Source organism: Medicago sativa, chromosome 1 (genome assembly GCF_051527215.1).
Source record: "Medicago sativa cultivar Bolivia chromosome 1, Bolivia_mono, whole genome shotgun sequence".
Lineage (NCBI taxonomy): Eukaryota > Viridiplantae > Streptophyta > Magnoliopsida > Fabales > Fabaceae > Medicago > Medicago sativa.
Genome location: NC_140749.1, coordinates 75,396,062 through 75,465,414, shown reverse-complemented (window position 1 = coordinate 75,465,414; position 69,353 = coordinate 75,396,062). Strand labels below are relative to the sequence as shown.

Here is a 69,353-nt window from a genome sequence, read left to right as displayed (position 1 = left end):
TTTTCTTCTCATAATATATATTAGTGACTCAATCATTTTTCATCAATTTGTGTTTGGTTAACCTTCATCAATTTTATGTCCATTTCATATTTACAAGTTATTTCAACCGTTAGTTGTACCAAACGCTATGATTTATAAACTAATTTATAAGTAATCCGCTATAAGCTAACTTATCAACTATCTACTGTTTTTTTACCAAACGGAGCCATAATTTGGTACACTTATCAAACTGTTATAAAATCACCCCCCCTAAAAGAGATATTTTACGTGAACTCTCACCTAACACGTCATTCTTACACTCAACCAATTAAAACCCAACACCTCATTAAAATAAAATAAAAAAATTAAAATTAGTTATGGGTGGTGGTGCTGATCAGTTAAAGAAAGTGGGGAGAGGATAGAGAGAAAACGTCAGAAATAACAAGGAAAAAAAAATTGATTTTAAATTATTTTTTTATTTATTTTAACGAGGTGTTGGGTTTTAATTGGTTGGGTGTAAGAATGACGTGTTAGGTTGGAGTTCACGTAATGTGAGTACTTCTATTCATTTAAGATTGCTCTTCCTTAAGCGAAATATTTTTTCATCCACATATATACTTGCATCGTTGTGACATTCAACATCAACCAGAGACTTCATATCACCATTGTGAGAAAGTCTCGTACAAGGAGTTGATCACCTTTAATTTATTCATACTATCAATCCTGGTGTCATTGTTGGATCATGATGGGATTATGATATATTATCGTATTAACTTAAGGGCAACCACACAAGTGGAATCGAACACCACATCTTCATCCAAAACTCTAAGGCGTTAAATATACATGTTCTTTCACTTATATGTTGTTTATAATGTGAAACTCTTACTTACACTTTATAAACCAAGCGTGTAATGGACAACCATGAAAGAGAGGAATACAAATTTTTTTATATCTTATGCATGAAAAATAAATAAATTTTTATTTTATTGCTTTTCAGTACTTTTATTTTCTCTCCTAGCACAAATAAACAAAACAATTTTATTTTCTACTATTATATTTCTTTCCTTTTATTTTCTCCCCACCACTTTTACTGATCTAATTTTATAATTCTCAAATTCTAACAAAGTAGTGCTAGTGGCGATGATTCGGCTTCTACTAGTTGCAAGCAACCTAACATAACAGGACGGTGGCATCTGATATGGACACAAAAGACACCAAGTAACAAGCATTTCAACTATCACATGCTTTATGATGATAACAATGATGCTATATAGTTATATTCCATCACAGTTTAAAGAATAAACCTCATCTTCATAATCTAAACTCTAGAATATGCCCCACTTTTCTTTGATACAAAGGTCCCAAAATAGCATAAACTGCTCTCAACCCAATTTATATTTGGTGGGAGATAGGATTGTTCATCCAGCACATGCAATGGAATATGAAGTTATATCAGATCATGAAAAATATAACAATGGAGCATAAAGTTATATAACTAAATGTACCTAATAAGTCATGAGTGAGAGTGACATAACTTCACATCAAAAAATAGATCAATTATGGCAAGGAAAATTGACTGAATTTATTAGATAAATTATACTAATAGCAATTGAAAAATAATGGATGCTGAACACCTCAGAAATTGTGTCAGCTCCCACTTTCGGTTTAGTGGTGGGTCCTCCCTCAAATTCATACACACGTATATAACTATAAATAGAATAGAATTTTGCTAGCCAGAACCAATTTGTACTTCAGAGGTGTTACAATTAAACACCATAGTTTAAGGTCCAGGTATTGTTTCCTTTAGTTTTTATATACTTTTCCATTCCACCTTTCATTAAGGTCTTGATATTATTAACATGCATAATTGATGTATTATTTTATTATATGGTCCATAATGATGGACAACGTTACTTGCATTGAATTATTTTATCATAAACCCATGAAATGATTGATGATCAAATTTCCTAGCATTTAATTCTGTGATCAACAAGTATGTCTTTCTTATGGTCAAATTTGGTGTGTTGATCGCTTAGATTTTTGGCAGTCTTTCTTTGAAACGTACTTTGTTAGGTGTGTTTTACTTTTAGTAGCTTTTCTATTTCAGACTTTTCGGTTATGTTCATCAAACATCAAATATTAAGCTACTGAATGTGCTCTTGAACTTAAGATCTCAAAACTTGCCTTGGAGAAAGAACAAAGAAAATTTAAATTTTGTTTACTGAAATTTTTATGCAGATTCAAAGCTCTTTCAAGATGGATACTCAAAGGATTGCTGGAGTCAAATACGAGTGCTTGCTTTTTGGTATGAATGGATAATAATCTTGCATGAATATTGGTTAATGATGATGCATTTCCTCTTCAAATTTTCATATAGAAGGAATTTAAAAGTAAATATTGATTATGGTTCCACATGTTGGTAACAACAGATATGGATGACACTCTCTACCCATTGAGCTTAGGGATCAATTTGGCATGTCGCAAGAACATACAAGGTACAAGCACTCATAGTTTATTTTAGAGGATATAATATTCCAGTGTTCAGATTATTTCATATATATATATATATATATGTAATAGAAGTCCTATAGTTGATCAATCTTGTTTACAGAGCATATGTTGGAACACTTGCATATTGAAGAAAGTATAGTACCAAAGATGTGTCTGGATTTGTATCTAGAACATGGAACAACTATGGCAGGAATGAAGGTATGCAGATTTGGCATTAACCACAGTTTTTTATTGACTTACTTATGAAATACTAATTCAATATCAATGATATAAAATAAATTAGTTTTTGTAAGTTTAAGTCTTAATTTCCTGTCAGGCCCTTGGCTACGAATTTGACAATGATGAGTTTCATGCTTATGTGCATGGAAGATTACCATATGAGAAACTGAAGCCAGATTTCGTGTTAAGGAACCTTCTGCTTTCCATGCCTCAGCGTAAAATCGTACGTGGAAAAAGGTTCAATCTTCTATACCAGTTTGTTCATTAAAGAGCATCCGTAATACTCAAAATATTCTTTGCAGATATTCACCAACGCAGATCACGCACATGCGGTTGAAGTTCTCAGCAGGCTTGGCTTGGAAGATTGCTTTGAGGGCATTATATGCTTTGAAACGCTTAACCCTATCAACTCCTACCAACGAATCCTCTGCAAACCATCTGTGGAAGCCTTTGAGGCTGCTATTAGAATTGCGAACGTAGATCCAAAGAAAACAGTAAGATTGATTACTTACCTAAAAAGTGACATGGAGAGATTACTTCTTTTATGTGGTTATTTCTATAGATTTTTTTACCCCTAGGTTTGAAACTCTTGGAATCAATGCATGACAGTTCTCTTATATCTTCTGCAGATTTTCTTTGATGACAGTGTTAGAAATGTTGCAAGCGGAAAAGTAGCTGGACTCCACACTGTTATTGTAAGATATATTTTTCTATCTATGCATCATATGTGGAGATCTAAGCAATCGATAATTCTGTAATTTGTGATCATATGTAATGAAAGCTAACAAGTAACAACATATTGATGACAGGTGGGTCGATCGGATTTAGTGCCTGGTGCTGACCATGCTCTGAACAGCATTCATAATATCAGAGAAGCATTACCTGAAATATGGGAGGTTGAAGAATGCAACCAACAACAAATGATCCAATCTCTTGCAGTCGAAGCCACGGTCCATGCATAAGTTTTGCTTCGATGAAATATTTTAGTACGCATATCAAGCAAATCAAGAGTTTCTACCTCAGCAGAGTTTTGTCTATCTAAATCTACAATAATTTTGTAATGGCCTCCATGGCATGGTGGTGCTTAAATGTATGAATCTTGCAATTGGCATCACAAAATGGATGCCAACTATTAAATGCAAAGTTCATGTTGTTTTTCGATTTAAAAATATACCGAACGAAATTACTGGGTGAGTCACGACCAGGTCGCTTTCTTTAAGACGTTTCGCGGCACTACCCTAGTTTGTGCAAGGTAGACTATCAACCACGCCGTCTCCAGGATAAAACAGCCCAGATCACTGTTACGAGTATATACTGCACAGTATATAGTCGCTCGAGAATTACACCTCAAAGTATGGTTCAATCGTTCGATCGAAACCACTCGATACGGTACGTAACCGCTCTATTCGAAACCGACGGTACAGAAAGGAGTAGAAGATGAAGAATGATTCGTTAACACAAATCGGAGGGAGAAGAGAGAAACCGCACAGGAAGCATCAACTGTGAGATTTGGTGTAAAGAATGAGTGGGGCGAGCTCTCCTTTTATAGGCAGAGTTCGTAACAAAAAACCGCGTGACTTGGGGATTAAGTCTGCTTAATCCTTAAGCAAACGCGTTTTGTTTCTTAATTGGAAATATCCGGAAGTTTCTGGATCGGGTCGGATTGTAACACATCAATTTGTTACGCGTGCGCTTTCGTATAATGAAAAATTAATTAATTAATTAATTAATTTAACATTTTCAAGTGACAAAAAAATATATATCAATTTTTTTTAACCCACGCCCAAGCCCGGCCGGTCGGCGGCGTCGTCGCCGTGCGCGTGATGATATATATATTTTGTAAGCGTTCACACGTTCACAAAAAAATGGGTACCCCAAGGGCACACCCTTGGAGGTCACCCCACCCTTATATAAACACTTACTAGTTGGGGTGACTCTCCAATGTGGGACATTTTTAAGTCACATACCCACACACTAGTTTCTCATAGTGTTTTCTTTCCAATTTTCTCACTATAATTAACTAGTGTTCCAACAGTTCAGAAGCATAAATTTACAATAGAAAATGACAATTAATGTATAAGGATTTTGGTACAAAGTCTGCTAATGCATAATATAGGTATTGTATCTCTCCTTACAAAATAAGTAATTCGCTAAATGCCCTTTCAGTGGCATTTAATTATTATTTCAGCAGAGAGCAATGACAATCCAAACACAGGAATTGAACTACCCCCTCCCTCCTCCCCAAAACCACCCTCCTTAACTGCATTGTAATTGACAGTCAGAAGAATGTACAGCACTTCAGAGGATAGATCAACCATCTAGAGGAAGTTCTCCAGAGTTAACAATTTTGCATGTTTTCAAGGGACCATTGTTGTAGCTGCTTGTCTCCTGTGATTCAAGTGTCCTCACAACATCCATTCCATCAATGACATGTCCAAATACAACATGGCGATTGTCCAACCATGAAGTCTACAACATGAAAATCACAGCATATACTTTAGTATCAAAGTGTGTAAGTGTGTAAGTGTGTGTGTGTGTGCGTGCGCGCGCACGTGCTGGTTGAGACGCTAAATATTAGGATTAAGTGACTGAGCATTAAAATATGTGAATCAACATTGTTGCTGATATGAAGTAAAGCATTTCTGTGCAATCAAAGTCAATAAAAAGGCACTTTCACGTTAGCAAAAGATAGTGCCCTGTTGATGTTAAATTGTCAAATAAAAAAATTACCAATATAACATTGTAGCAATTGAAATTTGAGAGACTATAATTGCATTTGTGAGATTGGGATAATTAAAAGCTCAAGCCTTTATTTTTTCAGTAGGTCAAAACAATTTAGACAATAACCACAGTTTAAAATCCATAAAAAGTACAGACTTTTAGCTAGGCAAAATTTGAGTTTTGAAATATAGGCTGTGTGTTTCATTTTGGATATTTCATCACATAACTAAAAGAGATAATGTCTTCTTCTGTCATCTTTCTCTGTTTTCAGTTAAGATTTGAAGTAACGTTATTCCCATAATATTCCTTGTATGTAAAAGGGAACTTCTTTTTAGAAAACATATTATTAAAACTTGGGTTGGACCTAACTCAAAAAACAACTTGTAAGGTGAGGGATGTCTCCCACTTAAAAATACATTTCCAGGCCATATCTCATTTAACGTGGGACTCTCAACGAATATGCATAAAAACTTATAAGCTTTAATAGCATTTAGAATAACTTATTCGGATTTATCATGATATTAGCATTTGTATTAACATTTGGATACACTTATAAAAGTAACTTGTGACATGTCTAGAAATTGTTTTAAGCTTATTTAAATAAATTTCAAAGGACAGCTTATGTGTAGTTACTTAATTAAGCTCCTTAGAATAGTTTATTAGATTAGAGTTTCATTAACCTGTTTACCCAAACACAGAAGGATTCCCCTTATCTGATTCATAAAGTAATAGAAGATGGGAAAATAGTCTCACCGGTACAGTGCAAATAAAAAATTGACTGCCGTTACTATTAGGACCGGCATTTGCCATGCTCAAAACTCCAGGACCAACATGCTTCACTGCAAGGAAATTTTCGATTATTCACATGTATGCTAGATATTAGTCATCCATTGACAGTCCAGTAAAAAGATTAAAATGACAAATTTAAATCTGAATAATGGCCAAAGCAAAACTTTTAATACTGATTACGAATAAAGAATTTAAAACTCGATATTACTGAACAAGCAACAAAAGATACATACAAGTAAAATTCTCATCTTCAAATTTACCACCATAGATACTGACTCCACCAGTTCCCTGCATCCAATTAAAACATATTTGATGTGAAACAAACATTATCACCCTTAGCATCATGTGTATATGTACATGCAAGCGTACTAACAAAATATAACGGTGCTCACATTTCCTTCTGTGAAGTCCCCTCCCTGAATCATGAAATCTTTGATTATGCGATGGAAGGTGGAATCTTTGTAACCATATCCTTTCTCTCCTGCACAGTTATTATTCTCAAATTGATAAATAAGATGATTGTGTCACATAACCAATTTCACCACAATACTCATACAACGACAAAAATACCGAAGAAAAATTTGAATGCTTACCTGTGCACAAAGCTCGGAAATTCTCAACTGTTTTGGGAACAACATCTCCAAATAGGCCAATAACAATCCTTCCAGCAGATTCACCTCCAATAACTACATCAAAGAAAACCTTGCTTGTTACTTTGGCTTGCAGATCTGCAGCCTAGAAGTAACACAGCCATGTAAGATAATGAAACCAATGTTTTGAATCACTGCCGAATTGGCTATCCAAAATTTTCTGCAAACGAAATTCCAAATCACGTAATTTTTAATGGTACACTTACACTAGCACTACTAGTACATGTTATTCTCCGAGAAGTGATTGATTTCGCTTTAGATTGTTGTGACACCGAAAGCCTAGCCGCGTAATGATATCCTGATGACAATTTACTGCATCCAAGGTGTGCTCTGGTACTGCTACAGACTACATGTGACTTCCCCTAAAATGAAAACAAAAACAAAACAAAAAATCCCATTAACAATGTACATTTACAGCTACCTTTAGTAACACATTCTTATGCTGCATTGAAGATAAAATGATAGACATAAAAATTACATTACAGAAAACATCAATCCACATTTAAAGACTTATTAAACAGCTTATGAGTGATGACATATTCATAAGCTGTTTTCTTAATATATATATATATATATATATATATATATATATATATATATATATATATGTTCTTCAAGAGAGCTTATGAAAACAACTTATAGCTCATATAAAAACAATTTGACTTTATTTTATCTTGTGCAATAGAAATAGCTTTTTCATAAGTGCTTATGCTATAAGCTGCAAATTAAGGTGTTTATTCAAACAGGGTCTAAGAAGATGAGAATGAATAATAAGAATTAGATAGTAACCTGGACAGCATTGAAACCAGAAAGAAGGTTCTGACTCTGCACCAACTGTGTTGAGAACAAAGATGCCATGACTAACAAGAAACTTTTTTGGGTGGAAAATGTGGCACAAAACTTTCTAGGTCTATCACCTAATCTTCTTCACACTCGAGTTTAGCTTATCACTTATCACTTCAGCTGAAACTTATAGGCACACAACCACGCGTGTTATCTAAAAGGATAAACTCATTTTACGTTTTTTCCTATCACATAAATTATTTCAAATGACTTTGAATTAATTTTTTTTTTGGGTCTTGTTAACCGGACACCGGTTAAGGAACCCAAAAAAAGCAAGTTTTAAATTAAAAGTAATACTTTTTAAATTTTTAATGAGTTGATTGCATAAGTTTCAACGCGATGTTACTATATTTGTTTCCTTAACGATTGTTCTGGGGGCACCGGTTAACATTTTCCTTTTTTTTTCTAGGCTAAATTGCATTTTTTTCGTCCCTTAAGTTTCAAAATGTTGCGATTTTGACCCCCTATTAAAAAAGATGGCAAAAGTGACCCTCCATGTTTAAGAAAATATGCTCTTTTAACCCCCAACATAAGAGAAATATGATCTTTTGACCCCTTATCTTCTCAAAAAGTTGTGATTATGGTCCCTGTTTTGGGACACGTGGTGTCTTCTCGGCAATTTTGCGACAAAATGGGCCAAAATTGCCATTTTTTTAGGAGGCGAAAAGTGCAGTTTAGCCTTTTTTTTTTACTATAATTTTACACGGCAAATAATATTTTACGGGAAATATTAACCAATACCCCATATTTTAGGGACACTAGCACTAGTTAAAGAAATTAAAATAGAAATTTTGTATTAAAAAGTCATAAAAAATAGAATGTTCAATTTTATTTAAGTCAAAAAATTATTTTTTTTAATGAAAAAATTCTATTTTTTACTTTATTAACTAGTGTCATCGAAACACTAATTAACATGAACCAAATTTTAATTATCAAAACAAGTAATTAAAAAATGAAATAGTACCATTCTTTCAAGAAGAAAAATGAAATAATACTTGTATTATATATACGCACGGAGTTTTTTTTTTGAGTAAATATACACATGGTGTTGGACACCTTAAAAGTTGTCAACTTAACATTTTCTAAAAAAAATGATCATTTACAACCGATTAATACATTTGTCCTTAACTATAGGATTCTTCTCAAGGGGAAAAAATATTCTCATTTTTAAGAGCACTTCTTGAAATATCTCTTTAAGTATTGTTTTGTCTTGTCTTGTTATGTATTTTTATGTTCATATTTACTATTTTGTGAATCAAATGCACTCTTGAAGTCACTTTCTACACAAAGTGGGTAATGTTGTATAGCAAGTGTGAGTTAAAAATCTCACATTACTTTTTGACTTTTAGAAATATGAATTCAATACTTTTAACCAATGCCCTAAGGGCACTCTTTAACATTTTCCTTACTTTAAAAAGTGATTGTTGGTCATTATACATAGGGGTGTAATAATTTGGTTTAGTTTGGTTCGGTTTTTGGTCAAAATAATGTCCAAACCGACCTTATCAACTTTGATTTGGTCTAGTTTGATTGTCAATGCTTTTTAAAAGTAGAATTGAACCAAAACATGCCGATTTGGTTTGGATTAGTTCACTAATTTATGGATTCTCTGAATCTAAACATTAAAAATCGAGAACCGAACCAAACCAACTCAGTTTCATTGATTTGGTTCGATTTTAAATTGAACAAGAGAACATTAGACACTTTTATCATCTATAATAATTTTACGAATTAGTTAAAGATGATTTGCTACCTGATATATCCTACGTTGATTGAGTCAAAGATGATCTATGTTTAGACTTTAGTTAACCTGCATTATCAATTGTGGGCAACAATTACAAGTAATTGTTTTTGCTTAAATAAGCGAAAGAGAATATACAGGTGAAGACAATAGAAGAGAAAGACAACAATGCGCGCGATTCCAGTTTCCACGCAAACTTTCCTACTCCCTCTTCAACCATCACCACCGGCTTCCATTTCCTCCCTTCTCTTCTCTCACCCCCCTTTTCATTTCACACCCTCACCCAAGTCATGTTCCTTAAACATCAACTTTACTCCTTCTTTGTATCGCGCTTCCAAACACAACCCAACCACCTTAAACGACACCGATGATGATTCTGGGACTTTATTGGTGACAGGGGATGATGAAGTTGAAGATTCAGAGTCGTTGGTTGAAGATGGGGTGTACATAGAAGTCACGAAGCTTGAGAATGAGAAGAATTCACGCAGAATTGAGTGTAGGATTTCTATCGACGCTTCACTTGATTCCATTTGGAATATCTTGACTGATTATGAAAGGTTGGCTGATTTCATTCCTGGTCTTGCCCTCAGTAAATTGATCCAAAAAGGTCCCAATTTTGCTCGACTCTTGCAGGTATAATGCAATTGGGGTTTGTTGCATGTTTTTGAAATTATGTCTCTCAGTACTTTTTTTGTTAATTTTATATCTTTCAGTTCATATTGTATTAGTGTTGTGTTGGGCTTGATTACACTTTTCATTTTTTATTAATCGGGCGGGCGTAAAATTAGAGAATAAGAGCACCCTAGCTCAACAATGTTGATATTGTTAAGTTAGACACATTCACTCAGGTTCGAACCTTGTGCTTGCCACTTCGTTTACAGACCAAAAAATTAGAGTAATTCCTACTTTCTAGGTTGTATTATTGCCCATTATCCGTATTAGAGATTATGTGTATTGGACACAACACAGCTCTCACGAGGAACTGTGCTATAAGGTATACAAGTTTAGTTGCATGCTTGATTTGGCAAGTTTGGTAGAATCACAATGTGTCGCTATTATTTTGTCAAACTCATTGTGATTCTGACAAATACAACTTGATTTTATTAAATTCACGGTCATTCTAGATATAAAAGTAGTAGGAAGGGGCTTCCTCCTCATCCACCAACAAGGTCATTTTATGTCGACTCCCTGAGCAAACTAGAAGTTACCAAACAAACTGTATAGTTCTAAATAGGGACCTTCCTAATACAGTGGCTGCATCTAACATGTGAAATGAATGCATTATATATTTAGAATGTTATGCTCAGTATGAAATGCTGTATTTTATAGTTTGGTTTTGCTTCTTTGTAATGGACCTTATGACCTTGCCCTAAATTTGCAATATAAACAAAAGGCTTATTGATTGAGGGGCTTTTAAAGCTTGTGAGTTTTCAATTCAATGTAGTTTGGTATATGATTTGTCATGAACTTTCTTCTTCTTTCGATTGTTATTTTCATCAAATACGGTCAGTCCGTTGGACCGGTTTTAAATGCTAAAACATAACCTGCATTACCCTAATAGACGCCCACAACCACTGGCGTAGCCACCACAACCACTGGCGTAGCCACCACAACCACCTCATACTAGAGTAGATAAGAAGAAAAAAAAACATAGGTCAACATGATTATGTTGGAAAGCAATAACTCTCCTAAAGTGTTACTGTTAAAACATAGGCGTCCATGAGTGGCTTTTTATTTTAAACATGTGAAGCATCCTACTTCATGGCATATAATCATGTATCATATTTGATTAGAGCTAGTGTTATGATTTCCATATATGTCATGGAAGTTATGTATGCATCAGTCGTGGGTGGTGGTAATGCAGATGTAACTATACCTTTAAACTGTGGGAGTACTGATCTTGGTGAATGAAATGTCCAGGCAATACACATCAGTTGGTGCATCATTTTTCTTTCAATCAGAGTGATATTATGCTTAGTTTTTTGTGACAGATAGACAGGATATGATTTTGAATATTAGGTTAAAATTAAACTGTATATGGAATTACTACATCATAGCATAGCCAAGTATGGTTTTGCTGCGAGGAGTTGCTTTCAAAACTTTTGCCTAATTTACTTTCTCCAAGTTACAACCTTAACCTTTAGAAATTCAATGGCACGGCAAACTGATATATTTTCTCTGTTTTTTTCCCTGTTCGTAAATTTGGTTTGAATTATTTTCTTGAAAAGAAAATTTGGTTTGAAATATGTTTATTGATGTTCCATTATCTTAACAGATTGGAGAGCAGAACTTGGCATTTGGGTTAAAATTTGATGCTAAAGGAGTTATAGATTGTTTTGAGAAAGAATTGGAGACTCTTCCATCTGGTATGAAGCGTGACATAGACTTCAAGATGATTGAAGGGGATTTTCAGCTCTTTGAAGGAAAATGGTCTATTTTGCAGGTAGGATTTTTGTTTCTTCCCCTCTTATTAGAATTCTTCTGAATCCAGCATGAAAACCATGCAAACTCGCGCAAACCAGAGTTTTATGCACTTCTCTACTTCGCAAGTATTTTTCAAATGTTGGATTTTTAGAACTGAATAGGTATGTGAAAACTTTTTTGTTTTCCTCTTTAAATGATACCTTATTTTTATTTTGTTTTCGATTTTAAAAAAATTGTATAAATTCCAATTTTTCATTATTTTCACCATTTCCTATGCTGGTCTTGGAAAACACAAAACTATGAAAAAAAATGTATCATTTTTGTAATTAAAAGTAAAAACAGGAGTTGAAAATTAGGAAAACAATTTTTTAAACCAAACATGGTCCTAGTTTCTAAAATTTACATAAACTTAGTGGATTCTAGCTAGCGTTTTTTGGTAACCAACTACAAATGGAGTGCATCTTATCTTGGAAAGTCTGCTATTATTCAGGTTATTGACCAAGTGGGATTGTGATTATGATGAACTTAATAGCTTTTGACTTGACAAAAAGGAATCTTGTTTGCTTTTGACTTGACTTTCTTCACATAGATAGCCTTCCCCAATTTTCAATATGTGCAATTGCTTTGTTTTGAAAGATGCTAATTTTATTACATTTTGAAACCATGTAGGAGTATTCAACGAGTTTGACTCACAAATAAAATGCTAACTTCCTAGACAATGATGGTTTTGCAGACTTTCAGCGATGGAAGTTGTGAGGACTCTCCGGTTCGTGAAATTAACACGACACTTTCATACATTGTTGATGTTAAGCCGAAGATGTGGTTGCCCGTTGGGCTGATAGAGGGTAGACTTTGCAAAGAGATAAAAAAGAACCTTAAATCCGTAAGGGGTGAAGCTCTGAAAGCTACTGACAGAACTGTTAATGCAAATCAATTTGAATGAGTTGTGTAAATAATATCATACAAAAAGTTAATACAAGTAAAGTTCATTTGGTGTCAATTCTCACTTAGGTAAAGCTGCAAGCTTGGCCATATTGCGCCCCTAAAATATCTTCAAGTTCTTGACTGGACCACACTGATCTTAACTTTTAAGTTTGAACAAATACCCCTTTATACTCCTTGAGAAAAAGTGGGTACCTTCCACTACCCACTTGTTATTTTCCGTTACTGGCAACAGTTCCCAATACTGTTGTGCTGAATGCTGGATTTGAGCTATGTATTTGGCTGAACCACACCCAACAAGAAGATTGAACGAGCAACAATAATATCATTTATCAGTTAAGAATGCACGTACTAATGCAAATATTATTATACTTTTTTTTTTTTTTGAAGAGGCTAAAATGAATTGTATTAACACCAAAGAGGGCCTTCCCAGCACAAGATGTGCTAAGGAAGAAAAACCCCAAAGTCCAAACAGATACACGGTAAAATTTACAATACAACACCAAACAGCTTCAGCGGAATAAAGCAAAAAGAAACAACAATTAACCAATGCCTAGAGTGATGAACGGACAAAGCCACCATCCATGGTAATTGAGGGGAAGATTGATGAATTTTCCTTTCAACCACATGAAAGATGTCGACTTTATCTTGTCCACAACCTGAAGAATTGTGCATTTTCTATCATTAAATACCCTGTTATTTCTTTCTTTCCATATTTCCCTTACAGTAGCAAACCAAATAGCCTGTAAAATATGTTGCTTCGACTTGGCAACACCACCAAGGAAGCCGAAATGATTAAATTGGCTCTGTGCATCGCAATGCATAACTGAAATAATACCTAACCACCTGAGAATAAAAATCCAAACAGAACCAAAAAAGTCACAGTGTAAAAACAAATGGGAGGATGTTTCCATTTCCCCACACTCTCCAGAGCAAGTCTGTGCATCAACTGCAATAACCTGTCGACGGAAAAGATTGTCTTTGGTAGGAAAAAAAAACAAAAAAAAAACAAATACTATTATACTACACTGAAAAAAATAAAACTTGAGAAATGGACGAATATCTTTTGGATTAGTTTTTTTTTTAGGTTTTTAATTACTTGCCCACGAGCGTGAATTTGGAAATCAAAAGATGATAGTGTATTCATGAGTCAATTCATCTACCTTTGGATTTTTTTCAACCGGAATCAATTAATAATACTAGATAATCTCTAGATATTTAGCATTGTGTTGAAAAATATGCCATCGTCGTTATGGTTATGTCGATGGTACAAAATTAATTTTATTTACAGATTTTACGCTCCTGATGCCATAGTACAAAAAAATAAACTATTCTTTCTTAGATGTTGCCATTTGATCTGCTCATGATAGTATTTTACCACCTAGTAGATGATGTTGCATATATTATATAATACCCATAATGCAAGTCATAGGATGGGACAAACTTATATAAGTATGATGAAGGAAAGACTTTATGAATTATATTAGAGTTGATAGTCATCATATCAAGAGCAACCAAGTCACTTATTTGTCATAACCTATGACTCTTTGGCAAGTATTGATTAACCAACTTTTATAAAAATAAAAAAATAAAAAAGTACCACGTATTGATTAAACCAACAGAGAGTGGACTTCTACCTTCCTCGTCCCATTCAACTTCAACATAGGAGTATATAAAATGAAAATTCCATCATCACCTTAATAATAGGAAGAAGAAAAAAAAAAAGCAAATTTGCTATTTTCAAATTGAGTACTCAAGACTATAAAGTATAGCCTCCTAAAGTAATCATTCCGTTTTATAAGTGTCTCGTTCAAAAGAATTCTCTTTATATAGTATTTTTTTTTTTACAATTTTAGAATATCTCCGTCGGAGAATTTGTGAAGCACACAAGATGGATTTTCCCCTCCCCGTCGAATTTAAAAGTAAAGTATAAGACATTAATTTTTTATACCTAATAAGATATAAAGCATCACAAAAAACAAAGGAATTTTTAGAGTAGGTGCAATTCTAAATAATTTCATAATGTTTATAATTATTGTTGTTACTTGTTAGTACAATTGTAGATTTTAGGTGATCTGATTTCCCAGGATGTTGTACCGTGTATGGTCGTTATATGGGATCCTGATCGGAGTTTTAGTAAATTACGTTATCTCTATTAATTTTTCTCATTTTTTTCTCCTAACTCTCTATCTCTCTTAACCTCACTCATTCTTTTGATTATATTTTATTTTTCAATGGAGAGTGAGAGTTTAAGAGAAAGATAGATAGTTAGGAGAGTAAATAAGAGAAAAGTGAAAGAGGTGATTCATATCGAGTTTATGGGGGTGTCTAGGAAATCTAGAGAGAGATACTTCCTTACAAGTTACTAGTATACAAATGACTTGACACAATTTTATTCCCAAATTGGTTGAAACAGACTTGCATGCTGACTACCGAGAATCAAATCCTAACCCACAAAGAAAACACTAAAATTTGAAGTTTGATGTCATTTAAACACGTGATCCAACTCTCCCATTTCTTATTTTACTTTCACCTGCCCATGAATGGTTGTTTTACTTTACCTCTCACTTTTATTGTACCTTCTTTGTGAAGGGAGGACAATCATATGCTCTTAACTTAATTAATTACTAGTAAGTGGTTTTGGAAGATACATGGATATCATCATCAAATATATTCCTTTTAGCTGCTCCATTTTCGTTACAACTTTTATGCTATATTTTATTTTGATAATTATAGTTTTATGTCCATAGTGGCCATTCTCAATGCCTATGGTGTTGTTTGATTTCACGTGGAGGGTTCTATTGCATAATTGTCGTGTTGCCCCTTATCCTTGTATAAATTAAGAATTTTCTGAGCGAAGACTTTGATTGAAGACATATATGGGCTTCATAAAATAATTATATTAATTAATGAATAGAGTATTTTATTATTTCATCCACATATCTACTTTATAAGATGTACCATGAAGTCATGGTTTTCTTTTTGTTTCACTTTTTTTCATCATATATAGCGTTGAAAAGAGAACATATGGGGACCACATAGTTTACCTCAACGTCATAATTTAGTTGGTTTGGTTGGTCAACATTTGTGGAGGAGTTGGTGCTTATGCTTATTATGGAATCGGTGATCATGTTTTTTTATTCTTATTTTCTTTAATTTAAGGGGAATTAGTCACTTTAGTCCCTGAATGGGAAACGATTCGTCAATTTAGTCCCTGAATACAGATAAATTGCAAAATAGTCCCTGAATGTAGACTTTGTTAGTCAATTTAGTCCCTGAATACAGACTCCGTTAGTCAATTTAGTCCCTGAATGTAGACTTCGTTAGTCACTTTAGTCCCTGAAATTGACCATGCAGGGACTGTTTTGCATATTATCTGCATTCAGGGACTAAATTGACGAATCGTTCCCCATTCAGGGACTAAAGTGACTAATTCCCCTTAATTTAATTATCTATTCTTCTTTTTCACTAGAACTGGAATCACTACTAGTACTAATCACTATCATCCAATAATTCTTCTTTTAATAGAGTACGTCGTAGTGGGAAACCTTACGTAATTTCTATTCATTCGTGTTTCTTCTACTAGATTTGGCCGTTGCAATCCAATAATTCAATTACATTTATGCAAGTAACCCAAAAAAAACAAGAGAATGATAAGAAGTTCATTAATTAATTAATTATTGAGTCTCATGGAGATCGGGATGGTAACTGTTACCCTTTGGACATGGTATTATAGTGTCAATCCTTATACCCGCGTTTATAAAAAAAAGTTATGTACTCGAACGTACATCCTCGTGGGCAATAAGTTTGGTGTTCGTCTCCATATTCTATGAGCGTCTAAGCGTCTGTACTCACTCACCATTGTCCCGCACTTTAACAACAAAAAGACAAAAAATAACAAAAAAGATCACAACTTATTTAAAATATGATCTAAATTCTTTTAAATCAACTTATAAAATATTGCACATCGTAGTATTTAGCTAAATAAAAATGAACTAAAATATAGAAAACAAGCACATATTACAATAAATATCAAAGACTAAACATTGATTAACTAATTTTATTGTTACATTACATACAATTATAATTATAATATATATAATGTACAGGTATGGGACGCGTTGGTCACTAGAGTGTCCGTACCAGTGCTCATACCCGTTTAAATTTGCGGGTAGTTACCCAAGCCTAGATCCAACAATGCAGATATTTACCCGCCATCATGTGCATTTTTTGCGGGTATCCATGGACCTTTGGTTCAATTGACATCCATGCATGGACATATCTGAATTAGTATTTTTCTTTTAGAAGTTAAATTAGTCCACCCAAATCAACGCTGAAGAGAATCATACATGAGACTTGCTCGAAGTGCACTCCAATGTTCCAAACCAACGTCAAACCAACCCAAATGGTTTGAGTTAGATATCTCAAATCAGTACCACCAAACCAACACAAGTGGATTGAATTAACGTCGTCTTGATAATTTGAATTTCTTTCTAGTTACATTTTTCTTTGCAGAATTACAATACTACTTATTTTGGGTTTAAATACTTTTTCGAATCATTTAATTAAATTTTTAAATTTAGGGGTCGGTTCGCAAACAAAAATAAATAAAATATTGGTCTTTTAATTTAGTTAATAGTTGTCTCAGATTATTCCCTAAAAAAAAAAAAGTTGTCTCAGATTAGTCATTTTCATCAATCAGTCAGTCAAAGTTACTAATTGTCTTAGTTTTTATTTGAATATTTTGCAAATATACTCTTTAACAAAATAATAAGACATTAAATACATACACTAATATAAAAAGATGAATATTTTAAAATGAAGGTACAAAAAATCTAAACAATAAATAAGGTCTCAAGAGTTATGATATTTTCTTACGAACGAACAAGATAGAAATATAAGCAAAAACCACTTTATATGAGGATTGGAGATAGTGACATTTTTACAATTTTTGTTTTCGAAACCAACATTTTTATAACTGTCAAGGTTAGAAACTAAAGTATGATATTATTTAGTCTATCTCAAAACATAACAGTATATATCATATCGTAAATGAGATTTTAATAATTTTAATTTACCAATTTTTGTCTCAAGAGAAGAAGTAGTGTTGAAATAGTTTTTTTGAAGAAAGTGTTGAAATAGTTATCAATGTTATATAAGCTGTGCAATGATATAGTCGTGGGTGTAGGTTGCTAACTTGCACCTTAATAATTTTAGGTGAGTGTAACTTGCACCTTAGTGTTTTTAGGTGGATGTAAGTTAGCAGCCCCTTATATATATATATAGGGGTTTGCTAGGATACACCCACTAGTTTTTATTAAGGTGTGTTTTAGCAAAGATATAACTAAAAAGTTGTTAAATACACCTTAAGGTGAATGTTGCTAAAACACACCTTCTAAAAAATAAGTGGGTGTATGTTAGCAACTCCTATAGGCATTTGCTAGAATACACCCACTTATTTTTTAGAAGGTGTGTTTTAGCAAGTTATAACTAAAAAATAGTTAAATGCACCTTAAGGTGTAGCTTGCTAAAACACTCCCACATAAAAACTAGTGGGTGTGTTCTAGCAAACCCCATATATATATATATATATATATATTATGAGAATGACTATCTTATATGAGAATGATTATCAACCATTAAATCAAAAATAAATGGGTAAGATTAAAAGTTCCATTTAATTAATTACTACGTCTTGTCAATGTTGAAACTCCATGGAAACACAAGATGGGGGGGGGGGGGGGGGGGAGACAAATTCACTTGTATATACAATTTTTTTAATTCAATTTAATTGATTTATCCCTATATACAAATTGATTTATCTCTATCTACAAATTAATTTTCAGTAACGTTTTTCCAATCAAAAATTCATTTGGTTATGCATTCAAGATGATTTAGTTAGATTGGAATATTAATTTAATTTCCTTTAGCTATGATTGTGTGATTGTGGGGAGAAGAAGATGAAAAAATAATTAAGTTCATGAGAATTGATATAATAAAGTGAGGTATATATGTGACTTTTTAATCTCACCCATTTATTTTAGATCTAATGGTTGATGATCATTCTCATCATTCTCATATAAGATAGTCATTCTCATAATATACATCATCTCTCTCTCTCTCTCTCTCTCTCTCTCTCTCTCTCTCTCTCTCTCTCTCTATATATATATATATATATATATATATATTTGCTAGAGCACACCCACTAGTTTTTATGCGGGAGTGAGTTACAATGGGGTTCACGAATCATGTAGTGATATTTGAAGGATGAAAATAGAGAAGTTTCCAACACAAGATTCTAGAGAGAAGTTTCGGACAACCGTAAGAAGTGGAGATAATATCTGGGACAAGATGACACATGTGATTAGAAAAGTAACAGAACAAACGTTGCGAGAATCAAAGAGTTTTTGTCCCTAGGTTAAAAAAATCTTAGTGGTGGAACGAAAGTGTTAAGAGTAAAGTTAAAGTCAAAATGAAATTATTAAAAAAAAAATGAAATATTTTAAAGCTAGGTTTGAGTGTAAAAATACCGACATTTAAAAAAATCATAAGGAACTTAAGAAAGAGACCAAGAAGATGGTGAACAAATAAATAACTCAAGCTTTTGATAAGTCGCAGCAATCCTTAGACACCGATTTTTAAATTTAAAATTCACCATTCATTATCAAATTATCATCAATTGAAACATGAAACAAGTAGAGAACATCTGGGCAGAGAATTATTTGAAAAACAAAGGTAGTTGGATCCTCTGTGAGAGTAGAATAATTTTGGGTTCTTCATCAAATTGTATTTTGAATCTTGACCAATCATCTTTCATGGAATCATCTCAAGTAGAGCTGTCAATTGAGCCCCAAATTTCAAAGCCCACTTGAAAAAGCCCCCACCAAGCCCACTAAATTAAAGCCCCTAATTGAACAAAATTATTTGGGGCCAAGCCCACTATAAAATCAACTTATTTGTGGGCCTAAAAAAAGCCCACATTAATTTTTTTTGGGTAAAAAAATTCCAGTAAATTTTTTTTCTGGGGTAAAAAAAATTTTTTACAGTAATTTTTTTTTGGGGTAAAAAATTCCGGTAAATTTTTTCTCTGGGGTAAATATTTTTTTTTACGGTACAAAACCCTTTTTTTATGGGTAAAAAAATCCGGTAAATTTTTTTCTGGGGTAAAAAAAATTTTTTACGGTCAATTTTTTTTTTTGGGTAAAAAAATTCCGGTAAATTTTTTTTCTGGGGTAAAAAAAAAATTTTCGGTAATTTTTTTTTTTTTGGGGTAACTTTTTTTTAAATAAAAAAGTTTAAAAAAAATGTTTATAGAAATTTTGGGGCTTGGGGGCTTTTTGATTTTTTTATTTGTGGGCTTGCATCAATGTGGGCCTTTTTGTTTTGTGAATTTTCAAGCCCCCTTACTATGTGGGCTGGGGCCAAAACTTCAAGGCCCCATGATATTGACGGCTCTAATCTCAAGTCCTCTTTCCCGAGCTTTACTTTTATTGATACATATACAATTTTTTGTTACGGAGGGAAGAAAAAGGGAAAAGTTTTTATATGGTGGAATGAGACGAAGAGGAACCGAAAGAATAGGAAGAAGAATGGTGCTCAGATACAAAAGGACCACAAATGTTATAAATTTCCACAAACCGTTGATATTAATCGAATAGTCAATATTTAACCCTATTATCTCTCAGGATAAAAGTTCTCTCACTTGATACATCTCGTGTGTGTGCGTGTAAGTTTGGTAAGGGACGGGAAAGAAAGACAATAGACTTGGATTAAGTGAGGTGTATTAAAGATGAAGAAGATAAAAATTTAGTTCAAAAAAAAGATATAAATGATATATGGAAGAAGTGTTTTCATACCTATTTAATGACAGATAAGAGATCTTATCGACCACTGACAAACTAAACATTAGAGAGGAGGGTCGAAATTATAAGTATTATAATCACTTTCTAGAACACGAGGTAAAGAAGCCTCAAAAAGGACAAGCAATGGCAAGGCGGATGAACCATACGACATGCTTATTGAAGTGTTGAAAAGTCTTGGAGATATAGTCATTTAATATCTTACCATATTTTCAATGAAATTATGGGTGGTTAAGAAACACTTTAATTTTGACCTATAAGGAAAAAAGTATATACAAAAGAGTGCAAATTATAGGGGGTTAAACTTATTCCTATTTTTTGACAAAAATTTACAATCTAGCGAATGTTTTTTTTTTTTTTGACAAACAATCTAGCGAATGTTACATTCACATCAAAGCAATTTTTTTAATAAACAAGAATAATATACTATTTTATAAGTCTATTTAGTTCTAAATTTCAGACTTTATTTCATAATAAACCTTTTAAAATCTGCTTAAATAAATATAGATAATATTATTATTTATATCACTATTATATTAGTACTTTGTGGTAAAGCGTATTCATTAATAAAAGTTGACTCAGTTGATAAAAAATTGTTTTATTTGTAAACTTCCGTTGTCAATATAAGAGGTTTACCTTAATCCTAGCGAACTCTCGAAACTCAACTTATCTAAATTTTGTGTGGAAAAAAAACATATTCATTAATTTAGGCATATTAACATATATTAAATTTTCATATTTTTAAAGTATTATTATAAAATATATTTGAAATATGATTTCATATTAAATCACACTTTTTATTGCGTTAATGTTTGAAAATTATGAACGATACTTTCTTTATGAAATTTTGATATTGATTAAAAGTAAAAGTTTAAATGACTTTTTTCTTTCAAATTATAACAAATCAAACTCACTATGATTATCTATTTCAATGACACTGACAATATAAAAAAATATATAATTTAAATTCTTATTTTTTTTAATGACACCAACAACAATTTTTATTATAGAAAAAATTGTTTAAGAGTATAGTTGAGATAATGAATAAGTAAGTATTGATACATCCATCTAATTTGTTACACTTTTTAAAAGATACACGAAAAAACTGGACATATATATACTCATATTAGGGGTGGCAAAAATACCCATGTCCATGGATACCCGCGGGTAAAATCTGTCATGGGCACGGGGCGGGTTGCTAAACAAGCATCCACGGATATAATAAGCAGGTATTTGACTACCCGTTATCATATGGAAACAGCACAAATTTGATTGTACCCATACCCACGAGTACTCATACCCGATAATAAATTAAGTAAATTACTAAAATATCCTTATATGGATGGCGACATTGCCATGATTGGTGAATGACATTGTTAGTAAATGTTATAAGATTTAATTTCAATTTTCATTGTCAAGTTGATTATTTGGATTTTGATTTAGAGATTTATATGTTTTCATTTGAGGAATTGGGTAGTCAAATGAAGTTATTGAAGTTTAGAATACATATGAAATTTAGACGTTTATTTGGATGTTTTTATGCTTTTATTTTACTTCAAGAATTTGCATGGATTATGTAAGAATCATGAATTTTTTATGGATTATGTACGATTTATGAACTTTTGAATAGGTTATGTACAAATGTTTAAAAGTTGAAGTTTTTTTGGTAATTAAAAAAAGTTATTCTTTGTACAAAAAAATAAAAAATACATTGGTACCCATGAATACCCATGGATACCTCCATACCTGCGGGTACCCCCCACGAAGGTACCGGGCAGGTACGTGTATCATATTTATCCAACGGGACGGGGACGAGTATCATACTATCTGTACCCACGAGTACCCATTGACATCCCTAACTCATATCGTGTTTGTTATACTTTTATTTTAATATTTGAATTTACTTTTATTCATTTGTGGGTAATTTTTTTAAAAAAAGAAAAAAATGCCCAAAAGAGCTAAAAACATGTTATTATTTTATTTATATATAATATAAATATCAAAATATAATATAATCTCATTCATGCCTTAAAATAATATTGACTCGAATAAAAAAAAACCATGAGTCATTACTTATGTCTTGCAAAGTCCATCTTTTTTTTTTGGAAAATGCTAACAAGTGCCCTAAGGGCATTGTTTAAGCATCTAAAAGTAGCAACTTTTGCATTGGAAATTGTATAGTTATGACTTTAACATGTGTTGGACTTGTATTTTCAAGACATAGTTTCTTTTTGTGGGTTCCTTAAACAATGCTCTTAGGGCACTTGTTAGCAAGACCTTTTTTTTTTTGGTGGTGTCCGGGATTCGAACCCTAGACCTTGCATATATTATGCATTGTCCTTACCAACTGAGCTAAGTTCACAAGGATTAACATATTTACATCTATATCTTTTGGATTGTTTTATTTAAAATATGTATGTAAAAACAGGAAACAAAATAATTTTTTTTTAGAGAGGAAAACAAAATAGATAGTTCTAAAATTTAAAAAGATTAATAGGATTAATTCCTAAAAATCGACGAAGTAAAACTTTTTTTACGCATACATCTAATCAAATTATGATGTTGTTAATAAAATATCTCAATAAGTATCCACCAAACTTAATTTGATTAAATGCATATTTAAAATAATTAACACCAATCATGATATAAATTAAATTAAAAGAGATAAAAATAGAAAAATATTATTATTATCTCCTCTGAAGAAAAGCTTACCACATTTTACCAAATTTTACCCTCCGAAAGCATTTGAAAAGCCCAAGAAAGAAGAAAGAAAGAGACCGTCCCGTGTCCTTTGATAGGATCTCAACGCTGACTCTTCTTCATCATCAAACCAAATCTCCAATTATTATTATTATTATTATTATTATTATTTTCCTTTTTTTCTTTTTAAATATAGCAGCCAAAAACATCACATTTTTTTCTTCTCCTCTTTGTCTCAATCTTTGTTCAACACACTCTTTTCTCAGTTTTATACCCTGTCCCCTTCAACCTACTTGTGTTTATGTCTCAATGATTCAAGGTTCTTTTCTGCGTTTTTTTCTCGGATTCCACCATCACCAATCAAATTAAACAATAACCTTGAAATGGGTTTTTGTGTTTTTTTTATGTTGCTCTTAGATCTGTTCACAACAGTTTAGATCAACATGTTTTTTAAGATTGTTTTTTTATGTCCTTTGATCTGACCCTTTGAGGTAAAGAGTGTTTTTTTAGTTCATTTTATGTTACTACTGTTGAAAAATTCATATGGGTTGTTTTGTGTTTTTTTGAGGTTGTTGGGAATTTGATGATGATGCATGGTCAAGTGAGTAATAATGGGGTGGTTATGGGGTTTGATGGGTTTTTAGCTAATTGGGTTTCTCGTTTGTATTTGTATTTGTTGAGGGTTTTGAGGTTTAGGAATTTTGTGCAATAATAAAAATGGGTAACGGCACTTCTCGTGTTGTTGGTTGTTTAGTGCCATTCAATGGTAAAAATGGTGTTGATTTGGAGTTTTTAGAGCCATTAGATGAAGGTTTAGGACATTCTTTTTGTTATGTGAGACCAACTATGTTTGAATCTCCTGCTATTAGTCCATCGAATTCTGAGAGGTTTACCGTTGATTCAAGCACTCTTGATTCTGAAACCTTGAGTGGTTCGTTTAGGCATGATAGTATGGAGCATTCTAATTCTTCTGGTTTACACAAGCAGGGTAAGAATTTCCCTGAAACTACGTTTAAGACGATTTCAGGGGCTTCTGTTAGTGCCAATGTTTCCACAGCAAGGACAGGTGGCGGTAACCAGAGTGCCATGTTTGCTGGTGATTTCTTGGAACCTGCTGCTTCGTTTGAGGGAACTGCTTCGTTTGCTGCAATTCCTTTGCAGCCAGTTCCACGCGGTTCTGGACCTTTGAATGGTTTTATGTCTGGTCCTTTGGAGAGAGGCTTTGCCTCAGGACCATTGGATAGAAGTGGTGGTTTCATGTCTGGGCCGATAGAGAAGGGGGTTATGTCAGGTCCTCTTGATGACACTGATAAATCCAACTTTTCGGCACCACTTGCGCGTGGTCGTAGGAGGCCGCGTCTACAACATCTCATGAGAAGTGTTAGTGGACCGGTGAAGAACACGTTTTCTCGAACATTCTCTAAGCACTCCATGGGTGGAAGTTGGATGCAAAGGTTGTTCTTTCAACCGGTTACTCAGTTGGCATGGCCTTCCAGAGATACTAAGTGTAGGCCGGACATCTCTAGGAACTGTGGTATTGATGTTGTACCGTATGAAGCTGAGTATAAACACACGCATAATCTGCAGTGGGCTCAGGGAAAGGCCGGTGAAGATAGGGTTCATGTAGTTCTTTCTGAAGAACAAGGGTGGTTGTTTATTGGGATATATGACGGTTTTAGTGGACCAGATGCACCTGATTTTTTGATGAGCCATCTTTATAGATTTCTAGACAAAGAATTGGAAGGTTTACTTTGGGATTATGAAGATAATCCTGTAGATTCCCTTAAACCCGAAGTCCCTGAAACTTTAAAAGCTACCGTTGCTCCAGAATCCAGTCGGTCGGAAATGTCTGATACTCATACTAATTCTAATCAAGAATGTTTTGAAGCTTGTTCTGGTCCTGAATTAATCAAGGATCAATCATTTAACAATGAGATAGTTGAGGAAAAGGCTGAAGTTAATGTAAATGTTGAACACCAGTTATCTAATTGTGGAAGTAGCTTGTCTACTGTTTCTAATTCTGTTCAACATGAAAAGTTGACTGGAAAAGGTAAAAGAAGTTTAAGGCTTTATGAGCTACTTCAAATGGAATCTTGGGATGATCAATGTAATGATTCCTCAGTTCCGATGGAGTCAATACTAGATGAGCATACAAGACCTTGCTCGTCTACTGTAAGAGAAGATGGCTCTAAACATCAGGATGAAGGCCCGTCTACATCAGGGGAAAATGGAAGCACTGGGTTTGGTTCAACCAACAAGGAGCACGAAGCTGTTTTTCCTGCTTCTGTATCAAGGCAGAATTCAAAAAAGTCATTTATCGGTGCAAAAATTAAAAAAATGTACAGGAAGCCAAAGTCCTTGTGTAAGAAACTCTTTCCTTGGAGTTATGATTGGCATAGGGAAGAAAGTAGTGTTGATGAGAAAATATTAGAAGCCTCTGGACCTATTAGAAAATGCAGGTCTGGAGTAGATCATAACGCAGTTTTAACAGCAATGGCTCGAGCTCTTGAAAGAACAGAAGAGGCATACATGGAAACGGCGGAGAATAATCTGGACAAAAATCCAGAACTTGCTATAATGGGGTCATGTGTTCTAGTGATGTTGATGAAGGATCAAGATGTTTATGTCATGAATCTGGGAGATAGTCGTGTGATTTTGGCTCAAGAAAGATCAAACGATCGCCATCCTAATTCAAGCTCTGTCAAGGATGACATGAGGCATAGAAATAGATCTAGAGAGTCATTAGTACGCATGGAGCTCGATAGGATTTCAGAGGAGTCTCCAATTCACAACCATAACAATCATGTTATCAAGATGAATAAAAACCGCGAGATATCATTTTGCAAATTAAAAATGAGGGCTCTGCAGCTTTCTACAGACCACAGCACCAGTATTGAAGAGGTATGTTCCCCCTCCTCCCTGTGTATTGGTGAATCAAATAGTTTGCAATGCTTATTTGAAGATCTAAACCAGTTATGGTCAAATATTCTATATCTAAAATTTGGCAGCTACTTGTTTGAAGATCTGAAAATTTTTATGGTCAAATCTTCTAGTCCTGTTCTAAAATTTTATCAGACTTGAATTTTTGTATTTGGTTCTGCTTCTTGGTGCTCACACATGTATGTTGATAATTTGTTTATTTAGAATTAGCATATTTACTATGACTATTTTATGTGCCGATCATTGAACTTTTCTGATCTCAAAAACTTTCTCCTATACACTGAATTACTAAGTGCATTCACAAGTATGATCAACAAAAGTATGTCATTTTGCATTCACATTAAGAATCTAAATGCACAACAGAATGATCTGTTGGTGATTTTGCATTCATCAGGTGATTTTACAATTCTCTAGATAAGACTGTTTGTTTTGCAAGTTATTTTTCCAAAGATTTCTGCTATTTTATGGACACTCTCACATTCACTGACAAGAATTCAATTCCCGTCGAGTGTCAAATGTTTTTTAACTTGTTTAGAATACAAACTATTTACTAGAAAGTAAACTTCAGTAGTACACTAGTATCTGATAAAATGTGTAATCTAATATTTTTCAATTTCTGTTTCCTGCAGGAAGTTTCAAGAATAAGAGCAGAACACCCTGATGATAGTCAGGCCATATTGAATGATCGAGTGAAAGGAAATTTAAAAGTTACCAGAGCATTTGGCGCCGGGTTCTTGAAGAGGGTCAGTTGATCATCTGACTTTGACCCATCTGAAATTCAGTTTGATGCAGTCCCTTTGTCTATAGTTTATATAAGTAGGGAATCTACTCGCGTCTATATTTTTCCATAACATACAGAAAACTTAGGAAGAAAAGGTTTATGCATTTTAACAGCGTCTTCGTTAAATTTTTCGCCAAAATGGTAGGAAGTGCACCCTGAATCATACAAATCACTGGTCCTGAGTCATGTGTGATAGCTAAACTATATCTCTTGTGGGTGTGTAGTAACGGATGAAATAGTCAATGGGGATCAAACATAATTTTGCTATTGAGGTCTAGGCTCCATTTGGTCTGACTTATTTTTGTCCTCTCTTCTTTCTAAAGAAGAAATTAGGCCAATCAGTATTTTTAAAAGTATATTAATTTAAAAAGAGCTTATCTTTTATGTATAAAACCTAGATATAAGAAAATCTTTAAAAAGTAGTTGAGATTTGAGAGGAGCTTTTCAAAACAAGTAGGAGACCTTTGATGATTATATAAAAAAAAACCTTTTATTTTTTTGATCACTAAAAGAAAAACCTTTTAACAACTACCAAACAAGTTTAGCTTTTTTTTTCCTTTCTAAAGCTCTTATTTTAGTTTAATTTTAGAAAATCTTTTAATGCCAAAATAAGTCAGGTTAAACGGGACCCTATTCTAGTTTAAAGGGAAGGAAAGTCGATTATAGCGTAGATCATTGGATTTGCGGGTTAGATTATGTTAGTACAATTACTTTATACAAACAAGCTTCTAGGAGTGTCTTCTTTGAAATGTTATTGTTGCATCGCATCAGACACATTTGCTAATTGATCACTATTAGTAGTTGTATAGGTTCATATGGCTCATGATTGTATATGATTCTTGGGTTTTGGAATAGGTGTTAACTGTGAAAAGAATCTATGTATATATGTTTACATTGTGAATTAAATGGTCTTAAGCTACCCACTAAACTTGTATTGTTTTTTGTTGCCTAATTTGGAAACACTGAGGCCTTTTTTAACCCTAATTTTTTTGTGGTATAGCCGTCTTTTAACGAAGCTCTACTCGAGGTGTTTCAAGTTAAATATATCGGCTCTGCTCCTTACCTAAGTTGCACTCCTTCTGTACTTCACCATCGACTTTCTTCAAGTGACCGATTCTTGGTACTCTCCTCTGATGGGCTTTACCAATATTTCAGCAATGAAGAAGTGGTTGCCCATGTCACATGGTTCATGGAAAATGTTCCAGAAGGCGATCCTGCACAATACCTTATTGCAGAGCTTCTCTTCTGCGCTGCTAAAAAGAATGGTCAGTTTCTTCGCCTAACTATTCCCATCAGATATTATTGTAACAGTAAAGACTTATATATCTGAGTAAATTTTAATTTTTACTTGGCTTCCCTTTCAAGTTTTTCATAATTTTCTGTACTTGGATGAGCAATTGACTAACATGATTTGAACGAGCTTGATTTTGTAAAAACATTCTGCTATAATTGAATTTAGAGGGAAGTGACTTGTTTGCATATTTCTATTCTAAAATTAAGTTGGATGTGAAACTTAGTGCACATTTTTTATTTTTCAAGCTAACTCTAGTTTTTTTTTTTTTTTTTAAATACTTTTAGTTAAACTGAAGTTTGGAACTAAATCTTTGGTTTCGATTTCGGGAGGGGAAGAATTGATTTTAGAAGCATAAAATTTGATGCCTCCAGAACCGATTCTAACCTGAAGTTGGGATTTAGAGCCTTTGTTTCCAAAATTGAGTTATATCATCAAATGTATTGTCAACTCACTTTCATTTGAATGTATCTAAGCATAAGTCACTTTTCATTCTATTTTACTTTTAACAAAAATCAGTTTAACAAAATAATTTAAAAAAAAAAAATCAATTTTCACCACTGCAAAACTAAACATACACCAATAGAAGACAGCTAACTTTGACACATCGCATCTAGAATCCACACGCGCGCGCATACTCACAATCATTCTAGTCCGAACATCTTTATTAGAATTCCATTTTTACTGGTGTGTGCGTGCAATCTGGATTAAAGAGCAATTATACACACTCTTTCATCCCTTTCCATGAATATTAAAAGCTGCCATGTAGGGTCATCCAGTAATTCATCCCGTCCAATCCCTCTACAAGAGACTTATTGTTTTTATTCTGAATTTGTCACGACATAGGGAGTTAAACATATAGTTTGTTTTCAACCGGGTTATGGTGTAGTAGAAACTGGTATCTATGGTTCAGAAAGTTACTCTTAATTTATTACTTTGCCCTCTGGATGATGATGATTCTCAAAACAGAGGAAGTTGTAGTACAATATACAGACACAGCACTTAGAGCATCCACAATGGTAGTTCCTTAATAGGATAAAAGATAAAGGATTCCTATCCTAGAAGTTCAAGAGTCTTGGTCTCTTCCCCCCAAGAATTAGAGGGCTTGGCCTCTCTCAATCAATATCCACTCCCCAAATAATTGGCAACTGATTTTTCCTTCTTTTTTTCTTTCTGATTTTTCCTTCTGTTTTCAAAACCGGCCTAATAACATAACTGCTGGTTGTTGGCTAATAACATAAGGAAAATGCTAACAAGTGCCCTTAGGTAGTTACTGCTGCCTAATAATATAAGAGCAGTGCTATCTATTGCTGATGATTTATACAAGAAAGAGAAGAATGCATACAGTTAGGAGATTTGACCAATCAAGTTGTGGCTGACCATACACCGGAGTAGGTAGTTACTATTTGTAACAACAAACATAGGCTGCCATTTATGATTCTTGTGTTTCTTATTAACCTTCGTAACAATAAACATTGTCCATGACATAATATCAATACTAATAAGGGTGTCTAAGACATTCTTAGTATTCATTCTCAATCATTACAACTGTGACAAATACCTCAATCCTAAATTAAATATTTGAGGTTTTATATCTATATTTTATATGACTTTCCCTCCAATATGCAGGAATGGATTTTCATGAACTGCTTGATATTCCTCATGGAGATCGGCGTAAATATCACGATGATGTATCTGTCATGGTCGTTTCTTTGGAGGGAAGGATTTGGAGATCATCGGGATAAAACCTTATTTTTTTTTTCTTTCATCCTTTTAAGTGCTTCTCTGTTAATTTTTGGCTAGGTGCCCCCATATTTGCATATTGTCTTGATATTGAAACAATCTTGGGCCAGTAAATTGATTTTAGAAATCAAAATTAGTCTTTTAATTTTAATATATATTTTTCTTCTAATCCACCAGTCCTAATTTGTTTTGAATTTACCCCATAAATAAGAAAGCTCTTAACCCTAAAATCCTTTACTGCTGCCCTTGTGTTTCATCTGTAGATTCGCGATATTCAATGTTCTTTGAGCCTTGAGGCCTTGCTTGATTTCGAACATGATTCACTCATTCTTTTGTTTTTCTATTGTCCCTTGAAACCCTCGTATAAGCCTTACAAGTTACAACCACCTCTTGGATTAGTCTAGTTCATTGAGACACTGGGAGTGAGAGGAATTAAGCTTATATCGGAAACTTTGATCTCTTTATCCCAATCTCTTAATTCTTTAGGTCCTCCCCATTATAAGTGTGTTAAGAACTCCTTAAACTAGGTGATGTGTCAATCTTCGCAACTATATGAAGAATACAACGACCAAAATGACTTTAAAACTCGAAAAATATATAGTAACCATGAAGAATTGTCAAAACTATAATTAATTACCAACCAGTCCATGTGTATGTGTGATTATGTTTGGAGTGCTAGAAACACTCTTTTCAACACTCTCTTATACTTACTATTTTATCACAAATCTTTGTGTATGTGTTCCTACAATACATAAAGATATGCTTATACGTTTAAAGCAGGCAAGAAATGTGGAAATAATTAGTCATACACTTACTTTGATTCCACTTCAGATTTTGATTATCCTCCATATTGCATTTTAGTCAGTGAACAGACCTAATATTAGTTTCTGAACACGAGGCTTAAAAGTAGCAGCTGTGCTTGCTGGTTTAATATGTGGAGGGAAGAACATTACAAATTTGGAGCTCACACAGTTGCAGAAAAATACACATTATTTAACATGTATCGTATCATATAGGTAAAATTAATTTAAAATTTACTTCAAACTAATTAAATGATTGAATATTGGGTTACCATATCCAACAAACTCCATGGTACTACAATTTTCACCGGCAAAACTCATTTTCAAGTATGTAAATTGTAATATTCTCTTTCCTCGAAATAAAATAAATAGGCTAAATTACACATTTGATCTCTTAATTTATTTTATAGTTTGACGTGATCTCATAATTATATTTTGTTTTGATTTAATCTCCTAACTTTACTTCCGTTATTCAAATTTGTCCTTCGTATCACATTTATGTAAATATAGGTTAACTTTGTCTATGAGGCATTGGATGCAGATGATTACCATTTTGCAAATCTCATTTTTCTCTTTCTTTGCCAGATTAGGGTTCTATTCTAAAGTTCGTCCTCTTATTCCTCCTAATATCAATCTTCTTCATCTTCTTCCCCGTTGTCACCTCTATTAATAACATTACAACCAAATATTTCACCTTAAATTTGGCAAGATGACATACATTAAGTTTTGAGAAAATTCTATTCACAATTTTGTTGTCAATCTCATTATAACCATCAGGTCAGGTCTTTGTTCCACGATCCAAATTTTAAATAAACAAAAATACAAGAAAACCTAAGACTAGTAGTTTCTTAACTTAAAGAAATGAAAATGGTTGCCATTGGAAGTAATTTTTAGCCAAAAACAGATAACATTATTACAGGAAATGAACCAGATAACAGTCTCTAGGGTGCATTGTCTAATGTTTTTAGCTTCATCAGAATCAAATGTCCAACTCCAACTCCAACTCTCCTTGCTGCCAACTCCAACTCTCCTCAAATGTCTAATCACTATCGTTACAAACCTCTAATCTCTGTATGAATGCTTCAGAGAGAATCTGTGCAATAAAACTCAAATTGAAAATAATAACCAGCAACTAGGGGTGGTAAAACAGACCAACCAGCCTCGCCATCAATCGGCCTAAAATGGGACGGGGCGAGTTGAATTAGGAAAGTGCATTGAAAGTCTCAGTCCACTATGGTTGGTCCGCTAATAGCAAAACGCAAGGAAAAACATGTAAAATCTGTTGATTGTTAGTCAGGTTCACCAAAATAAAGAATAGTCTAATTTTTTTCAAAGAGCTTACATGATAATTGATAGAAAACTCTTCACATGATATTTGGATCTTTCCCATGCTACGTTCATTTCCAAAACAAAATACTACTATACGCTTATCTAATCTCTTCTTCCTATTATTTATAACCTATGATCTCTCTTTGTAACCAACTTTGTAAAGAAAGTTAATTATGATTATTGTATTATATTTCTCAATGCTCTCTTTTCCATGGTTGCCACTAATTTGAGTGTGATTTGGTGGTGTGGAAACCTGCTTTGACATTGTTTCTGGTGGACTCCCAAAAAAACAGTTTAAGATAGGAAGCTTCTTACAATTGATAGGAATCTATCACATCTTTTTTAAGACCTATTATACTGGATTTGAATTTTGACCCTGCTTTATAATTTGTTAATCAATATTAGACATTAGACAGAATGCTATGATTGTAAATCAACATTAAAATAATCTTTTGTTAGTAAAATTAAATTTTGATATTTTAGAGACATATTTCAAAATCTTATTTATATTTTTATCAGTTAAATTATTCACTTTTTAAAAGAAAAATATTTCTTTTATTAGATTATCCTTTTTTCTATTTTGTTTTTTTGTTTTGTTTTACAAGTGCACTAGTTAAATTTGTCAAAGGAAATGTACGGGTGTTAAGGAGTTATAGAGCGGTTAATGATTATATGTTGCATATATACTAACAATATAATGATTATATTGTTAGTACATATGTTTATTGTAGTTGGACCAATGTTTATTGTGGAAATATTAACATAAAATAAGGTGAACTTTTTGAGTTTTATGAATACTTTTACTAAATTGAAGTAATTTCTTTCTTTCTTTATTTTTTTTAAGGAGGAACTGAAGCAATCTATATCCATATCTATATCTATATCCTCCTATATCCATATCTATACTTTTATACTGTATAAAGAAAATAAACGGTTTTGGACTGACTTTTTCTCCTTCTAATTTTACTCTTGAGCAAATTTGACGAATGCTATTTTGTTGGTGTCATTAAACAAGATAAAAATTTATATTATATTTGTCATATTGTTAATATCATTGAAATAGATGAATATAGCTTGTTACAATATGAAAGTACAAAATATCTATTATCTATACCTATAATTTTAATCAAAATTTCATAAAAACTACCGCTCGTAATTTATACTCGTTAACACAATAAGAAAAGTGGACAAACTAGCACGGAGTGCCCGTCTAAACGCTAGTTATATATAAAGAAAACATATGATTTTGACATATCTTTTTAACTTCCAATTATACACTTAAACAAATTTGGCTATAAGAATGCTATATTGTTGGTGTTATTAAAAAAGATAAGATTTTATATTATATTTGTTATATTATTTGTGTCATTGAAAAAGATAATATAGTTTGTTACAATATGAAAATATAAAATATTTATATGTGTAGTTTTAATTAAAATCAAAATTGCATAAAAATTACCGTTCGTAATTTATCTACGTTAGTACCTATAATAATAATCTACTATATATATATAAAGGGAATACATGATTTTAGTTGGTTTTTTCACTTGCAATTAACAAATTAATCATAAGAATACTATTTTATTGTTGTAATTAAAAAAGATAAGAATTTATATTATTTTGTTATATTGTTCATATCATTGAAAAAGATAAGTATAATTTGTTAGGATATGAAAGTGCAAAATATTTATTATCAATACCTATAATTTTAATAAAAAAATCAAAATACCATAAGAATTACTATTCGTAATTGATAAACGCAATAAAAAAACTAGACAGATGGGTACCGACGGGCACAAAGTGCCCGTATCAACACTAATAGTAGTAGTAGTAGTAATAATAATAATAATAATAATAGAGTCGGGATCCGTTGACACCAGGTGTAAGTCTTTTGACTTACACCAGATCCTAACCGTTCAAACTAGTTAATCCTACGTCTTATAATATTCAAATAAAAATAAAAGATTAAATTAAAATAGCTATCACGTGACATGTGACTCTACTATCTTCTTCACTGTTCTGCACCAAATTCACACCCCTAATTCTGTAGATCTTTTATCTTCTCCGATATCCCTTTCATGTTACCCACTTTCAGTTTTTTTTTTTTTTATTTACTATTGAAATTTTCTCTTGATCAATTCATTATTTGAGTGTGTCGATTATGTTGGGGGTGAAAAAACTGAGCAAAGCCAACAATCCATCTTATTCCCCTTTGTTAATTCCTCATACGAATCACAGGGTTGTATTGGATGGGTTTTTTATGATTGATGAGATTTAAGGTTTGGTAACTGGAAATTGAATTTCATGATAATCTCACAAAAACAAAATATTCAATTTTATGGTTTTGGAAAACCCTTTGAATTAAACTGAATCTTTAGTAAATTCTCTTTGCTGGGTATGAATGTAAGCGTCAATTGATTCTCTTGTTGTAAATTACAGAACGAAGATGTGTTCTCTTTTATTGGATAGAAGAGGAAAGGAGTATACGAGAAAGCTAGTCACGTGAATTTTTAGTTTGCTTTTGTAATGAGATTTTAGTCCGTAGGATTAACTTAGTTTGAACGGCTAGGATTTGGTGTAAGTGGAAAAGACTTACACTTGGTGTCAACGGATCCTGACTCATAATAATAATAATAATAATAATAATAATAATAATAATAATAATAATAGCATAATTAAAAAATGAGATATTTGAGAAGAAAAATTATAAAAAGAATACTGTAAATTTATGGGCTTATCTAATTTGTATATAAATTATAAAAAGAATACTGTAAATTTATGGGCTTATCTAATTTGTATATAAATTATAAAAAGAATACTGTAAATTTATGGGCTTATCTAATTTGTATATATTCCTCCCTGATTTTCGTTATTCACTAACTTGAAATTCTGAACCTTGGCGCTATATATAGCAGGACTCAATTCGAATCAGAGTGAATCATTCTTCTCGTTGTTCTGCGTTTGTTTGTTTCAATTTTCAAACCATGGCAACAGCTTCAGGTACATCTCTTTTTTCCCCTATTCAACTATCCTTTTTTAGAGCAAATTAGTTTCTTGCTGCACAAGTAACAACTTATTCATCATGCAACTTTTGGATCCGATTGAACTTTTTCCCCCTTAGGAAGTTTCTATTGTTTTTTCAGTTATATCCTGATGAAATCACACATAGACTTCTATTCAAAGCTACTAATCAATACTTAGGGTTGTTTGATTTGACTTATTTGATTTTATTTACTAACGTAAGATTTGTGAGACTGTTTGGGAGAACTTATTAAAACAATTTATGCCTTTTTTCGTAAGTTTTTTTAGCTTATCTTCATAAGTTATCCAAAATAGCTTATGAAAAATAACTTATGATGAAAACAACTTATATAGCATATACAAAAACAATTTAATTTTATCTTTTGCTATAGAAAGAACTTATGTAAGCTTACTTATGCTATAAACTGCAAACAAGTTGTTTATCCAAACATGACCTAATTCTGTTTCGTTACTTGTGATGCAAACAATATGGTAACACTTGTGGTATCCGGTGAACATGAAGTTGCTTTTCCCCCTTAGGGTTTCATGGATTTAAAACTCTCTGCATACTTGTTTAGCGAGTTGCTTTTGCCTCTTTCTAATTTTAACTTTAATCTGGTTATGTACTTCTCAATTCACCTTACGCCTTAGTTAGACGGTTTGTGCATGTTTATTAAATTTTGACTGCGGTGAATTGCAGCGGCATTCAAGTCCAGGGAGGATCATCAAAAACAGATTCAGCTTGAGGAAGCCCGTAAATCTGGGCTTGCTCCTGCTGAGCTTGATGAAGATGGAAAGGAAATCAATCCCCATATTCCTCGGTTTATTTCATCTCCACCTTGGTATCTTAAGGCCGCGAGACCTGTAAGTTTTTCCCTACCCTCCCTCTTATTTAATCAGATTTTTAGATTCACATAGAATTGTCATATTTGATATAAAAACTACCAACATATTTATCTGTTTTTTCCTTCCAATATAGAGTTTGAAACATCAAAGGAAACAGATATCTCATCCCAATAATACCTCACCATGGAGCTCTAGAGTTACTAAAACTTTTCAGGCCAGCAAGTATAGGAAAGGTGCATGTGAGAAGTAAGTTATCTCTTTCACTGTTTCAAAATGCATGTTTTTTGTGCCTCCAAATGTGATGGACGCTTCTTGTCTATTAACTTGATAAGAAAACGAGACTTAGTATTTGGTAACATCTGTCTCGGACTGTGTTTGTGCTTGTCTCAATAGTTGTTGAACTCTCTTTTATGAAAATTGTGTCGCCTTGTTTGTAAACAATGTCAAACTAATACAAGAGAACATGCACAAAATCTTTTAACTAAATTCTTCTAGTTAGTTTACAAGCTTGGATTAATACATGGTTTTTGCATCAAAATGACCTTTTCGCTGATTTTGTTGGATATTTGTGCTCATTAGGTTTATAAGTATTAGAGCTATTTTAAATTATGTTCATGGCCAAGATAAAAAAAAAAAGGCAGAATATGATAAATTCTTTTCAACTTGAGTTGTCTAGAATTCCATGTGTCTACCTATACTATCAAGTATGATAACCTTGTTTGTCTCTGCATATATTTAGATCGCCATTCTCTCTTACAAGTTTAGGTTAGTTCTTAAATATTAATCTCGTTTTTATAGCTGTGGAGCAATGACACATGTTGCCAAGGAATGCATGGAAAGAGCAAGAAAGGTAGGAGCAAAGTATACAAACAAGAGCATTGCTGCTGATGAAAAAAAAGAAACTTCTGAAACTTGTGAGCTTGACTATGAGAGAAAACGGGACAGATGGGAGGGTTATGATGTATCAACATACGCCCGAGTCGTTAAGGTGTATGAAGCCAGAGACCACACTCGAATGAAGTTCTTGAAGGAACAGAAGCTGAAGAAATTGGAGAAGGGGGACCAAAATGATGAGGGTGCTGCAATTGATGAGTCTGAAGACGATTTAAGGATAGACGAGGCAAAGGTTGATGAAAGGAAACAAATCGACTTCACAAAGGTTGAGAAGCGTGTGCGAACAACAGATGGTGGGAGTACAGGAACTGTGAGGTAATTTTCATGTTGCTGTCATTTTAAAAGTGCATGGCAGAGTTGATTGGTAATTATCACTTCTAATACTTTTCGTACGATGATTGCAACTGAAATATCTTAATCTTCAGGAACCTACGTATTCGAGAGGATACTGCAAAATATCTTCTCAATCTTGATGTCAATTCTGCACATTATGACCCCAAGACTAGGTCCATGCGCGAAGATCCTCTTCCAGAGTCAAATCCAAATGAAAAGTTTTACATGGTAACTTGGTCTCAAAGATTAAATTTTTTAGGGAACTTGCTGATTTGCTTTATATTATTGCTTCTTGCATGGTTATCTTGTATTTGGGTTAAAATTTGTTTTTGTTCTGTAGGGTGATAACAATTGTAGAAATAGTGGTCAAGCTTTGGAGTTCAAGGAATTAAACAACTATGCTCGGGAAGCATTTGACAAGGGACAAGATGTTCATATGCTAGCAGGTCCTTCCCAAGTTGAATTGCTCCATAAGAATTTCAAGGTCATGAAGGAGAAATCGGCGTCTCAATGGAACAAAACTATCATTGAGAAGTATAACTATGTAGCTTTGAACGACCCACTTCCAAGAGAACTTCTGCTGGGTCAGAGTGAGAGGCAAATTCTGTATGATCGTGCTGGTAGAATTATTAAGGGAGAGGTATAAGAAATGCATTCTATATCCTTATTGCATCACAATTTCAAGTTCCATATCAATCTTACACAAAATGCTTCTTTGTGATATCGCTGGATTTTTTACATGATCTGTTAATTTTCCCAGGGATTCATTATTGGTTTTTGTTCAACTCTAAGCATCATGCTTTTAGGCTTTGCTGTTCTGTAGGATGATAATAATTGTTATTTATTTGTTGCTAAAACATATTTTAATCAATCTTCACCGTCTACCTCATATGCAAAATAAAATGCCAGATTCATTGCATGCTTCCTCTTATTAGATGTTTGGTGCATAAGATATGATAGAGAGGGTTAAGATATAAAGGAGGATTTGATATGATATAGACAAGATAACAATTATCCTATCATAGTATCATGTGTTTGACACGTCCATGATATCAAATATGACAACATTATTTTATCGTATCATGTTTTTGTTATATAAATATATATGAGACATGATCAATTAACACCATGATCTCGAACTTAATAATATGAATAATATGTCATCTTTGATATTTATTTATCGCATAATGGTATTACAAAATTGATTGTTGGATTGAAAGGTATATAGCATAGATCATATCTATAAAGTTTGGGCTGACTTTTTCTCCTTCCAATTATACCCTTTAGTAAATTGACTATAAGGATGCTTTTTGTTGATGTAATCCAAAAAGATAAGAATTTATATTATGTTTGTTATATTTTTTTGAAAGAAATTAAATTTGTTATATTGTTGGTATAATTGAAAAAGATAAATATAGTTTGTTACAATATAAAAGTGCAAGATATATATTATCTATACCTATATTTTTAATCAAATTCAAATTAGTTTTAATTAAAATTTCATAAAAACTTGTACAAAAAAAAAAATTCATAAAAACTTCTGTTTGTAATCTATACCATTAGCACAATAAGAAGAGCGGATAGACGGGCACAGTGCCTGTCTAAACGCTAGCATCAATGAAGTACATCAAAATTACTTTGTTTTTTAAAAGTTCATAATACGTTAATTTTGATGTATCTATTAAATGATTTTCGATTAATGTTAAATTTTATAGACATGATCTTTATTATAATATATTTCAATTCAACGGTCAATTTTGTAATATATTAAGGTGTCAAAGTTTAAGGGTGACCATATGCTTTGCTTTCTGTGTTCTTCGTGCGTGCGTTTTCTTTCTATTTGACATGCTTCTCTTCGTCTCAAACGACAAAATTATCCTTGTGAAACAATAACATTTTTTTCTAGATTAATATGTAATACTTTTAAATTTCTAAATTAATAAAATGTGTTTCAATAATTTTATATAACTTTTTATGAACATCAACTATTCATCGGCCGTGGGAGTCTAATAGTTTTTGCTAAATAAACTATCATTTTAGTCTCTAAATTATCTCCCTATCTCTAATTTAGCCCATAATCTATCTATACAAAAATAATTAGTCCCTAGAGTGAATGATATCCATCAACTTAAACCGTAAAATATATGAAAAATTCATCAAGTTAGTACATAACAACTTAATTTAAAAAACTAAAATGACAAATTTTATATATTTAGGTACTATTTATTATATTTACACCGAGACTAAATTGTAGACAATGTGATAGTCTATGGACGAAATTATGAATATTAATCATAATTAGTAATACTTAGTTTAAGTGATTAAATACTGGTATTAATTATAATTCATTTTTTTTAATCGGGTATCCTCCGTACGCAACTGCAAAAGACTAATCCCTAGTATTAATTACAATTCATTCGAACAACATTAAAAATTTATTTTTTAAAAAAAAGAAAGAAAGAAGGGGATAGATCTGCTTAATAATACTATGCATGATGGAATATAAAGTTTAGATCTGCTTAATTATCACCATACATTACATTACATCCCTCACCAAACCTCTTTTCATTGGACTGTCAATGTTCACATTTTCCCAGCAACCAACGAACTAACTAATATGTATGTTGATTTCTATTCAATAATTTCACACGTATAGTTATCTTTCAAATAAAGACTTTTTACTCAATTGCTTTGAATTTAAGTTGAAGGACTTTTTACTAATACTTACCATCACATTTGGTCCATCCACTCTATCAATAACAACCATTGCCTTATGCCATATATAAATAAAATCGTATTGCAACATTTCTCACCATCCAACTCAACTTTCTTCTCTCTTCTCTCTTTTCTGTTTCCATTCATTATTGATCTAACGCATTAAATAATAATAACCATTTTTTTGAAACAAAATAACAATAATCATGTCACCAACAAATTGGACAATTTTTTTCATTTTGTGCTGTGCCATCTCATCTACCTTCGCTTCTGATCCTGATACACTTCAAGACCTTTGTGTAGCTCTTCCATCATCAGGTAATGTATAATGCTTCATGTATATGGTTTTATCATTTTTTTTTAGCATCAAAACATTGTACTACTATTATCATTTTTTTGGCATCTCTAACTTAGTGTTATGTTTGGATGATCAATGAGTTTTGCAAAATCAAGGTGACTCTGTGAGTTTGTTGAAACTTCAAAGTGTAGCTATTGCTAAAATTGTGGAGGTTCATCGTTATGTCGTTTTCACTTGAGTTTTTTGCACTCTCATTTGCTAATTTGATTCCCTTATGTACTCTTGAGGGTCTGTTTGGATTGGTTTTTTTAATATGTTAATATTAGTATGCTAGTTGTTATGTTAGTATATTTTCTTTCACTAAGATTTGAACTCCGATTCTTTAACTCCTTCAAATTCCCTTAGCTCAACCGAGTGAACTATGCACTCTATAAGTAAATTTCAGCTCATTGCTATAAGCTCTCCCGTGTGATTATGAAAACAACTTATATAAAAATAGTTGAACTGGATTGTATACTATAAACATTTGATTAAATTGTTTATGCAACTGGAACTTATTGTAATAGAAGTAGCAAAGTTATGTCTAATATTATGGTATGTCTTATGTAGGTGTTAAGGTGAATGGATTTGCATGCAAGGCAGAGTCAAATGTAACAGCAGCTGATTTTTTCTTTGATGGTTTAGCAAACCCTAAGGTTGTCAACAACACTGTAGGATCTTTGGTTACTGCAGCCAATGTTGAAAAAATTCCTGGACTCAACACATTGGGAGTATCTTTATCAAGAATAGACTACAAACCTAATGGTCTTAACCCGCCACACACACACCCTCGTGCCACTGAGGTTGTTTTTGTGTTGGAAGGTGAATTAGATGTAGGTTTTATCACTACATCAAACAAACTCATTTCTAAGTCCATAAAAAAAGGTGAAATCTTTGTGTTCCCAAAAGGGTTGGTGCATTATCAGAAGAATAATGGGGATAAAGCTGCTTCTGTGATTTCTGCTTTTAACAGTCAACTTCCTGGTACTTTGTCAATTGTTTCATCTCTGTTTGACTCTACACCAACGGTTCCTGATGATGTTCTTGCTCAGGCCTTTCAGATTGATACTAAACAGGTTGATGAAATAAAGACAAAGATTGCTCCTAAGAAGACTTAATTTATAATATTCAAGAAAGGGAAAAAGTTCAGTGTTTTGACTGTGTTTTCAATCATTTTTACTTTCTATTTTTGAAATAATAATTCTTGAAGGGTTTTGATGATTATTGTACTTGTAACATTTATTATGGTGTTGCATTTTGTTACTTGATATGGAATCGAGTATAAAATAATTGTATAGAAGATTATATATAGTACGTTGTGATGATAATAATAATAATGCAAATTCTATGAAGTAGCTAGAATGTGTCACATTTTATGTGGGATATATGGTTTCTTTTCTTCTGTCTGTGGTTATAGCTGCTTTTGTGGGCATTGAACAAGGATTGTACTTGTAGCTTTATCACCTCACTTTCTCTATCATAATGGTTAGATGGTAAGAAGCATACATCTTAAAAATTATATGAGATAAAAAAAAGAATGAGAATAAAAAAAGGGATTTTGAAAAAACTACATGAATAAGATCAAATTCAATATTTTGATCCAATATTTTTAAATAAATTTGGGTATAACTGAATATTTTTGGGGTGTTGCTAGAAAAAGAATGTAATACTACAAGGTGATTGCATAACTTAAGTGTCGGTCAATTTATGCAGAATTTTTTGGGACCATATATGGTATTACTTTCCAATCTTACAAGGGGATTGCATATTACAATCTTACTTTCTGGAACCTGATCCCAATCCCATACCTGGTGGTAAAGCTATATTGATGTTCCCACTGCAACTCAACAACATACTTTTGTTCAAGTGCTAACTAATGCAAGTGATATTCATCTGACTGACTCAATTACATTAACCTTGTGTAAAAGGCGGTTGCATATCCATAAAAATCTGAGGATAAATACGAGGGTTGAAAAAAAAAAAGTTTGCACTGTTGCATCATTGTGTTGAAGGGTGGGTGAGAAAGGCTATCTGCTCCTGAAACTACAAACCAAACAATATGCCGGTCACCCTAGAATCACTTGGTTGAAAATATACCCTTCAACCTTAGTCGCTCAATACTCTAGCACACCGAAAACAAACCAAACTATATTCACTTTAGAAACCTTTCGCTTCATGGAAGATGGTATCTTTAGGAAAGGGGTTCTGTGAATTCAGTTTTTCTTCTCTGGAGGATTTACGCAGTTTTTGGATGGTGGAAGCATGGAATGTGAAGCCAGACAGCCTTCATTTGTCTTAATGGTCTCCTAACTCTAACATTATTTTCTGAAGGGTCCTAACTTTAACATTAACACTCAAAAACAAACTCATAACTAAGTTCGGATCAAGATGCATGATCTGCCACAAGAATATTGGAGACACAAACCCTCTTTGACATTACAAAACCACTCAAGTGATTTTTTATGTTTGTTAAAAATATCACTTTTTTCTATAAAAAAAAAAATCAACCAATTTATTTGACCTACCATCCTTGTGAATCTTACACAAATGTATAAAGAAAGGTGAAATAGTTCTAGCTGTTTTTCATTATTGAAGAGGCCAACATCATCCTCCCAGCACACACAAAAATTAGTTCTGTTCAGCTGAGTGATCAACACTAGTTTCTTGAAAAGAAATTACATAAAAAACAAGATTTCCTCATTTCATTTGTCCCAAATGAAATTAATTTATCTATTAGGAATGAACTACCAAGACATCGTGAGAGACTGTATAAAAACCTTTAGAGCAAACCGCTTACAAAAAATTACAAATTCCAGAAAAAAAAAGAGTACTAAACATGTTAGTTATTTAACTGAGCTGACCTACTGGAAGATCCTGGCTTCCTTCAACTAAAAATGGAATTGGCTTCTTCGGAGCAGGCAGCCGTCCAATGCTATCAACTTTATCCTTTTGTTTTGGAGGAGGTCTAGCTGCTTTAGGCAACAATCTTCCTTTCTTCTCAAACCACTCAGGCTTCAACAGTGCCCGAAAGCCTAACTTATTGTAATACACCTTTCTGACGGACCCACCAGCCGCTTCAACTGCTTCCTTGGCCCTGACAGTGACCCTTGTTACCTGTAAACTCAATATGTTACAACACCCCTCTTATATGCCTATAAAGTTTGTGACTGTATAAAACCTACACCTTAAGTGTTTAGAATTGAAAAAAGTACCAATTTTACATTTATTTATCTCATTGACAAACAGAAGCATAACATGTAATCAAAATCTCATACTATATGAGTTTAATTCTTTATTTGAAATACAAAACAGAAAATGTCTAAGTTTGAGAAAATTAGCAAGTAAACTTTGAAGATATAAGAGCTATTCCAACTCTTCATAGCAAAATCGAAATTACGAAACCTAAAGCCAACATTTTGTTCTTTATCCTTAGACACTACAGAAATTTTATATACCATTCATGTTGCCAAAGTTAAAACATGGCTGTCACCACTTTTGATGGTTTACACTTGCCAAAAGGGAAAAGAGAGTGCAGGCTTTCAAGCCAGCATCAAAATAAGCTCAAAATTAATGATATCAGATAAGTTCAAAAAAGTTAATAAGTATTTCTAAAGATTTAAGGATCAAAAGGCATCACCGTGGTCCTCAAAAACACTTATTACTTAGCCTTCAAATCAAAGTATACATACCTCTAGATGAATTGGCCATTGGATCTTCTCAGAACCACGCCCCATCAATCTTACTCCATCTTTAATTTGCTTCCCAAGTACCCCTGCATCCTGTGTATGGTAATAATAATAAACAAAAGAATGAGAGGGAGCACATGAAGCAAACAAATTCATTTTAAGTGAGGAAGCGGTCACAAAAACCTTGAGTGTTTTCATTGTGATCAATTCAGAAGAATCTATCTTGCCAGCATTGATAAATGTTGCAATTTTTCCCAAACCTATTGGCTGTAAAAGAAGAAATAAAACAAAATTCTGAATACAGCAGTAGATAATATAACTGATAGATTGAGAAATAAAGGGGAAGGATACCAAACAGGGAAGGTCCAAAGATACGAGCTTGAACCACGGCTAGGGATTTATGACTACTCTACTCCACATAAACTTATCTAGACATTAAAATAAAAAAATATTAAAGAATTAAATTATGCACACAAAATTATTTAATACAACTAGAATAGTCCCTTAGAAGTTACTTGACACTCATAAATCTGAAGGCTCAAATATCAGCCAAAGTGAACTACACATTTGGCATTATGTCATTCTATATCAAAAATCACACACACACACACAGTTAAAATACATTGGTAAATATCCGTCAAATGTCAATACAATAAAGTATAAACTTTGAAATATATTTGTTGTCGACATGCACATTACTTTTTAGTGCATATCATACTTGGCAATTGACATGTAGAAATAAGAGGTTTGTCAATCAAAACCAACACAGTCAAGCCACTCAGCCATATATGTTTACAGAAGATTTCAGAGTCCTTGAAATAAAAATCTTATCTTGCATATGATGTCTTGTAATAAAATTAAAACCTAATATTTGCATTAAGCATGGCACTTCAGCTTCACAATGATGCTCGGGTATGCATCCTTTTTAATAATATTCCTGGAGAAATGGTTTTCTTTCTTGGAATGGAAGTCAAGCAGAATAGTCTTTATTGGTTTTAATAAGTATGCAAAAGAAATTCTGAAAAAGTCTCAGATGGAGAACTCCATTATTGCTCACAAGTAACCACCCATAAATCTCAGAATTATAATATTCAAAACTATAGGAGTTCCACAATTATAACTAATGAACTCTAATAATATACTAAGGCGTAATTTCATTTTCCTGATGCAGCAAACATTAGATAGCCAATGGTCAAGTTCCCGGTTAAATACACAGAAGAATCATTAATCAAAAACAAAAAAGATATATAAACAGGAAGAAGTATACCTGAAAAGTGAGGCTAAATGGGTTCTTGAAACCACGTTTAGGCATCCTACGGCGAAGAGGGGTTTGGCCTCCTTCGAACCCCAACTTTGAACCTTTCCTGGCTCTCTGGCCTTTGTGACCCCTCCCAGCAGTCTTTCCCTTTCCAGATCCAATACCACGACCTTTCCTTGTCTTCTGTTTTCGGGGAACATTATCTCTCAGATCATTCAAGGCCAGAAGACTGTAAGCTCTAAAACCTTGAAAATCTGGGTGAGCATTGGGATTAAATGTGGCACGAACGTTGAAAGAGTGAGGGAGCTGCAAGGGATGAAATTGGATAGACGGGTATCCGAGAACGGATTTGTTGTGAGTCGAACTTCTGATGATTGAAGTCGAGAGAACAGAAAGCCTTCTTCTTAGCATCTTTCTTCTACTCTAATCTTTCACTAACAAACAGGAAGTGTTACTTCCAGATGGTAATAACTTCAAACCTTAAAACAAACCAAAATAAAACCGTTAAAAAATGTTAAAAAAAATCAGATAACATGTATCGGGGTGGCATTTAGGGTGGGTGAGGGAAAGAATTCCCCACCATAGGAAAGCAGATTATGGTCATTAGATTAAAGAGGAACATAGATTTTATTATAGTCCATCCACACTATATCTTTTTGTCACTTTGTCTTCAACCTTAGTATTATCAATAAAACCTTCAATTTGGAAAACTCTTCCTCACATGTAACCCAGAAATAAACAACGACTCAAACAAACAAAATGAAGAAATTAAACCTGGAAAATATGAAAATATACGAAAATCATGAAAAATATATTTGATCTTCCTTTTACAATCATTGAATCATTAAATCATTCATGAAAAATCAGTCGTGTTCGTGTATATATCTGGAAAGTATATATCTGGAAAATATACGAAAATCAATTGTGTATATATCCAACCCTTTTACAAATATTTTAACTTTGGGTATGAAATCAGAAGAAGAATCTGTTCTCATGTCCAAGATAAAAAATCACAACCAAACAAAAACATGAAAATATCTCACTTTTTTTTCTAATACCCTTTAGATTTAGATAATTTCCAAGATCAAGATAAACAAAAATCAAACTTTAAACATATTTACAAAAATAAATTTTGCAGTGATCAATAAATTCAGAAAATGAAACCATTGAATCAAACAAATCAAAGAACAGGTTCGTTTTTTTTTTCCTCTTCAAATTCAATGGTGATTTGATTGTAACAATTTTATTTGAAATGATGAATGAGTAAATTGAAAGGAAACAAACGATTGGAAGGGAGAAAGAACTGGCCAAAGCAGTAGAGAAAAAGGAGGAACCTGAAGTTGTTGTTGCTAGTGGTTGTGGGTGAGTGTGGGAGGATGGAGGAGAGAGAAAGGGAGGTGGAAATGTAATTATGTCGTGAGTGTAGGATAATAGGGTGCTCTTATTTTGATCTAATTGTCAAAAAAATACTTTCCTATGGTGGGAAATTCTTTCCCTCACCCACCCTAAATGCCACCATGTATCAGACATGGGTTTATTACAATTACAACTCCAAATAAAAAATAAATCGTGTAGAATTTGAATTCATGTTTCCAATCAACAAAAACAAGTGAGGTTTGTATACAAAACTCAAATGCCAAACTGTACAACCAACAAGAAAATTAATAACCATATCATGAAAAACAAGCTGCAAAGTTACAAACGCAGATAACATAACAGGTAAGCATCAAAGAATAGCATTGTTCAATTCAATGTAATATCATATCTGTCACAAAAACACAATTTAAAAAATGAAGAGGTTCATAACCAGAAACACGGATTTCTGATTCACATTACAAAGCATGAAATTTCATAGAAGCATCAAATAAAACCCTAAAACGCAGTTCTCTAAATTCACATGATGACAACATACACGACTTCTTGACAGACTACATTAAACAAGAGAGTAACCAAACATCTAATCAATCTTTGGAAATAAGAAACACGCACGCAACTATCAAACAGTTTATCAGGCATTTCATCATTCAATTGGTGCACCCTTAAACGACAAGATAATTAAGTTTCAATTCAAATAATTAGAGGGATAAGCTATAAATTAATCATTGCATACCCAGTGCAATATCAATGAAAATAAAGAATAAACATTACCAAATTCTTAAAATAACATACAAAAGGGAATATACTAATACAATCTTAAATAAAAATGATTAAAAAAGAACCCTAACAATAGTGTACTAACCAATTAATTCCGAAGAGTTGGTGGAACTGATGCGGATTCGGACGCGGAACTTATGTGAATATGGGATGGCGAGAGTGTTAGACGGCACGGTGGAGAAGAGGAGAATGCTCCGCGGGGGTCAGGGAGGCTGCTGGTCGCGACAGTGAGAGAGATGAGAATGAAGAGGGAGACTGTGATGTAACCATTTCTCTTTCTAAACCCTCATTTTAATTTCACAAATGTTATTTATCACAATTTTTCACTTAAAACTCTATAAATTAATAATGTCAGGACCGAATAAATTTATTAATTTATAGAGTTATTAATTTATCGATAAATTAATAATTATTAATTTAAAGAATTTTTAAGTAATTATTCTGTACATACCAAACAAAAAGACAAATTAGTCTATGCCTCTTAGAATTACGTTGCAGCGAACCTTGGGACTCAGCGTAAATTAGTAACTACTGTGTTCATATGCATTGGAAATCAATAATGACTTTTGAACTTAAAGAAAACAGACAACTACTGAATCATATTTCAATAGAGTGTAATATATTTTTTTTCAGTTTCTATGAATTATTAATTTATGATTTTCTTGGAACCGAAAATTATAAAGGGATCTCCCGAAAAATTATTATCTTAATATTTTTTCGAGTTTTTCAATTTTTTACATTGGCCCAAGTCGGGACCGGACAAATTTATTATTTTAGAGAGTTTATTAATTTACCGAGTATTAATTTAAAGCGTTTATACTGTAATTCTTATGTTAACCCAAATCAAATAGGTTTATTTTAGCAATGTTTAATCTAACAATTGCGATATTATCGATTGAGCTAGGAGGTACAAACACTCAAATACGTAGTTACGTTTAAATGGTTGATGAATATTTTGTAAAATTGAATATTTATTTTTTTTACACACAACGCTATTTATTTAAAAAAAAAGTTTAGATAAATTGAATTTTAAAAGTTATCAAAGTAAGAGCAAATTATAAAAACTTAAAGAATAATTACAAAATTACTTATTGGTAGGCATCAAAGCCTTGCGATAAGCAAATCAACACTTTACTAGTTGAATCAATATTTATTGACAACAACGCTAATATTTTTTCTTTTCATAGTTAACTTAATTTGTTTTTTTATGTATATAAATAAGGGTTATGCTAACCGGTGTCCTTAGGACAATGGTTAAGGAAACCCAAAAAAGAAAGTTTTAAGTTGAAAATACCACTTTTTAGACTTTTGAGAAGTTGAATTCACAAATTCCAATGCGAGATTACTATATTTGCTTCCTTAACCATTGCCCTAAGGACACTGGTTAGCATTTCCCTATAAATAAATGAACAATGTTTATCTAAACAGCCTTTAATAAATGTATGTTATCATTAATCATCTACTATATGAATTAATCATTCATTTGAATTGTGTTAGACACAATACGGGATGAACAATAAAATGGAATGTCTCATATTGGTGTCCCATAATGTGTTTGAATAATATAATTGAAAAAAATAAATAAGATAATAGATCTATTGAAAAGTTGGATTTTAAAACTGCCGCTAGTATACACACTACAATATTGTGATGTTATCAATGACCTTTGGGAAAAGGTTTATTTCATTAAAAGATGTTCATTGGAACTCATTTTTAGTCTTTGTTTATCGTTGTGGTTGAATTTTAATCTTCAAAACAATAGTTATTTAGCTGAAATTGACCAATTTTATTTATAATCATGACTAACTTATTATAGATCGAGGGCCTTAGGCCCTCTTTTGTACAAAAAAAAAAAAAAAACTTATTATAGATCGATAAAAATCAACTTGTTTTCTTAGGGTCCTCTTTTGATCTAAGCAACTTTTGAATAATTTGATCTAACCTTACTACGGTTCATCATCATCATCATCATCATCTTATTTACTGGTTTTCTTACGTGGAAGAGCGTAAAACATAGACTAACATAGACTGATGTAAAGTGATACTCTTTTGATGATTTTTTCATGAGTATCACCAGTCTCTTAGACTGTAAAAGACTTCTCAGAGATTTTAAGGATGATTTTATTAGTGATCGAACACACACCCTCTGGTTCAATTGAGAGATTTTGAAACCACTAAAACAACCATAAATTATGTGATATATTATGCCTGATATGGAATTTATAGAAAAGTTGGGGGTGCAGTGGCTCCTATGGGTCTCCAAGGAGATCCGCCACCGATAGTCGGAGTGCAAAAAGACTCATAATCATATACTCCCTCTAAGTCTTAACTCTTATGATCGAGCTAATTGGTATTACGAAATTCGTCAAATCATCGTGCCATTAATCTCACTAATTTAGTTTCCATTGAGGTCTTTGATTTTATAGAAATGTCCAACCCCCTCTCTCTTTACAACTTTTATTGATCGATGACTTCATAAAAGGATGTCTTTTCCTAATGCTCATGGGTTGCCACGATGGTGTAAAAATGAGACACGATGATGTAAGAACAAGACGCTTGTAACACTCTCAAAGTCACATGTTCAAATCCTTCATGTGTTAGTTTTTGTTAATAAAGGAACCAAAACGATGGATAACAACGTTGGAGGAAGTTCCTTTAATAACGTTGAAAACGGAGGCACAAGATAGGTTGTTACCAATTGCAAATGTTGGGAGGATAATGAAGCAGATATTACCACAGAATGCAAAAATCCCAAAGGAAACAATGCAAGAGTGTGTGTCAGAGTTTATAAGCTTTGTGACAAGTGACGCATCAGAGAAATGCAGGAAGGAAAGGAGAAAGACAGTGAATGGTGACGATGATATATGTTGGGCTTTGGGGACACTTGGTTTTGATGATTATGCTGAACAAATAAGAAAGTATTTGCATAGATATAGAGAATTAGAGGTAGAAAGAACACCAACTACTACTAATAATATTCAAAATAGAGGAAATTAATTTCTTGTCTTAAGGGCCAAGGTTTTCTTAATGTGTCATGATTCAACAACTAGAAATTAATTACTTGTTTTGTTTGTTGTCAATTACTACATCTTAATCTTAATTACATGTTTGATTTGCTGAACTTGAGATCCCTTGACTTTGTTTTTTTAGAATTGAAATTGTTGAACTTGCTCAGATCAGATTATATCCATCATCTTGACCTCTTCTACCAATGTTCACAACAAAACGCTTTCATTGGAAAAGAATCTATGAATTTTGCTAACGCTTTCATTTTCATTGATAAATTCCCAAAAGTCCATATTAAACCGTTTGATTTCATCTTAGTTGTAATTCCATGAAATTAATTAAGTTTCCATGTTCATTACATATATATAGTTATAAATTGCAGTGGCAGTTACAACATTACGCTGCAGACTTTTATATTCTGATAAAGACTTCTATAATTATTATGTTGCGTGGTTGTGGAGAGCAATTTAAAACCATTATAGATTCTTTGTTCACGCTTCTTGTTTTTAATTTTAATTAACTTCATAATATTCAAAGCCTTCATTGCCATCACCATTCACCTAAAACAACAACTGGTATAAAGTCACTTTGTAGATGGTTTCTTCAAACACAAAATTATTAATCAGCAGATATTAATTAGTAGATGTCAACACACAAGTCCAATATTTTAATGTAGTCGATCAATATGTTTAGTAGTGGATAGAAAGAATACCATGTTTTATTCCCATCATTGTGTTCTAAAACTTTGATCTGATCAGGATATGATATAGATGGATAACTAGAGTGTCCATAGTTCGGTTGACTTCAGTTTTTTTGGCAGGATACATGGCCTAATGGCTCCACACAATATTTTCAAAAATTCAAGACATTTATTTGAATTTGTATTAATATATCTGTCCAAGTGTTTATTATAAGTCATAGTTTATAGCTTTTCTGTATTCTCCAACTCCAAGAGTGTATTATGTGAGGATTGAACTGCAATTTTTTTCCATAAAGTTCATCATTGACTAATGAGCTAAATCATAGTTATTTAGTTTCTAGCTATAATTAAAATTTGAGGATAAAAGTACCAACTAGGCTGTGAAGTCGAGCATTACAACTGACTCAAAGTTTCGATCCTGGGAATGGTAAAAACTTATTAACAACTACTGGTATTTAAGAAGTTTCTGGATCATAAGATAAAATTTTAAAAAGTTACATAAAGGACTTGTCATGCTGGGTGATCTTCAAAATAAGGTACACGGTGGTTGCATAACTACATGAGAATAAAGTAACTATTTGTTCCCAGTTATAAGATATTGCTTAGACACAGTAGCTGATATTGATGGAAGCAAAACTCAGAGTTTCACTTATCTGAATTAAGGGGTGATCTTCAGCATTTATAGGGCAGTGTTTGTAGCTTTGAAGTATACTATCTGAATTGGTAACGGAAAATTCCTTCTGATGATAATGCTTGGGAATAAAGAAATTTGTAGTGTATAAAAGTCAAAAGTTATTAAGTGAATTCCCTGATTGTGAACATAGCCATCAACTTCTGAGATATGATTGATTGCATAGTTTGTAAAATTTGTGTGTGTGGCCTCATAGTCTGTATGATTGATTTTATTTTGAGATATGATATTTATTTACCATTTTGATACTGGAGGCATCACGTTAAAAATTTAAGGGAAACGGAACTTAGCAGCAGATAAACGGGAGTGGTGTGTAAGTGTAAGAGTCAGGGTCCACTGGTACTGCATATAAGTCCCACATCGGGTATTGAAGAAAGAAACTAAGTATACAGTGCATATAAAAGCAGATGTGAGGCTTCATTTCAACTCATACCTTTCTCGGCCTTTTGGCTAAGATCAAGTGTAGTATCTGTTCTTATCAGTTTAATATCTGATATGTGGTCCAACGGGTCACACGATATTAAATTACTTTTTTGAGGGGGAGAAACCACCTCAGTAGCTTGCTGCTGGGTTTCTCATGTGTCGCTTATGTGTTGCACTATTGCATAAGCCTGGCGCACCCCACCAATTCTAGTTCAATTTTTTCCAATTAATTAAACTATTAATTAGATTCTATTATTTAATTAATTATTTTTGAGTGTGTTTGGATGTTGTAATTGAGAAATTTTATAAAATTTGGAATTTTGTGATTCAGTAAATTTATTTTTATTTCTCAATATTTTTGTTTAGATGGAGTAATAAAAAAAAAATTCTCAATATTTTTTTTTTGGATGGAGTAATAAAAAATTTCATCATATTTTTGGAAAACTTTTATTAATTTTAATTTTTTTGGGCCAAATTTGAAAATTGAAATTAGGGGTCAATTTGTAAATTTCAAAAAATTTGAGGCCCAATTTGTAATTATTTGGACTTTTTTGGGGTCAAATTGCAAATTTTGAAAAATTTGAGGACCAAAATGCAAAATTTGAAAAAATATGACAATGTAGAATTTTGAAATTTTTAACTTTTAGGTGTCATTTGAAATTCTCTAAATTTAACTTGAACAAAATACTTCATAAATTTCCATCATTTAAAAAATTCTTCAAATTATTATCTAAACAATGAAATTCATCTCAAAGTATTTTAATTCCCTCAAAACATTCCCCATTCAAACACACTCTAAGAAAATTATTTAGTTGATGTCTATAATTCCCATAGATTGTTTTTTTTTTTTAAGTGGCTTCATACATGAAAGCTTCTTTGTTTTACAAAGTGCCTTCAAATCTATATTATTTTTATCCTATTTATAATTTATTGAGTAAAAATTATGCATTTTTTTCTTCTTCTTGTTTTATGTAAGACCTTTTTAATAAAAAAATTATTTGACCCACTACTAAGTTGCCCTTCCTCTCTTATCTCACATCTCTACTTCACCATTATCTTTAGTGGTGCACATCAAAATATTTTTGCGCTCCCACTCTTATCTCACATCTCTATTCAAAACCTTACATTATAAATTCATACGACATAAATTTATATGATGTTCAATGCTCTTGCAAAGTAGTCAATAAAAGGTTTGTTTCATTGAAAGATGTTCATTAGAACTCATTTTAAGTTTTTGTCAATCATTATGGTTTAATCTTCAGACAAATAGTTGTGTGGCTAGAATTGACTTATTTTATTTGAAAACACGACTAACTTGTTATAGATCGATAAAAATCAACATGTTTTCTTCAGATTGTCTATAATCCTAAGCAACTTTTGAATAATTTACAGATGCACCTCACTACAGTTCATCATCATCATCATCAGCGTATTTACTGGTTTTCTTATATGGAAGAGCGTAAAACAAAGATCGATGTAGAGTGGTACTCTTTTGATGGTTTTTTCATGAGTAACACCACCTATCTCTTAGATTGCGAAAGACTTATCAGAGGGTTAAGGATGATTTTATTAGCGGTCTTACTTGATACTCTTATGATCGAGCTAATTGGTATCACGAAATTTGTCAGATCATGGTGTAGAAATGAGACGTCAGAGTGTAATACTCTCAAAATCACATGTTCGAACCCTTCATGTGATAACAATTTACGTGTTAGATAAATCCATATATAATTTTGTCTTGCCTTTAATTTAGATCCCTTTAGTGGACCTATGGTCCTTCAAATTAGTCAAATCTTAAAAAAATGAGATTTCAAAGAAAAAATAAATGTCTACTAGTGTATTTAACTGGCATTGTCCGGGTAAGACATACAATTAAGGATGTACAAAATTCGGTATACATGGTATCCGCAAATAAAATTGACCACAGACCAGTACATGACGAATATCTTAATAGGTACACACAAATAGAATAAAAAAAACATATTTTAAGTACCTGTAAATCAATAGATGCATAGGTGGATGAAAATAACTGGATTTAATAAAATTAATAACACATATAAAATAAAAAAATATTTTTTAAATACACAGACACGTAGGAATCCGTACCCGTTATTAAATCAGCAAATTTATACAATTGTCGTATTACCTAAATAAAAATATTCTCGTGATGAAATTAAATATAGCTGAATTTCTTAATTAAAGATTTTTGTTTGATTAGTAATTTGTGTTAAAGTGAAATCGTGTGGTATAATATTTTTGTCATATCAAAATAAGAAGGAATAAGTCTAAGAGGTGTTTGCTCAGTGTTAATTTACACCTTTGTGTTTTTAGATGTGTGTAAATTAGCAGCCATATATATATATATATATATATATATATATATATATATATATGGATTTGCTAGAACACACCCACTAGTTTTTATGTGGGAGTGTTTTAGCAAGTTACACCTTAAGGTGTATTTAACTACTTTTTAGTTATAACTTGCTAAAACACACCTTCTAAAAAATAAGTGGGTGTATCCTAGCAAATGCCTATAGGAGTTGCTAACATACACCCACTTATTTTTTTAGAAGGTGTGCTTTAACAACATTCACCTTAAGGTGCATTTAACAACTTTTTAGTTATATCTTTGCTAAAAAACACCTTAATAAAAACTAGTGGGTGTATCCTAGCAAACCCTATATATATATATATATATATAGTGAGAGAGAGAGGAAATTTTTCCATGACAGTATTAATTCTTTTTGAGCAGCTGTTCCATAATTATTAATACAATTAAATATATGATGATATTATTAGAGTATTAATTCTTTTTGAGCAGCTGTTCCATAATTTTTAATACAATTAAATATATGATGATATTATTAGTTAAAAACAATGGTGTAAACATCTCAAACTAAAAATAAAAAATGCAAAAAGGATATTCCGATTCTCAAAAAAACATGCATATCGATAAAATGCATGTTAAATTAGAATACCAGTTAAGCAGTGGTATGAGAGGAAGGTTGTAAGGTCACGTCCTTCCATTTGCAAAAATCAAAATATCAAAATATATGATTCTTCTGCTATCTGTGTAATTTACCACGGTTTAGGGTTTTTTTTTGTTGAGAGAAACACGGTTTAGGGTTTGCTATATATAGCCGAGTTTGCATGAAAATTAGGGTGTTCTGTTTGTAAACATATTAAATAAGTGTACAACAACTTGTCAAAAAAAAGTCTACATAAACAATAGATATATACAAACGATGACACAACATGATAGGAATGAAAAGCTCATCAGTAAGGAGAAATATTAGGGATTGCTGCATTCTAGAGGGAATTTGTTAAGTTAAATTGGTGCGCTGCATTTTAAATGGAGTTTGTCAGGTTAAATTGCTGCTAACCTAATCCAACATTTTAGGGGAAAATTATTATGTTAAGTTGTTGCAGACCTAATACAATTAATAAATAAGGAGGAGTGATGCATTTTTTTAGTATTAAATAAGTGTACAAAATATTTCCTTCAAAACAGAGTGTACAAAATATTGTCAAAAAAAAAACGCATGAAATTGGTGCGATGCATTTTTTTAGTATTAAATAAGTGTACAAAATATTGTAAAAAAAAAAGAGAGGATATGAATGAAATTGGTGCGATGCATTTTTTTAAATATAGTTTGTTAGGTTAAATTACTTCTAACCTAATACAGCAAATAAACGGAAAAATATTAGGTTAAACTGCTCCCCTCAATAAAACAATTAGGTTAAATTGCAGCAGACCTGACAAAATTAATAAATAAGGATAACGATTCCTTATTTGTTCTTTATATTTCTTTGTTAATCTGAAATTAAAAAGAAATAAAAAAAAAAAGATAAAAAAAAAAAAAGAAAAAAGAATTCAGCATATGATGAGTTAGAGCTAGAACTAAGAAGAGGAACAACAACACATCGATGGAAAATTCGAAACAAGAGAAGCCGCGAAGGAAAAACTACCGAAAGAGAACTCCAACAGAACAATGCGACCAATCCCCACAATCTCAACCAAACAACGATTCCGATGACGAAAGCGAAAGAAGGTTTCTCTCTCTTTATTTCACTTCATAAATTTTACATTAGGTTTTCATTATCACCAATAATTAATCAAATTAACGTGTAACAGATTAGCATTGGAAGAAATCAAACTTCTCCAGAAACAACGAGAAAGAAAATCAGGAATCCCTGCAACCCTCACTTTACAGCAATCTCAGCCTGGAATTTCCAGCGGTTTAGCTGCTAAAGCCGTTGATAAGAACGATACCGGCGGTGGCGATGGAGCTGATAAGGATGACCTTGTTCTTCAGGATACTTTTGCTCAAGAAACCGCTGTTTTGGATGAAGATCCCAATATGTATGAGTTCATTGAATTCTTTATTATTTAAATTGTTGATTTTGAATGAATGTTGATATATGAATGAATCAATGAGCAGGGTTAAGTATATTGAGCAGGAATTAGCTAAGAAGAGAGGTAGAAATATTGATGAAGAAGATCAAGTTGAGAATGAGTTGAAACGTGCTGAAGATGAATTATATACTATCCCTGACCATCTTAAAGTTAGTATTTTTTTCCCCCTTTTCTTTTACAAGGGTTACAATTTTTCTGTTCTATGTTTATTTTTAGTTTCTAGCAGCTCAGCTGGTGGTAATATTTTGTGCAGTTTAGATTAACCTCTGGTTTATAGGAGTTTGACCCTGTTTTGATAAACAACTTAATTTGCCGACAATAAGCCGCTTCTACAACAAAAGATAAAATAAAGTTAAATTACTTTTGTATAAGCTATAAGCTGTTTTTATAAGCGAACCTGGAGAGTTTATGAAAATAAGCTGAAAACAACTTACGAACATGTCATAAATTGTTTTCATAAGTTCTTCAAAACAATCCCACAAGTCACAAGTGCTTATGCCAGTAGATAAGGTCAAATACGTCCATTTGAATAGGCTTTCTCAATTGAAGGAAGTGAATGGTTGTGAAGTAGTAGTCTTTAATATAAGCTTGTAGATGTCTATGCAGAAGTTAAATGAGAGAGCTTTTGAAAAAAATGATACGCAAAAGCTAGTGTTATAGTTATAATTAGAATTTTTTTGGTAATATTTCTCTATTATAAGTGGTTTTTTAGAAATTTATATGAATGGACTCTAAATGTAAATCTTGTGCCTCGTCAGGTAAAAAAGAGAAATTCAGAAGAAAGCTCTACACAATGGACAACTGGTATTGCTGAGATTCAGCTTCCAATAGAGTATGCTTTCTCATATTTATTGCCATGGCCCATGGGCAAAGTTGCTGTTAGATTTGTTTGTTTAAGAAGCATTTAATAATCTAGCAATTTCTTTTTCTTCATATTTTGCTTTCAAGTTAGTTTTTGACAATGTCTATCTAGTTGGGGTGATAAGTTTATCTGTATGCTTACTTAGTGCCTATAGTTAGAAACAAGCAACTAGAAAAGAAACAACTTTAGCTTTTCGGTTGAAAAATATTTTTCCCAATCTCAATGATATAATCCAGATGATTCATCTTGCCATTGGTATCTTTGTTTTTTAAGTGGAGTGGTTTCTCTTTCTTTTATGTTGCTCGTACTTTGTGGTCTTTGTTTAAAGTATGAATTTTTGAGCAAGAAAAATCAGTGATGTCTTAATGGGTTTGTTTCTGTGTTTGCAGATATAAATTGAAAAATATTGAAGAAACTGAGGCTGCCAAAAAGCTTCTGCAGGAAAAGAGGCTTATGGTGGGTCGAGCAAAGTCAGATTTCAGCATCCCATCAAGTTACAGTGCTGATTATTTCCAGCGTGGCAGGGATTATGCTGAAAAACTTAGAAGAGGTATCATTTTCCCTGATTCTTTCATTATAGATTACATATGTATATTTACCTTTACCTCATTTATATTCTTTATGAAATGAGTAAAACCTTCACTTAAGCCCCTAAAAGTGACATATGTTGTCATACTGCTCCCCGTAAGAAAGGAAAACATCCAAAACTCCCTAAATGTAATTCCATTGGTCATTTTCGTCCCTTCCGTCAAATGCCTTTCAATTTTCCATTTGCTTTGTCTGAAATGGCAATTTTTTTTTTATACATCACATGGTTACATGTCATTTTTCTCATTCAAAATTGAAACCCACTCTAGCAAGGACCAAGCTGAAAGTTAATTAAAACATACTTCTCCTTGTTCAAAACTGGAAGCAGGGATGGAACTAAGTACATTGCAAAAGGGGCGGTCGACATCCCCACAACCATGTCAAACTAATTACCCCTCTATGTTATAATAGCACTCGCCACCCTTGTGTAAGCAATATCAAAACAAAGAATTAGTATAAAAGTAATCATCCAAGGCACCTTTTTAAAATAATATTTTAGTCACACGCTTGATCATAGTATGATAACAGTTGTGTAAGAGTATCATTTTATAAGAAATTTATAGTATAATAATAATAGTGTAATAATTGTCATTTTTTTTGGCCACCCTCAGACATTTTTTTCGGCCACCCTCAGACATTTTTTTCTGGTTCCGTCCCTGACTGGAAGGCTGATGTTTTTCACTTTTACTCATTGATACTCAGACAGACCAACTCAATCTGTATCTATTTCTCTCTTCCTTTAATGTTTTGGGCTGACAGACCAACACCGTTCTACAAATTATATGAATTCAATCATCAGCAACGGTGTCACAATTAATTCAATATCCCATATACCACATTACATTAAGGTATCCTTGTTTAGACATGATTAATCATTTAACTTGAACTAGAGCTTAAACAACTAAGGTCAAGACTTAGCATGTATACCATTCTGCAAGACGATTAACCCTGATTGATTGAAACCATCTATATCTTCAGCTTCAATTTTGAAAACATGTCTCCTCCAACTCCTAGAAAATCAAATACCTTGTCAAAGAAAGTTACTTGCAATCAAAAGGGTGTGTATAACCATAGTAAGTGGAAAGACTTCGTTAAACTTATCTCCAAAGAAAGCAATAACATTATCAATGTTCTCCATTTGCTCCAACCAATTGCAAAATGCACCTAGTTAGAAAAAATAATTAAAAGTAAGAAAGCAAAATTGTTTTGACACAAAGTTGTCAATTATTTATTAGTTGGGTTAGAAGAAAACAATTGTAATAGGATATATTTCAAATATCACACAATATTCTTTAGAATACATTGTGGAATCAATTATCACATATTGTTGTTTCTTGATTAAATTATATTATATTTTAGTCATATATTGTTGTTTCTTGATTAAATTATATTATATTTTAGTAATTTGTTCGATTTTCAAGTAGGTTTCTTAGTCATGTAGTCAGTAGGGTTTCTTGTGCCTAAATACCCAATCCATCTATACATACACATGGAGTTCTCCACAATAGCTTATGATCAAATGCTTAACTAGTTAAACACCCTAAAATAGTTTTTACCAAATACACCTTATTAAACTGTTAACCAAATACACCTTATTAAACTGTTAACCAAATACACCCATAATAAAGTAGGAGCTATAATAGGCAAATAAGATTGATAAAGTTGTATGAAACAGGGGGAGCATAGCAAGTAATCATACTCGTAACAAGATAGAAAATAAACTATACATGCTAGATAGCACCAGCAATTTGAGAAACAGAAATCGGCAGTGGTGACACTTATGAGCTTATCATAACTCATTTAGCAGGTTAACGTAGCTGGTCTGTGTGTGTCAGTAAGTAAAACAGCAACTTTCCAATCTCAAACAAGAAGTATGTTTTAATTTGTCAAAAAAAAGAAGTATGTTTTAATTAACTTGCAGTTTGGTCCAGAGTGGATTTCAATTTTGAATGAAAAAATGGCATATAAAGCGTGTGATGTGTAAAAAAAATTCGAATGCCCAAACAAACAGAAAAATGAAAGGCATTTGATGGAAGTTACATTTGCAGAGTTTTAAATGTTTCTTTTCTTAGGAGTAGTATCAGTATGACACCGAGTCACTTTTAGGGCCTAAAGCATCTGTTTACTCTTACGAAATATTAGCCCACGAAACACAATAATTTGGACGTACCTTGTGTTTTTTTTTTTAACAAACATTAATTTATATAATTAGAATAGCTCAACTGTTTAACGGAATACACACCTTCGTAGTGTTTTGACAAATTGAGTTTTGATTTATCCTTGATTTAGTTATCAATGAATTTATCTTGCTTCATTCGCCTCATAAATAAACGACTTTTGATTTCTTTTGCTTTTGTTTTAAACCATTCCAATTACTGACCAAAAATGCAACCAATTTGCAGAACATCCTGAGCTGTACAAAGATAGAAGTCAACAGGATGATAATTCTGCATCCAAACAAAACGAGTCCAGCAGTGATGCTCCTGGAGCAGTACAGAGGCAGGCCGCAACAGACCAATTCATGTTAGAGCGTTTCAAGAAACGAGAACGTCACCGTGTTCGGCGATAGCATAAATGTGATATTAGTGCCATATGTTACATTAATCTGTGCAAGTTTGATATTTAAAAAAGAGAAGCAGAACATGCAGCTCCTTGTACTTTATTTTTTGTTGACTCTCAGGAAAACTGCGAAGAAGTACCAAGAATGTATCAATTCAGCCAAAGCATAGCCGAGCAGCGTCCGATATACTGTGGCCTATACTGAGGCAACAACAGAATTGTGTTAATTTGGCCATTTTTGTTTGGTCATCAATAACTTGCTGTTAGCCTGTAATAGCCTATAAGATGATATTGTATGAACTTCTGGTAATGGGTAAATAGGATTCGGGGCTTTGTTAGGTGATCTTCAAGTATTTTACTGTTATGATATTCACAGTATATTTTGCACTAAAGTGCTTGTTTAGGACTGACTCTGTTATTCACGATTCTGAATTGACTAATTCATTAGATTTCTGTTTTCTTCCTCAATAGCTGCTATTTGCTCTGCTTCGTCACTCCATGTTAGCGTAATGCCATGATCTGGGTTGCTATTTGCTTTGCCTCGTGACTAAAGACACTATTGTACCAATATATTATCGTGTTTATGGGAAAATGTTATAAGTTGTGCATTTTAGATACGGTTTACATATATTCTATATTTCTTCACATTCCCTTGCGTTAATATGACAATATATCGTGTATCTATATCGCTTTTTCCATTCCAAATAGGACTTTACATAAAACAAAAACAACTTTAAAGTTTGAACTGTATACTTCAATGCTTTACAATCCAAAATGCACTCAGGGTGAATAAGACTTCTAAGGTGCACTCAGGAATAAGACTTCCAAGGTGCTAGCTTCATTTGCTGGCTTACTTATTTGCCTAAATTCGTTTTATATGGTGAGCAACAAGTTGCATATGTTGATGTGGACTTCATCCTTGAATTTGGAAGGCATTGAAATGACAATTTCTCTTATGAAATCACAATTAGGTCTTTAAATTTAAGAATGTCAATCAATTTTTTAATTTTAAATCCCAATTTTAAACATTTTATGTTTGTGCTGATACATTAATGGTCGTAAAAAGATGTAGTAGAGAGACTAAATTAGTTAACGTTCTTAAAATTAAATTTGTCTGATTCTTACAATTTTGAACATGAAAATAGAGATTCACTACTAAAATATCCCTTCCCTTCCACAAACAAGTCAGTAAATTGATATGGATGTATACTTATAAAAGGATGAAGTGAAGTCTAATGTATATTGAATAATTAATATTTATGAGTATCCTTTCAATCAGAACTGAACCTTGCTGATGAAAGACTGACCAAATCTCCAGCTAGAGGGTACCACATTAACAGCCGTGAGAGTCTTTCCATTACTGAGTTGGACTCTGAAGGACAGATTCTGACCATTTAGATAGCTTAAGCTTTGCCAGTTAGCACCCCAATTCCTTGACATAGATTCCCAGTTTCTCATTTTAGACCCTTTGATCCAAACTTTGGAGATATCCCCTGCTCCCCCTACATTGCTTATAAGCACTAGTTCAAAATAGTCTCTCCCATTGATTGTAAATCTTATGCCTCCACTTTTTTTGCACTCAACTCTGCATAGATGCAACACAATGTTTAGCAAATATTAGTTAGCTAACTTAATCACTTTGGCAAGTTTACCAGAGAAAAATTGACGGAAAATAGAGGTATGAAATTGTACTACATATCAAAAAACAAGATTTTTCTTAAAAATGACATTATTTTTAGCACAAGTGGTTAATGAAGTACGTGTGTGAATGTTGTAAACTCCAGAGTAGTGAATGTGATTCATGATAAAAAAAAATTGAAAAATAAGACAAGGTAAACACAAGTATATAACATACTTTCTGTAAAGAATTGGAACAATCCCAGCCTTGTATTTGGCGATCATTTGAAAAGCGGGTTGGGACATGTCAAATGTGGTCTAGGAGGATTACACCAACCACCATTGTTACTTGGGAGAGCAAAGTTTGGGGGACAAAAATTAGTGGCTGTAATTGCTATGGAAGTTCCTCTGAGGCACCATTGGGGAGCTTGACTTGCATCACAAACAATCTGATAGCAACCACCGCATGACTTGCCATCATTATACAAAGCAGTACTCAATGCAGCTGTTTTTATTCCATAACCATCTTTGTACAAGTTTCCATACCCACATGCACCCCCTACAAGTAGAGACAAAAACAGGTTAATTTTCACGGTTCTAACTTGCTCTATGTAACTATAATTGCATGAATATAACAGGTTAGGAAGTTTTTTTGTATAAATAATGAGAAAAACACACACAAGACAAAGTATAGTTGCAATTTTTTACCCATAGTTCCTGAGGCATCACTTCCACCATAAAAAGTTGCATGAGCTTTCTGCCAAGCTGCTGATTCTACTCTTAGTTCTGAGGTGAACAAAGCTACAAGCACTACTATACCAATGTAAATTAGCCTGTCCATTTTATTGGTCTCAAACTTTCTTAATTTTGCGTTTAAGGTGGTACACTCAGGTGGGTTTTTATAACTCTAAAGTTGAGGATGTTTAGCCCATATGAAAAGCTACCTCAAATCAAATTGTAGACTAAATAAGGTGATGTTGACTGAAAACTTATTCTTCTCTTGTTATAGAAATAACTATTGTGTGATATAAACGCATTAAATAAACACAGGCATGGAATTATTATGGAAAAATGTGAATAAGACTCTACGATGGATGCAAATTTGACATATAGAATATAGTGTTTAATTCTCCAATATGGTTCAAAGTCTCATTGTCCTGTGAAAGAACATGCTTTGTCGGTCATACATCCGTGGTACGTAAGTGGTACAATCAAACGTAGTTGTTGTGACAGCCTGCTAATTTCTTAGTTAACATGCATGATAAAGTGTATGATTAAATTAGTATTTTGTCAGAATAATTCTTAAAAACTGGAATGAACCAACCAATTGAACAAATTAAAATGTGAACTAGGTATGCTTTGAATTGAATATTATCTACTTCATCCATGATTTAACTGTTTGTAGTAGGCTGGTCCAACAGTAAGTCCGTAATATGGAATTTTAGCTGGTTTAATCTCATTTAATTTTTAAAACATTTAATTTTCAAGCCAAAATTCCGTTTGAGATCAAACACTGTTCATGAAAGTTCTAATGTCTAAAAGATTAAAGGATGAAATCAGTTTTTTTATTAATAGTTATGTGTATTGATAAAAGTCAATTCGTACACGCAAGTGAATAGAAGAAAATGTTCACAGATATTTGCTTTTAGTGGTATAGTAGTAACATGCAATGGCCTTATCTTAGTTAACAAGAAAGGAAATCTTTTATATTAGTATCAAATGTTAAAGAAGAGAATTGGCAATATATTATATAATAAAAACAAAAAATAGTATTGACAAACATGAACAAGTTTGCTATAAAATGATTATTAATAAATGCCATATATTGTGCCATTTCATTGAGCTTCCACCCATACAGCATATGACATCCGCAGCCATGTGCAAACAACCACTGCTTCACAGATCACACAAGAGAGTGTCCATATTGGTGATTGTTGAACGTGGAATTAATTACAAAGATCCCTTTTATAGAATTTCCAATTAACTTTTTCCCTCTTATAAAGATACTGAATTAGTGAATTAAGTGAACCTTGGTAGAAATTATAAATTACAATACAGTATTGAGAAGGTACAACAAGTTTTAGTAATACTAATATATAACTATCTACATAATTCAATGTTCACTAACATAGATTATTTTTAACAGTGCACAAATGGGTTCGAGGTAAAGGTTAAGAAGGTTAAGAAGACATATTATAAACCTCATAAATTTTCATTTAATCAGTAGACGTTGGAAATCATGCTACTATCAACCCTTTAAAATATGCTAGGATTTAGCAAAGCTCAAATTATCAACAACAAATTGGTCAAGGCAAGTTAAATTCAAACAAAGGCAAGTTCAAAACAGAAAACCTGCTACTACTGCATCTTTTTTACCATGCACACTTAAAGAATTCAATAAACATTGGCCTTGTTTCTGAAATGCCAGCCCTCAAACTAAAATGCTACAGATTTATCTGTCATTACTATTACCATACCTCCAACAAGATTAACCAAACGTGGTGACTCATGAATACATATTTTCAAGTAAAGTTTAATCAAATGATAAACAGTCAAACACAGCCCAATAGAAATGAATTGGATATTAATGATCCAAAACAGCCCAAGTATTCCAAGAGTTATGCATATACCTAGACATGACATGAGGCAACCACATTGACTAATCATTACGAGTTAGCTGAAGTACATATCGTGCATTTTGCAGAAGAGCATTAGCTTCCTCATTTGAGGCATCAAGTGCACGCAGTTCTTTGATCTCTTCCTGCCATTTTTCAACCTGTTCCTTGTGAATCCTGCTTATTTGAAAGTTAAAAGAATCACACCATAAAAAGTCAAAAACTAACAATATTTAAAGTGAAAGATAGTTTAAACATTGAATGTTCAATGGTAACTTCATAACTCACATAATCAGTTTCTCTTCAAATTCATTGCATAGCTCCTTAAACATTGTTTTCCCTGATTCCAAGAGCTCAGATACCTACAAGAAATCCACAATTAAACATTTCAAACATTTAACATTCATCTAGAGTATGATTTCAAGCTTCAAACAGTGTGTAAGTGTAACTTTTTATAGCTACCCTCTGAGTAAAATTCTCAATCTTCTCAAGAACAAGAGAAATATTGAGCTCCATTTCTTCAGACCCAACTTGGTTAGTCTCAAACCCTTCCTCCTGTACAAGGACAATCTGCGATTCTGCTTCATCTCTAATCTTTTCTTGTACTACCTGTTTATTGTGAAAAGAAAAGCAAATGAAACATCAAAGAATGTTATAAATGCTGTAAATTCACGACAAGAAAAATGTTGAAAGGCGAAAATAACAATTACCCCAGGTTTCATACGTTTCCTTGAAGCTCCACTGTCCATGCTTCCTTTTTGAGCTGACATTGGTTAAGCCTACAGGTATAAAACAAGTTTGAATTATAATTTCTAGGTAACATACATTTCTCCACTAAAATTTGCAGCTTATAGCACATGCACTTATCATGATAAGCGCTTATGTATAAGCTATTTCTATAGAAAAAGATAAAATAGTTAAATTGTTTTCGTATAAGCTAGAACTTGTTTTCATAAGTTCTCTCAAATAGTCTCACAAAACTTATGCTAGTAGATAAGCTCAAATAAGCAATTCCAAATAGGGACTAAGCTGTTTTTGTATAAACTCTAAAGTTGTTTTCATAAGTTATTATGAAAGTAAGCTGGAAACAGCTTATGAACAATGTCATACGCTATTTTCATATTTTCTCCCAAACCGTCTCACAAAAGTTATGTCAGTAGATAAGCTCAAATAAGTCAATCTAAACAGGGACTGAGTTTACTAAAATTCATTTCAAACTGATAATAGAAGTTTATCTTCAAACTAGATAACATTTATTTACAAAATTCTTTTTAGAGAAGTTCATCCAAAAATACTCAAAATCTAATATCAAATTTACACACGTAACCAAAACATGTAGAAAATTCATCAATTAAACAAAAACGAGAGAAAAAAAAAACACAAAATTGAAAGCAAAATCTGAAGATTCGAAATCCTAGCATAACATTAACAAACAAAATCTGAAGATTCGAAAATAAAAAGATAAGATAAAATTATTCATGATACAACCGCAACAAATAAATAACACAATAATATTGAACAGAATCTGAACGTAATTCCAATGCAAAAACCAAATCGAAACCAAACAGAATGCTTATATCATATAGATGTTGAATTGATTGAGAAATAAGCTTCGTTAATCATCAAAACATTAATTAACAGAGTAAAAAGTGAAGATCCATAAATTAATCAGATATTGAAATAGATTCAAATTATGAATGCAAGAGCGAAGAAGATGAAAAACGGTTGAGATGATTTTACCGGTTAGGTTTTCTGATTGTTGGAGTCTCCAAGTTGTGAGAGAAGAAAAGGATCGTAGCAGAGTGAAAGAGCGATCTCGAAATTTTCCAAATCTGAATGAATTTTGAATATATTGCTTTATTTTCCCAATCAAAATTTGAAATGCGCGCGTTTTCGCATGAAACTCCAAATGCGCTGAATATAACGGGAAAATTGAGATTGAGTTCAAGGTTGTTAGACTATTTTTCGTGCGTTCTATTTTATTTTTATTTTTAAATGCCTATGAGAGTTTAGATTCAATAATAAGAAATGAGTTTTCCACATGTTTTCGGTTGAAAAAGAAAAAGAAAAGAGTTTTTAACCAATTTGGATTTTATAATCTCAACACCCCACAATATATGGTGCGTTTCTTGTTTTTTCGGATTATAAAATCCGAACACCCTTTAAACACCTTTGTTTTGGGGAAAACAGTTTGGATTATATGATACAAATTGTATAAACATAAATTATGAATCTCTCTGAAACATGGACAGTTAGTTTAAAGATCATATTAATCTTCTTAACTCTCATCTTTCTGTTTTAGGTCATTTTTAGTTGTTTACATCCTAGTCGAAAATCAAATTTTTGGACTACTTCAGCAGATTACTCCGAAACTTTTCAGAAAATCAGAAGAAAAAAAAATCAAGTATAAAGACTACCATAGAAGAGACTTTTTACAGGTCCCTGCCCATCAAAATCCAAAATTACATCGTTTGGACCATTTTTTTCTTCATATTCTTAGAAAAATCCGGAAAAAAATCATTTGGTGGTATTTTTATATATATTTTATTTTATTTGACATGTTTTTATCATTTTTACGTTGTTTTCTTTGTTGTTTTTAAAAGCGAAATTTGCAACTGCTGAAATGGGAGAGATTTTGATTGCTGCTTATATAAGTATCTTTTGGATTATATAATCCGAACACATCCAAATTGTGTTCGGATTATATAATCTAAAACCCCATAGAAATTTTTGATAAAAAAATAGGACTCGCAAGAAATAGATAGGATGGGAAAAGTAATATATTAAACACACCTCAAACCATCCAAATATTGTTTGTAACGCCACAATTCATATTCTGGAGTGATTTAGATTATATAATTTGAATTCATTCCAGGGACGGACCCAAGAATTTCTAGTACAAAATATATTCCAAAATATATTCAATAAAATAAACAAGTACAAAAAAAGGTGGATGAGGCCAAGACTTCATCAGAAAGAAACAAACCTAAGACTTTCATATACTCCATCCGATCATATTTACAAGTAAAAAACAGTTTTTTAAGTTCATTGAATAATTAATGTATCTGGTCACATTTATAGACTCAATATATTAATTATTCAATGAATCTAAAAAGTTATTCTTTGTTTATAAATGTGACTGGAGGAAGTACACCACAATTTTTCTCTACGATTTCTTATATTTTGAAAACATTGAATTATTTTCTCATTTTAAATGTCAATTAAAATATCTCTCATTTTCTCATTTTCTAATTTTTCTATGCCCATTCCTGTTGTTAATGCTTCTTCTCGCTCTCACAGTATAAAATTAGAGTTACTTTCATGTTTATTTCAATTTGGCGATTTAGTAGAAAGTAGTCCTATTAATTAGATTATTTAGTTTATAACGGTGTGAGCCATTATTGTTGACCACACTACTATCTCATCATTAGGAAGTGTATATACTAGTATCTATTTTTGAAAACTAGTGAGGGCCCAGGGCCACATGACCTTGCACGTGGGTCCGTCCTGATTCATTCCCATGATTTTTTGGATTATATAATTCGAAACTTTATTAGGTTGTGTTAAAACTTAAAGTTTAGAGGGTTTGACAGAGTTTGAATTACATAATCTAAATATTGTCAAGAACATGGAAAAATTTAAAAAATTAGCATCAAAACAAATTCTACAACACATACATTAAAAATAATAATTTCAACAACATAATTCAACAACATAATAAAACACACAAGACAATTGATATGTCAAACTTAAATCTTCATTGGGTCTATGCAAGCCTTGATTTCATCGTAGGTCCTACACCGAATCAAACTTTCCTGAATATGTCGAAAAGATTCGACCAAGGAAGCGCCTAACTCAATCATTCCTTTCGAACTATGCTGACCATATATCGAGAACATGGTTCTCACGTCGTCGTCATTTTGGAGCTTCATCTGGGTGAGCCGAACACATCCATCTGAGTACATTGATGAACAATGATACTCAACACTATCCACCCTTCTTGTATCTCCGTGGTTGAGACGACCATTAATTTGGTCTAGCTAGTCCTTCAAACTAGACAATGTGACATTAACTTGGACCCTAAACATATTTGGTTTCCTCTAGTTGTAGTACATTGTGGTTAGTTTGGTGTTTACATCAACTCGATAAGTGTTGGTGGTTATGTGGTGTAGTTTGCAAATGAATTGAGCACACCAATTTATAGAAGTTTTTGTACGTCGTAGACCATAGAAAAAATATATACTTGACTAGTTCGAATTATATAATCTAAAATGTGTCAAACCCTCCAAAGCACAAGTTATTAATAATTTGTACGATTCATATTATATAATCCAAAATAATATAGGAGTGGTTTTAAAATAATATG

General features: G+C 32.5%; 10 protein-coding genes, 1 non-coding gene and 1 pseudogene across 16 annotated transcripts; 8 read left to right on the top strand and 4 right to left on the bottom strand.

Moving 5' to 3' along the window:
• Positions 1–1,726: 1,726 nt before the first annotated feature.
• On the top strand, positions 1,727–4,896 carry LOC146957435 (Haloacid dehalogenase-like hydrolase (HAD) superfamily protein). Of its 5 annotated transcripts, none has more exons than XM_085736565.1 (9): positions 1,727–1,764; positions 2,218–2,284; positions 2,409–2,474; positions 2,591–2,688; positions 2,807–2,932; positions 3,012–3,203; positions 3,339–3,404; positions 3,519–3,858; positions 4,750–4,896. In XM_085736565.1, exons 2-8 carry the CDS (start codon positions 2,236–2,238, stop codon positions 3,669–3,671), a joined length of 750 nt encoding a protein of 249 aa, XP_085592691.1. In that variant the 5' UTR covers positions 1,727–1,764; positions 2,218–2,235; the 3' UTR covers positions 3,672–3,858; positions 4,750–4,896. The 5 variants fall into 5 exon arrangements, with proteins under 5 accessions (XP_085592691.1, XP_085592689.1, XP_085592695.1 ...); XM_085736563.1 differs by having other exon boundaries at positions 1,727–1,770; XM_085736569.1 differs by having other exon boundaries at positions 1,727–2,052.
• LOC146957434 (peptidyl-prolyl cis-trans isomerase, chloroplastic-like) lies at positions 4,759–7,810 on the bottom strand. The gene is made up of 7 exons (XM_085736574.1): positions 7,659–7,810; positions 7,076–7,231; positions 6,813–6,954; positions 6,612–6,700; positions 6,453–6,507; positions 6,184–6,269; positions 4,759–5,178 (listed from the first exon to the last, which is right to left on the bottom strand). Exons 1-7 carry the CDS (start codon positions 7,725–7,727, stop codon positions 5,020–5,022), a joined length of 756 nt encoding a protein of 251 aa, XP_085592700.1. The 5' UTR covers positions 7,728–7,810; the 3' UTR covers positions 4,759–5,019.
• A 673-nt stretch (positions 7,811–8,483) lies between these two features.
• Positions 8,484–12,877, top strand: LOC146957433 (Polyketide cyclase / dehydrase and lipid transport protein). Its single transcript, XM_085736550.1, has 3 exons — positions 8,484–10,086; positions 11,729–11,896; positions 12,611–12,877. Exons 1-3 carry the CDS (start codon positions 9,622–9,624, stop codon positions 12,818–12,820), a joined length of 843 nt encoding a protein of 280 aa, XP_085592676.1. The 5' UTR covers positions 8,484–9,621; the 3' UTR covers positions 12,821–12,877.
• Positions 12,878–23,610: 10,733 nt separating this feature from the next.
• On the top strand, positions 23,611–30,284 carry POL (Protein phosphatase 2C family protein). Of its 2 annotated transcripts, none has more exons than XR_015023152.1 (4): positions 23,611–26,279; positions 26,948–27,134; positions 28,100–28,364; positions 30,020–30,284. XR_015023152.1 is itself a non-coding variant. In XM_085736532.1 (4 exons), exons 1-4 carry the CDS (start codon positions 24,096–24,098, stop codon positions 30,133–30,135), a joined length of 2,679 nt encoding a protein of 892 aa, XP_085592658.1. In that variant the 5' UTR covers positions 23,611–24,095; the 3' UTR covers positions 30,136–30,284. The 2 variants fall into 2 exon arrangements, 1 of the variants encoding a protein (XP_085592658.1); XM_085736532.1 differs by having other exon boundaries at positions 26,948–27,061.
• A 4,817-nt stretch (positions 30,285–35,101) lies between these two features.
• LOC146957431 (pre-mRNA-splicing factor SLU7-like) lies at positions 35,102–38,275 on the top strand. Its single transcript, XM_085736516.1, has 6 exons — positions 35,102–35,262; positions 35,984–36,147; positions 36,263–36,375; positions 36,928–37,338; positions 37,449–37,584; positions 37,697–38,275. Exons 1-6 carry the CDS (start codon positions 35,247–35,249, stop codon positions 38,000–38,002), a joined length of 1,146 nt encoding a protein of 381 aa, XP_085592642.1. The 5' UTR covers positions 35,102–35,246; the 3' UTR covers positions 38,003–38,275.
• A 1,895-nt stretch (positions 38,276–40,170) lies between these two features.
• LOC146957430 (germin-like protein subfamily 2 member 4) lies at positions 40,171–41,760 on the top strand. Its single transcript, XM_085736527.1, has 2 exons — positions 40,171–40,389; positions 40,979–41,760. The coding sequence occupies exons 1-2, from the start codon at positions 40,278–40,280 to the stop codon at positions 41,524–41,526; spliced, it is 660 nt and encodes a 219-aa protein (XP_085592653.1). The 5' UTR covers positions 40,171–40,277; the 3' UTR covers positions 41,527–41,760.
• Positions 41,761–42,960: 1,200 nt separating this feature from the next.
• On the bottom strand, positions 42,961–47,770 carry LOC146957429 (uncharacterized). The gene is made up of 5 exons (XM_085736521.1): positions 47,592–47,770; positions 45,362–45,831; positions 44,278–44,361; positions 44,098–44,187; positions 42,961–43,522 (listed from the first exon to the last, which is right to left on the bottom strand). The coding sequence occupies exons 2-5, from the start codon at positions 45,761–45,763 to the stop codon at positions 43,256–43,258; spliced, it is 843 nt and encodes a 280-aa protein (XP_085592647.1). The 5' UTR covers positions 45,764–45,831; positions 47,592–47,770; the 3' UTR covers positions 42,961–43,255.
• A 2,363-nt stretch (positions 47,771–50,133) lies between these two features.
• Positions 50,134–50,525, top strand: LOC146957428 (nuclear transcription factor Y subunit B-5 pseudogene; annotated as a pseudogene).
• A 1,807-nt stretch (positions 50,526–52,332) lies between these two features.
• LOC146957427 (U2 spliceosomal RNA) lies at positions 52,333–52,528 on the top strand. The gene has a single exon (XR_015025083.1). It is a non-coding gene; the product is annotated as a U2 spliceosomal RNA (small nuclear RNA).
• Positions 52,529–56,199: 3,671 nt separating this feature from the next.
• LOC146957426 (integrator complex subunit-like protein) lies at positions 56,200–61,223 on the top strand. The gene is made up of 6 exons (XM_085736419.1): positions 56,200–56,381; positions 56,465–56,692; positions 56,772–56,895; positions 57,505–57,578; positions 57,998–58,158; positions 60,599–61,223. Exons 1-6 carry the CDS (start codon positions 56,257–56,259, stop codon positions 60,763–60,765), a joined length of 879 nt encoding a protein of 292 aa, XP_085592545.1. The 5' UTR covers positions 56,200–56,256; the 3' UTR covers positions 60,766–61,223.
• A 617-nt stretch (positions 61,224–61,840) lies between these two features.
• EXPA17 (expansin A17) lies at positions 61,841–63,735 on the bottom strand. The gene is given in 5 exon segments (XM_085736499.1): positions 61,841–62,131; positions 62,133–62,340; positions 62,611–62,683; positions 62,686–62,931; positions 63,081–63,735. Coding segments are annotated over 5 exon segments (765 nt in total). The 5' UTR covers positions 63,214–63,735; the 3' UTR covers positions 61,841–62,026.
• A 958-nt stretch (positions 63,736–64,693) lies between these two features.
• LOC146957424 (uncharacterized) lies at positions 64,694–66,966 on the bottom strand. The gene is made up of 5 exons (XM_085736504.1): positions 66,728–66,966; positions 65,698–65,766; positions 65,450–65,596; positions 65,276–65,349; positions 64,694–65,164 (listed from the first exon to the last, which is right to left on the bottom strand). The coding sequence occupies exons 2-5, from the start codon at positions 65,755–65,757 to the stop codon at positions 65,032–65,034; spliced, it is 414 nt and encodes a 137-aa protein (XP_085592630.1). The 5' UTR covers positions 65,758–65,766; positions 66,728–66,966; the 3' UTR covers positions 64,694–65,031.
• Positions 66,967–69,353: the final 2,387 nt, after the last annotated feature.

What these genes read in the sequence shown, in the direction of transcription:
- LOC146957434 (XM_085736574.1), bottom strand. Translation starts at nt 7,727, where the DNA reads ATGGCATCTTTGTTCTCAACACAGTTGGTGCAGAGTCAGAACCTTCTT. An exon ending in CATGTACTAGTAGTGCTAGT is followed by an intron (nt 6,955 to 7,075) that starts GTAAGTGTACCA and finishes TGTTACTTCTAG; the next exon opens with GCTGCAGATCTGCAAGCCAA. An exon ending in TTTCCGAGCTTTGTGCACAG is followed by an intron (nt 6,701 to 6,812) that starts GTAAGCATTCAA and finishes ATAACTGTGCAG; the next exon opens with GAGAGAAAGGATATGGTTAC.
- LOC146957429 (XM_085736521.1), bottom strand. Translation starts at nt 45,763, where the DNA reads ATGCTAAGAAGAAGGCTTTCTGTTCTCTCGACTTCAATCATCAGAAGT. An exon ending in CATTTAGCCTCACTTTTCAG is followed by an intron (nt 44,362 to 45,361) that starts GTATACTTCTTC and finishes CTTCTTTTACAG; the next exon opens with CCAATAGGTTTGGGAAAAAT. An exon ending in AATGGCCAATTCATCTAGAG is followed by an intron (nt 43,523 to 44,097) that starts GTATGTATACTT and finishes TTGAGTTTACAG; the next exon opens with GTAACAAGGGTCACTGTCAG.
- LOC146957430 (XM_085736527.1), top strand. Translation starts at nt 40,278, where the DNA reads ATGTCACCAACAAATTGGACAATTTTTTTCATTTTGTGCTGTGCCATC. An exon ending in TGTAGCTCTTCCATCATCAG is followed by an intron (nt 40,390 to 40,978) that starts GTAATGTATAAT and finishes TGTCTTATGTAG; the next exon opens with GTGTTAAGGTGAATGGATTT.
- LOC146957431 (XM_085736516.1), top strand. An exon ending in ATCTTAAGGCCGCGAGACCT is followed by an intron (nt 36,148 to 36,262) that starts GTAAGTTTTTCC and finishes CTTCCAATATAG; the next exon opens with AGTTTGAAACATCAAAGGAA. An exon ending in AGGAAAGGTGCATGTGAGAA is followed by an intron (nt 36,376 to 36,927) that starts GTAAGTTATCTC and finishes TCGTTTTTATAG; the next exon opens with CTGTGGAGCAATGACACATG.
- POL (XM_085736532.1), top strand. Translation starts at nt 24,096, where the DNA reads ATGGGTAACGGCACTTCTCGTGTTGTTGGTTGTTTAGTGCCATTCAAT. An exon ending in GCGCCGGGTTCTTGAAGAGG is followed by an intron (nt 27,062 to 28,099) that starts GTCAGTTGATCA and finishes TTTGTGGTATAG; the next exon opens with CCGTCTTTTAACGAAGCTCT. An exon ending in CTGCGCTGCTAAAAAGAATG is followed by an intron (nt 28,365 to 30,019) that starts GTCAGTTTCTTC and finishes TCCAATATGCAG; the next exon opens with GAATGGATTTTCATGAACTG.
- LOC146957435 (XM_085736555.1), top strand. Translation starts at nt 2,212, where the DNA reads ATGCAGATTCAAAGCTCTTTCAAGATGGATACTCAAAGGATTGCTGGA. An exon ending in ACGTAGATCCAAAGAAAACA is followed by an intron (nt 3,204 to 3,338) that starts GTAAGATTGATT and finishes TATCTTCTGCAG; the next exon opens with ATTTTCTTTGATGACAGTGT. An exon ending in CTGGACTCCACACTGTTATT is followed by an intron (nt 3,405 to 3,518) that starts GTAAGATATATT and finishes TATTGATGACAG; the next exon opens with GTGGGTCGATCGGATTTAGT.
- LOC146957426 (XM_085736419.1), top strand. Translation starts at nt 56,257, where the DNA reads ATGGAAAATTCGAAACAAGAGAAGCCGCGAAGGAAAAACTACCGAAAG. An exon ending in TTGGATGAAGATCCCAATAT is followed by an intron (nt 56,693 to 56,771) that starts GTATGAGTTCAT and finishes ATCAATGAGCAG; the next exon opens with GGTTAAGTATATTGAGCAGG. An exon ending in CTATCCCTGACCATCTTAAA is followed by an intron (nt 56,896 to 57,504) that starts GTTAGTATTTTT and finishes GTGCCTCGTCAG; the next exon opens with GTAAAAAAGAGAAATTCAGA.
- LOC146957433 (XM_085736550.1), top strand. Translation starts at nt 9,622, where the DNA reads ATGCGCGCGATTCCAGTTTCCACGCAAACTTTCCTACTCCCTCTTCAA. An exon ending in ATTTTGCTCGACTCTTGCAG is followed by an intron (nt 10,087 to 11,728) that starts GTATAATGCAAT and finishes TTATCTTAACAG; the next exon opens with ATTGGAGAGCAGAACTTGGC. An exon ending in GAAAATGGTCTATTTTGCAG is followed by an intron (nt 11,897 to 12,610) that starts GTAGGATTTTTG and finishes ATGGTTTTGCAG; the next exon opens with ACTTTCAGCGATGGAAGTTG.
- LOC146957424 (XM_085736504.1), bottom strand. Translation starts at nt 65,757, where the DNA reads ATGTCAGCTCAAAAAGGAAGCATGGACAGTGGAGCTTCAAGGAAACGT. An exon ending in TTGAGAATTTTACTCAGAGG is followed by an intron (nt 65,350 to 65,449) that starts GTAGCTATAAAA and finishes GATTTCTTGTAG; the next exon opens with GTATCTGAGCTCTTGGAATC. An exon ending in TTTGAAGAGAAACTGATTAT is followed by an intron (nt 65,165 to 65,275) that starts GTGAGTTATGAA and finishes TCAAATAAGCAG; the next exon opens with GATTCACAAGGAACAGGTTG.